Source organism: Mustela nigripes, chromosome 6 (genome assembly GCF_022355385.1).
Source record: "Mustela nigripes isolate SB6536 chromosome 6, MUSNIG.SB6536, whole genome shotgun sequence".
Classification (NCBI taxonomy): domain Eukaryota; kingdom Metazoa; phylum Chordata; class Mammalia; order Carnivora; family Mustelidae; genus Mustela; species Mustela nigripes.
This window is the reverse complement of record NC_081562.1, coordinates 89,118,745-89,183,202: the sequence shown is the minus strand read 5'-3', so window position 1 is coordinate 89,183,202 and position 64,458 is coordinate 89,118,745. Positions and strand designations below refer to the sequence as shown.

The 64,458-nt window shown below is 43.4% G+C and overlaps 1 long non-coding RNA gene across 2 annotated transcripts; it reads left to right on the top strand.

Annotated features, from left to right (window-relative positions):
• The first annotated feature begins 9,109 nt into the window (after window positions 1-9,109).
• On the top strand, window positions 9,110-40,175 carry LOC132020730 (uncharacterized). Of its 2 annotated transcripts, none has more exons than XR_009405076.1 (5): window positions 9,110-9,273; window positions 34,532-34,732; window positions 36,164-36,301; window positions 37,903-37,957; window positions 39,690-40,175. It is a non-coding gene; the product is annotated as an uncharacterized LOC132020730 (long non-coding RNA). The 2 variants fall into 2 exon arrangements; XR_009405077.1 differs by having other exon boundaries at window positions 36,164-36,370.
• The last annotated feature ends 24,283 nt before the right edge of the window (window positions 40,176-64,458 follow it).

The window sequence follows — 64,458 nt, the reverse complement described above, 5'->3', positions numbered from 1 at the left end:
GGATTCCTGTCTCACGTTGAGGTCTTTTATCCATTTTGAGTTTATCTTTGTGTACGGTGTAAGAGAATGGTCGAGTTTCATTCTTCTACTTATAGCTGTCCAGTTTTCCCAGCACCATTTATTGAAGAGACTTTTTTCCACTGTATATTTTTTCCTGTTTTGTCGAAGATTAATTGACCATAGAGTTGAGGGTCCATATCTGGGCTCTCTACTCTGTTCCACTGGTCTATGTGTCTGTTTTTATGCCAGTACCATGCTGTCTTGGTGATCACAGCTTTGTAATAAAGCTTGAAATCAGGTAATGTGATGCCCCCAGCTTTATTTTTGTTTTTCAACATTTCCTTAGATGTGGAGAAAGGGGAACCCTCTTACACTGTTGGTGGGAATGCAAGTTGGTGCAGGCTCTTTGGAGAACAGGGTGGAGATTCCTCAAGAAATTAAAAATAGAACTTCCCTATAACCCTGCAATTGCACTCCTGGGTATTTACCCCAAAGATACAAATGTTGTGAAAAGAAGGGCCATCTGTACCCCAATGTTTATAGCAGCAATGGCCATGGTCGCCAAACTATGGAAAGAACCAAGATGCCCTTCAACGGATGAATGGATAAGGAAGATGTGGCCCATATACACTATGGAATATTATGCCTCCATCAGAAAGGACGCATACCCAACTTTTGTAGCAACATGGACGGGACTGGAAGAGATTATGCTGAGTGAAATAAGTCAAGCAGAGAGAGTCAATTATCATATGGTCTCACTTATTTGTGGAGCATAACAAATAGCATGGAGGACAGGGGGTGTTAGAGAGGAGAATAGAGTTGGGAGAAATTGGAAGGGGAGGTGTACCATGAGAGACTATGGACTCCAAAAAACAACCTGAGGGGTTTGAAGTGGCGGGGGGGTGGGAGGTCGGGGTACCGGGTGGTGGGTATTTTGGAGGGCATGGATTGCATGGAGCACTGGGTGTAGTGAAAAAATAATGAATACTGGTTTTCTGAAAATAAATTAATTTATAAAAAATTTTTTTAAAAGTAAATGACAAGAAAAACAGCCAAAATGAACCTCAAGAATAAGATTTATTTAATACCAGAACAAAAACAAATACACAGAAACACTGACAGAAAGTCTTTAAAAAAGAAAGAAAGAAAGCAAGAAAGAAAAATCAGATCTGCTGCATCAAACTCCTTGCTATGTGCTGCGTGGAGACTTATGAGAAGAGATCTAGAACTAGCCCTTCCTTTCCCTTGCTCCCACACACTGCATCCAAGTGCCCAAGGGCTGCTGCATCCAAGTGCCCAAGAGCTGCTGCTTCAGCATTCATGGTAGAACAGGATGCACCCAGGAGGCTGGAAGGCAGGGAGAAGAGTGGAGAAGGCAAAAATAGGGAAGTGTGAGTCATTGATGACCACGTGGAACTACCTTGCCAGCTCTAAGCTGTGTATCTCTGTATTTCTTTACTATGAAGACATAAATCTATCTTGGGTTTTCTATAACATGCAGTAAGCCCAGCTGATAAAGTAGTCTCTGCTTTCCCAATCTATTCTCCACACAGCCAAAAAGATTTATAAAAGATTTATAAAATGCAAGTTAGACAATTCCATTTCTCCACTTAAATTTTTCCTTTCTTTGTGGCTTTCCTAGCCACTCAGAATAAACACAGAAGTTTTTGCAAGGGTCTGTAAGACCCCAAATGATCTGTGCCCCCACACTCGGAATCCATTTCCCACTAGTACCCCATCTCGCTCCCTCCAGTCCTGCCATGTGGTTTTCTTGTCAGTCCCTGTGCCACCAGGATGGTCCAGCCTCAGGGTCTCTGCTGGCCATGATCTTCTCATGGATATCAGTCACCCTCACTTCCAGCAGCAGCTCAAATGTCCCTTGTCAAAGAGATCTCCTCTGACCACCTCACCCCCAGCATGGGGGTCTCTATTACCTATCTCCATCATAGAAACGGTCACCTTTTGGAATCTTATGTGTATTCATTTATAGTCTGTGTCCCCCCTCCCCCTCAAGGAAGATATAAGCTCAAGGACCGTTTTCTGTTTGATCACTAGTCTTTCTCATTTGGGGCCCAGATTGGAAAACAAATACATCTGATCATTTAACACAGAGGAATTTAAAGTCTGGAATAGTTACACAGGTGTGAATGAGTTTGAGAAACCATACTGAGAACTATGATAGGGGAAGAAGAAGCCAGGTACACAAGGGAGGACGAAGAGGAGCTTGCAGCTAAGGCCACAGCCCTGGAGCCTTGGGAGGGAGCCCGGTGAGGGAGCTGTACAGAAAGCCCTTGGATGAGCCACCCACCCTCAGTTTCCACCTGGAACGTCAGTAGAATTGTTTAGCTTCTTTGCAACGAGGTTCTCTCCCCAGTCTGGAGAAGGCCTGCTGAAGGGGGCACACTCACAGCCTCAGCTCCAGGTCACACAAACACGACACACCTCACAGGTACAGGTGCTCATTTCTCAGTGCTCGGCCAGCCTTGACCAACCAGAAGAGAAGAGGACTCCAATTCAACCCCCACCCCAGACAGGGCTAATGACCTCTGGCCTTCCTTACCCACCCAGCCCACACTTCCTTGTCATCTGAGTAGGAAGGCATTGCCCTGAAACCTTGGACCATTCTTTCCTGGGGACAGAGAAACAGGGCCGCACCCCATCCTAACCCTAACTTCTCGCCTCCAGCCAGGTAAAGTCCCCTACCTTTTGTAGGTTATCTCCCCATACCCAGTTTCATCCTTATTCCCCCACATCTTGAGAAGCCTTTCTGAGCTGTGGCCACCAGGGTGAAACAGTCTTCTCTCCATGAACTCAAACATGAAAAGGAGGGAGTTTTTCAGGACAGTCTTTGTATTGTCTCTTTTCCCTCTCTTTCAGAGTCTCTCACTCTAGACAGATCTCTCTTAACTTTCTGTCAGCCAAATCTCTCCCTCTTCCTCCTGGTCCTTTTCTGTCTTTCTCTGCATGTGTCTCCATCTCTTCGTGTGTCTCTGCCCACCCACCCATGCCAGGCCCTGCTCTTCGCCCTCTCTTGACTCATTCAAACATGCCCTCCTCTGAGCATGTACCCTCAGTTCCCAGGAGCCCAGAGAGGGCTCAGACCCCTTTGCCAAAAGGGTCCTCCTTCAGCGGCCTTTCTCCCTCCCCTTCTCACCTGACCCCAAATCCACTAAGCCACCTCTTGCTGCCTGAGGGCATTTACTTTGCTCCTTAGCAAAGAGAGGTGTTTCCCAGGGTTCCATGCCAGCTCTGGTTTGCTATTTACTTTGGCAGTACTGTTGCCCTGCAGTACACTCTCCAAAGGTCATAGTGAAAACAGGCTGGGTTGGGGTAGTGGGCAGTGGCAGGGACATGGACGCTGTAAGAGAAGATTTTTTCCAGGTTACCTGGGGCTCCTAACCCCCCAAGAAGCAGCCCACACAGTTCCAAGCTCTAAGCTTGGAATGTCACTTGTAATGCTTGAGAAGACAGCAGTGTGCTGGAAAATTGCATGAGTCAGCCTCCTTCGGCTTCAGCCCTGACCCTCTCTGAAGGCTCTCCCTGGGTTATGGAGCTGTTACATCCCTCCATCCAGTCCGCATCACCTGCCCTGAGCCTTGAGGCACTTCTTCCCCTAAGACCAGCCCAGAAAAGTTAAAATTAAATTAAATTAAATTAAATGTATAACTTGTGCACAAATTCACAGACAAAGCAGATACTCAGTATCCCCCCTACCTCACTCAGCGACCCCATACCACACACACACCTGTGCTCCACTGCCTCATAACCAGGGTCCTGGCCTTCCCGTGGGGTGCTCACAGCACAGCTCTACTGTCCCATGCTGGCTCCTGCCTCCCTGCCCACTGCTCCCAAGCTGCCCTGAAAGGACAGGGAAAATCTCCCTGATACCACTCTACTCCTTGCCCAGGAACTCTCCTCCACCGCTCCCCCTAGCATTTGTCAATGACACGGGCCACTCCCCTCTGACTGTCAAGAGCCCCTTGCTTCCCCACAGATCAGGCGTGAAGCTCTTGTCCCATTGAAGCAGTTGACCAGAGGACAGGGAACTCCCAGGGAGCCTAGGAGAGAGGGAGAACCAGACCCTGGGGCTCCGTTTCAGAAACTTGTTATGAAATTATACTGTCTACCACTGGCCAGCAGCGAGAGCTTCCTTGTTCTCCCCAGCCCTGAAACACACACCTACACACCCAAAGAGAGTAAGAAAACTATGACAAAAATAACTGATTGTAGATCTCCTGTCTCAAAGAAGAGTGACAACTTTCATCCAGGAAGAGATGGTTGTTTTGCTTGTTTTGTTCTGTTCTGTTTTTTTCTTTTGCTTAAAAATATTCACTTACTTGCGGAGCATACGAATAACACAGAGGACATGGGGAATGGAGAGGAGAAGGGAGTTGAGGGAAATTAGAAGGGGAGATGAACCATGAGAGACTATGGACTCTGAAAAACAACCTGAGGTCTTTGAAGGGGCGGAGGGTGGGAGGTTGGGGGAGCCAGGTGGTGGGTATTATGGAGGGCACGCATTGCATGGAGCACTGGGTGTGGTGCATAAACAATGAATTCTGTTACACTGAAATATATATGTAGAAATATGTATGTATGTGTGTGTGTGTGTGTGTGTGTGTGTGTGTGTGTATCCTGAGGAACCCTGAATGACTTTGGTTGGAAAGGTGAGGTTTATGTGGACAATAAGAAAGAAGGACAGTGAAACAAACCAACCTGCTGAAGAGTCCCTACAAGTGGTAAGCACTCAATAAACACTTGTTTTGTGAAGGAGTGAGGAGAGAAAGTGAGAAAATTAGGGGAGGGAGCTGAAGAGGAAACAACAGCCAGGAGATGGTGGAAGTTGAGGAAGAGAAGCATTGTGGTAGAATGAGAGGCCCCAGACAGGGGCTGGCTAGTGTCAGCTACAACTGACGAACATTCACTGTTGGTGATCAATGGTCAAGATAAAAGGGTCATCCTGGGCAGTCAACACAAACCTTCAGCAAGAGCCTCTCACACAACAGCTTCATGTTGATGGTGCTCAGTGGAATTCAGACAAAGGGGACCAAGTCTTGTGTTTGGGGAGATTCGAAGCCAATAGAACAAGGAACAAGACAGATTGGTAGTTCTGCCAGAAGAGGAAATCATAGGGAGAATTGATCATGAGGATAGAACACCCTGGGGATTACTGATATTTGGTGAATGAACTGGACTCCCCATACACAGTATTTTTCATGTATAAAAAGGAGATATTAAAGAAGATTGGGGAACAAGGAGACTCCCAGCCTTGAGAAGGATGTTTTTGTAAACATACAACCATACTGTGTATCTATAGAGCAAAACTGCCTACTGACAGCAGAAGGTAGACTCAGAATAAAAAGTCATCCCCCCACGCCAGCTCCACTGTGTACAAACATGGTGTATTTGCTTCCCTCCTTCCTGCCAGGCTAGCAGTTAAGGATGGATTGACATCTGCCTAAGCCCCTTCCCCTCTAAGTGTCTCTGATCCATTATGGAAGCTAAATTCCTCCACATATCCGGCTGGCTCTTCTTGGTTGCCAACTTAGAACAGGAAGAGAGGGAGGGAATGGAATTCTACCCCAGAGAGAACCGGAGGGGACCAAGGATTATGGCCATTTGGGACGTTTCAGGATACAAATATCCTCCTAAGCTTCCTGGAATCTCAGCAAGGAACAGAAACCCTAGTGTCCTTCATACTCCACTGGTCGGCTTCTTTTTCCCCAAGGCCTGCTCATATGTGAACTTACAGGAACATAAAAATCCTATTTGTCCAAGTCATTTTCATGATTGAATTGGCAATACATGTATCTCGGCTTGCCACTCCAGTGCCTCCAGGGATTAAAGAATGGGTCAGACCAATGGGGACTCAGTCCAGGTCCCATCAGTACTTTAGAACCAGCTCTAATTGCCAAAAAGGCCCAGAGTTAAACTGGGAGCCTCTTTCCTCCTACTTAGGGTCCCATCTTATCACAGCTTCCCATAAAGGCCATCCCAGTCTTCAAACAACTCCCCTCACCTCACATTTATGTCACCCTCATTGACAGGGGTCCCCTAAATCAATCTCACTAAGCTGATTTGTCCTGGTTTTGCCTCTCCCCTTCCACATCCAAGACTGGCAATAAGCAGTCTCTAGCTTGGCAGCCTGACTTCTACCTCCCCTCCTTTCTAATCATCTCACAGGCTTCTTCTTTCAGGAAGGCCCCCAAAATGGTATTGCTTCCCCTACACTTTCCCAGAATTGAAGGATGCCTCAGCCTTCTATTGCTTTGGGACAAAAGAACTTGGCTCAGTATGTCAATGGCCCTGCTAAAGCCAAGTCCAAGTATGTGATGGCAAGGTGAGAACAACTTTGTCACAAATAAATCAGAGCTTTTACCTCTAAGTGGCCATTATCCTCTTCAAACTAGTCATTCTGAGAGAAAAAGCCCTTGTCCCAAAAAAGGACCAATTATCACTTATATATGGAACCTAAGAAAGTCAATCTCAGAGGAACAGAGAGTAGAGTTCTGGTGACCAGGGGTCGGGGGATGCAGGAAATAGGGTGAGACTTAGCAAAGGGCATGAACTTTCCGTTCTAAGATTAACAGGTTTGGGGATCTAATGCATATAATGGTGATGATAGCTAATAATACTATATCATATACTTGACTATGGCTAACAAAGTAGATCTTAAATGCTCTCACCACAAAAAAGAAATAAGAACTATGTGTTGGGATAGACATGGTAGCTAAGTTTATGGTGGTGATCATTTTGCAATATACAAATATAACATCAACACCACTGCACACTTGAAACCTAACATGGTGGGATGTCCAAATTATGTCTCCATAAAGCTATAAAGAAAAAGAAAGAAAGAAAGAAAGAAAGAAAGAAAGAAAGAAAGAAAGAAAGAAAGAAAGAAAGAAAGGAAAAGGAAAAGGAAATAGTGCATCTTTTGCTCCAAAAATATTTGTGAAAACTCCTCTTTTCAAACGAACTTTAGAACCTGTTTAGCAAACAGTGCAAACTGAAAGCCTCATATCAGGGTGTCCAAGTCCCATTTTTTAACTTCAGCCTCTCTCCTCATATTCCTCACTGAACTGAATGTCCCTTGACTGTTTCCAAATATCCACTCAGCCTTCATTGGTCTGTGATGTATCACATGAGAATATTCAAAGCCTGGGGCGTTTATTCCAAGGTGTTTTCCTGGGAAAGCAAACCTCTTTGCCTTCTGCCCATACCTGGTGCTCTCACCCAAGGTGACCAGTCAGCTTGCATCTGCTCAGGGCAACAACCTGTTATGGCAGTGCCAACAGATGCCTGACAAAAAGACGGGTGTAGTCGATGAGTGGGAGATGATTCCTATAAAGACAATTTATGCTTGCGTCTTAGATGTCTAGGTGTCTCCTCCATCAGGCTAGGAGCTCCCAGAGGGATTGGGTCATTCCTTCCCACTGAATTCTATTATTTTCCATCCCCTGCTCCTTAGGACAGGGTTCTGCACACTGGTAAGAGAACTAGAGAGAGAACATGCTGGACATGAGGACAGTCAGACATAGAATCACTAGGACCTTCCACAGGAGGTCCAAGAAGACAGCCTCTCGAATGACCCAGGTACAAAGGGGTGTGTTTTTTAACCATTTCAGGAGGAAAAAAGAAGAACCCTTTCTGGAGTAGCCCCTACCTCTCCAGTACTATGCCTTCCCACTCTGACCCTATTTAGGACTGACATTAAACTTGGGACACTTATTTTAAATTAATGAAAAGATCTTTACCACTTAAATCCCTGCCTTCCACCTGTGGGTATATCCCCTCAAATTCCTAGGCCTTGGATGAGGAGCCAGGCTAGGAGGCCTGGAGGGAGAGAGGTATTTCCTGGCACAGGTTTTGGAGTCACTAACACTGAGGACTCATTTACATCTGGAAAAAAAAAAATGGGTGCAAAAACCAGGACCCATCCTTGAGGATCTTTAAAGGAGATGGGGAGTATCCACTTCTCTCTACAACCCCAAGCACATACATGCACTCGCATGTGCACATACATATCCCACTTGGACTCTCGTCTTCTAGCTCAGACTCCCCATCTCATGCCCATCGAGGCCACACCACCTTCCTCCCCACCCCTCTCACTCTCTGGAGCTGCTCTGCTGGTCAAGTCCTGTCCTCACAGACACTACAGTTTTTATCCAACACAGGTTCTTCCTTTCACTCCCACTATCCCTGAATTATGACCTTTCTTTTCTAGTGGCTTCTTATTACAAGTACGATTAATCTCACAACCTTTTGTGTTAAGTTCAATATCAGTCCCAGACTTTAAACTCCTTGTAGGGAGGAATCTTAACAAATTAATTTCTCTGACCTCAGTGCCCAGGAGCTAGAGGGAAACCCAGGGGGAATAGCCTAAGAAGATCCTAGTGATTCTATGTCTGACTGTCCTCATGTCCAGCATGTTCTCTCTCTAGTTCTCATACCAGTGTGCAGAACCCTGTCCTAAGAAGCAGGGGATGGAAAATATAAGCTAGGGCCTCATTAGTCCAATGAACACAAGGCATCTCAGAATCAGTGCACACATGTCCCTGGTGCTCCCTCGGTCCATGTGCTTAGCCTGGGCAGACAGGAAAAAGTGAGATAACGTTTACACAAAGCTTGAAAGTAAATATTCAAGAATGGACCCTCAATAATCAACTGACCAGAAAGTCATGGTATCTGCCCAGTGTGTCATTAAAGGAAAGTAAGCCAAAGTGGAAGCAATGGTAGTCAGAAAATAGCATTGATGTAACTGTTGGAAAAAATCAAATTTATCCACAAAGGACCAGGACTGGCCAGATGTTGACTCTCAAGGACTGAATCAAGGCTCTTCTGAGGCATCCAATAAAAATGCAGCTCCACTGTGTTCCAGTCATATGTCTCCTCTGCCCTCCACCCAGGCCAAGGTGAAGGGTCAAAGGCATCAGAGGAGCAAAGGGGCAACACCAGAGGTTTTTGGCAGAGAAGATGAGTCACATGGGTTGCAGGAATCAGGGTACAATGACTCTCATAGCGCAGCCTCTGTCTACATCTCAATTCCAGTGAGTTAAAGTCATCTTCTCCCTTTGGGGGGGTCTCTATTTGCGATCCAACTTCCAGGCAAGATCTGCACAAGCAGAAAGAATGAGAAAAGTTCAGAAAAGTCTGTAGGTGGAGGATACCCAACTTTGCAAATACAGGGATGTCCCTCAGCTCTAAGAAGACTTCATGGAGAAAAGCCCTTCAACAGGACACATGCCAAGGGAGGAATCTTCTTCAAAACAGGTACCTCCCCAACTCACATGTTCAATTCCTTCCCTTTCTTTACATTTAATAACCTTGAACCTGGGATTTATTATAAAATAGAGGGGAGAGATACTCAGAACATATGTTCCTATTTCTCAAGCCCCCAATTCTGTAATAATTTCCTAATTAACTCCTGGGGTCAGAAGTGAGGCAACTAGAGAAATGGGTCAATAGTAAGCAATGATGTTTATAAAGCCCCTGCCTGGTGCCCGTTTTGCTGTTGGTGTCAGAGACCCACTCCACTCTTCAGAAAGACTTGTAAAAATTGCAAAGTTACAATGGTTGGCTAAGTGCTCAACTCTAAGGCTCTGCTGCTGGAGACTATTTGGGTCCTGGAGTCAGTTCTTCCCTTTGCCCACCACCCATCCATATACCACACACACACACTCACCAATGCACTCCCAGACTCAACCCCTCAGGCATGCGGTGCTTATTGATTCCCTCAATCCCTTTATCTAACCAACTTCCGAGTCCATACCGCCTTTAAATATTTATCCAGAAATCCCCTTTTCTCCACCCACTGACCCTGAAGCACATCACCACTTCATTTTATCTCTTCTGTGATATCCCCCAGTAGGAGCAAGGCAAATTAAATATTCTCTATCTCAAATTCAATCCCAAACCCAATTGTGAAACCTTTGATGATGGAAATCTGCCATTGTCAACTCTCTATAACTATTGCCCGACAGAAAGTTTATCTCATAGGGAAGTGAGGGCCTACGCATGCCTGTCCTGCCCCATCTCCCACTATCCCCCTAACTCTACCCCTCACTGTCAGGAATCTCTTCTGAATACTCTTGATCAGAGAACCAACTGGCCCCTAGACCCTCCAATTCCTGATGGCTTTATTTTCATTTATTTCACAATGAGCCCTCTGCCTCCTGCAGGCATACCTGACCCTCCAGCCCCTACAAAAAGCAGCCAGTCAGATGGGTGGGCAGAGGGGCGTGTGGGGGCTGACAGGACATTCTCCACCAACCAGACATGCCTTAACCTCCTTCCAACACTTCTCATAGGGCCTGTCCTAGGGAAACTCGCTGGGCCCATACTCCACAGGGTGCCATGGAAGCCCAAAGGCAAAATCCCTGATCCTCACTTAAAAGAATAGGAACGATTCTGAGAACTCTAGGAAAAGCTTTTAATAGAGATTTTTCGTCTGAGTCTGAAAGAATGAGTAGATTTAGACAAGCTTGAAATAAGGCAAGGACTCCTGGGTTTAGGGAACAGCAGAGGGAAAGTTTTAAGTTAATAGGGGGAAAATAAAAAAAACCTGTGTCAAATACATAACATCAAATAAAGGATTGAGGAGAGAAAAAAACTAACAATGTGGCAGGGCCAGATCACAAAAGGCCATGTTTACTCTGTTAAATATCAGAGGTTTATTCTGAGGAGCAGCAGAGAAGAGTTAGAAGATCTTAAGCAGGAAATGACAAGATCATATTTAAATTTTAAAAACCATTCTGGCAACAACCAGAGGATGGATCAGACCGTGGGCAGGTAAACTCGCTGATATGAGAGACAGTGAGGGCTTGGCACTGAACATAAAGGGGAAGAATCCAAAGGACTCTACCGGGTCACATAACTGATTAGATGTGGGGATGAGTGAGAATGCTGACAAAGCTAGGGCAATCCCAAGGTATCTCACCTGGTCATATAAGAATGTGTTCATGCCAGTAAGTGGGATGAGAGACACCAAAGGAAGAGCAGTTGTGGGCAGTGAGGATAACAGAGATGATACTGAGTTTGAGACAGCTGTGAGACCTTCCGTGGAAGTCCACCAGCAAGTTGTACAGAAAAGTCTAGAAGTCAAAGAGCGACCTGGGATAGAAAGAGACAGGACTGATGAGTAGAAAAGATGGTTAAAGTCATGAAAAGGCCCTGAGCACAAAAAGTAGCTCAGTGTTCACAGAAGGTTTGAGGAGGGAAGGCAAGGAGTGAGTGGGGAGCATATTTACTAGAGAAATGTAGTCAGGCTGACAGGCAGTGATAAGCGCCCAGTATAGGTTTGTAGTGATACATTTAAACCAAGACCAGCCGGCTTGTGATTTTCTCCAACAATGTTCAGTGAGGAAGGACAGGCGCCAAGTAGGCCAGCTTGGGATCCTTAGTCATTATTGTGCATAAGGACTATGCCAGATTTCTTTTCATTTAAACTAAAGTATGAACAATTTTATACAAACTGCATTATTATTTAAATTATTATTTAAATGCCCTGGATAAACAACCCCAGATGATCTGACATGGCTTAAGTGTCTATGAACAATCTTTTATCTCCTTCCCAGATTATTGTAGACTCATTTTCTAGGCGGTGTTTTGGTTTTGCTTAGGGCTGGGGGGAGGGGGGGTGTCTTTACATGGCACTTTAACATGAATCAAATGTTTTCAATATTTGAATCCCCTAAAAGAAGACTAATATGTAGTGGAAAACTAGTAGAGAAACACACATTGTGCAGGTGACCCAAATCGTAAGAGATTACGATCATTGACATTATTGCTTACCACTTTGCAAAATGTAGCCTTGGAGCTGTACTCCTGAGTTCCCCGTTTGTTTTGATTTCTCTAAGACATAGATTCTGGCAATAACGTTTTCCTAAAATCCTGCCTTGGCTTTTTCCTCTCCACAGGGGTCAGAGACAAATAAGGGTCGATTTTGTCCCTGGAAGTTTCACTGATGTTCTCCTCTTTGCCTAAACAATAAGTCAGATAGGAAGGGTGACCCGAGTCAGCTCCCAGTGCTGTATTTTCAAGAGACCTCAGTGCCCTATGTTTGACAAAGAAATCACTTCAAGGTAATCAATACTCTCCTCTATTGATTCTCATGACCTGATAGTTTCCCAGAGGTTCGCAGAAATTGGCAGGTGATATGATTAAACATCACTCACCCAGGGAGTTCAAGGTGGACTGTTTCTGGAAGATCATTTATTCCTAACAGTTCCAGAGAACAACACAGAAAATTACAGAATGGCAAGCACTAATATTTTTTAGCAAGTTATAATACAGTTGTTGGAATTCATAGACTATAATAGACACATCATGCCTCAAACAATGCACTAAAAAATAACGTAAGCAGAATAATTATCAGGGTGTATACTCACAGACTTCGACCTCTGTCTCAGCCCTCTCTGTCCGACACCATGTCAACCGGTTTTATTCTCAAGAATATTCTTTCAATATGACTTTATTATCTTTATTTCTGCCAACCTTTTTTGCCAAAGTTGCTTTTTATGGTAATAAATTTGAAATTGTTGGCACCTTTAATTAACTCTTTTCTGTAGATCATAATATTTTAAGTGAGAAAAACACTCTCTCTGCAATTGCTGAAGTAATTGGTAAACTCAGAAAATTCTGCCAAATAAAATACTGTATTCTAATTTTTCCTTATTGAAATGTGTAAATATTTCAGAAATTTCCATAGATACTGTCTTCTAGCCTGTTGAGAATAGCATTACCTGACAAATATTTTTAGAAGGCAAAAAGAACTGACAAGTAATCTTTCCTTGCAATCCTTTGAATGTTACACCAAATTTAGATGACGCAACATCATAGGGCTCCTTAATTGCAGCAAATTCCAGAATAGAATGTCAATTTGTTTGTTTAAATATAGAACCTCTAACAAAACATTCTTCCCATGAGGTTGAGCTATTCTAAAATTTCAAAATTAAACCTTGTAAAATGTTTGAGTGCTGATCATTTGGTTTGTTTGGTGTTTCACTTGCTTTCATGTAAATAAATTTCAGTGCCCTTCTGTTGCAGGCTTTCTTTTCAAACATGGCAATTTATTAAAAGCTTCAAATACTGAAGTGTTTGGCATTTAATGAATACTTTGAATAAAGACTTCCAGTGAATTTTAAACAAAATGTACTCAGAATTCACAGACTAATATCCATGAATATAAACCAATAATAATTATTCTGCTTATTTTCTAAATTAAGTTGATGGTATCAGCTTCCTCATAAGCTGTATCCATATAATTTATGATTTATGCTTGTATATGCATATTTATTATGTATATATGTGTCCTTAAACATATATTAATTTTATGCGAGCTTGTCATTTTATATATGTATTTATAAATTTAATGTATATTTGTAAGTTTTGACAACTGTAACCAACTGGATTGGTAGAATATTGTCACTTATTTGGCCCCAAATATAAGTTATACGTGCACCACAGGCACATTCCTATTTTTTTAATTTTATAACATTTTTACCACGACATTATGACCCACCAAAACTTATATTCCTATTATCACCATAAAAACAAATAATTTTTTTTAAGATTTTATTTATTCATTTGAGAGAGAGAGTATACAAGCAGGGGGAGTAGCAGAGGGAAGGAGAAGCAGACTCCCCACAGAGCCCGGAGCCCGATGCAGGGCTCAATGCAGGGCTCCATGTGAGGACTCCAGGATCATGACTTGAGCCGAAGGCAGACCAACTGAGCCACCCAGCCTCCCCCAAATAATTTTTATCTTCAAATTTAAACTGTTTAACTAACTAAATTTACAATAACTTTCCCAATGTCAATTGAACTTCCAAAATCTTTATTCTGAGTCCATGAATTGAATGGGAAAAATACTGAACCATTATTGGAATTAGATGATTTTCTACTTAAAATATCTGATGACATTCATATAAAATGGGCATCTTTTAAATGTTTACCAAGTCCTTTCATTAATGGAGCCAATAATTTAACAGCCAGAAGTTCATTTTTCACACACGCTCAAGGAAACTTGGAATTTAAAACTAACAAAATTAGTTGAGAACAGCCATTTGATCTAAATGAAAGTCATCCTCTCATAGAGTAATACAAAAATACACTTTATGCAGCTGTAGACGTTAAAGCTTTGCCTTTGAGCACTGTCTTCTTAAATTATGACAGACTTGCCTTGGATGGTAATGCTTCTTCAACAGTCTTGTGTCTTCTGGCTTTCTGTGGTCAGGGATAGGACTTTGTGTCTTGGTTTCTTTGAGTTGCTGTAACAAAACTACCATAAGCCAAGGAGCTTATGAACAACAGAAATTTATTTCACACAGTTTTGCAAGTTGGAAAGTCCAAGATCGAGTCTCACTGTATCTTCATCTGGTAGAAGGGACACAGGTGCTCTCTTTGTAAGTCTCTTTATAAGGGCACTAATCTCATTTATGGGGCCTCCACCCTAATGAATTCAGCTCCTCCCAGAGTCCCCACCTCCTAATACCATCACTCTGGGCATGAGGATTTCAACTTAAGAACTACAGTTTTGGGAATGGGTAATAAATGTCAAATATTTTGACAAGTGTCATGTCCATCAGCAACTTTCTGTAGGAAATGAATATCAGCTACTTGGTTTTTGTTTGTTTTTGTTTTAGTTCATTGCTGCCAAAAGTGCTCAAAATTCTCAAAACCATACCAAACAATAAAATAAGTAAATGAGATTTGAACCATAAAACAATTGACCAAAACCACTATCACAAAGAAAGTTGTCTATTGATATGATATATTGAAATATATCATTGTATTCATCTCTATTACAAACCTGATCAGCCTCTGGTCCCATAAATATCTCTCATAACTGCCCAATTTTCCTGTTGTCTCTGTCAACCTATACCCTAATTTTTGTTGCACTTCCTAGGCCACTTCACAGGGTGACACCCCAAGTAGCTGACATTTCAATTGGCCAGCAGAGGGAACCATGTCAAACTCTTCTCCCACCACCATCAAAGACCTGAAGGAAATCACTGTCCCTAACTATTCCAAGTAGGCACACTATTTTGTATCAGAGTGCACTGCATGCTGTCTTTCAAAGTGAGGTTTTAGTCAAATCACATCTATAAAAGATAAGAAGAAGTAAGAAAGCATATCACGAGCTGTCTTTCAGATTTAACCATGTGTTAAAATGAGAGTGTGGGTTTCTCACACTACCCAGTGAGACCACCACTTAAATGCAAAATGAAGGTCTACCAAATGACCTCAGTTTATTTATTTAACCTCAGTTAAAAATAATATTAATTTTGCTAATGTATGCAAAATCTAGGTCACATGTTAACCCAAACCAGACCCTGGGGAAAAAAATAGGTCTAAACTGAGACTGCACCAGGCAAACCAACGCAGATAGCCACACTACTCAATACCCACTTTAAGCATTTGACACTCTTTGCTTCCACCACAGAAAATATAAAATCCCAAAGTAATAATCAAATCCTTTGAATTAAAAAATAAAAAACTATCCAGATAAGGGGCATTTGTCAAGAATACCTAAATTGAGTAAGATGCCCAAGCAGAATTGCACTAATGGAGCTCAGATATTATTTCTCAGTTTCATTGATTAAGCTTCTTCATTGAAATATATCATTGTATTCATCTCTAGGAGAAAGCCAAGATTACCCTTCACTCCTTTTTCAGGAGAGAAAATGCTTGGAGGAAGAGGCCAGATTAGACTGGGGACCCTCACTGGCCATGTTTTCTAGTTGGGGTCAGGGACAGAGCAGGATAAATATGACCATGTACAACGAAAACCTCTCTCTGGCTCATTTCTTCAGACACTGATGACTTTAGACTTCATCTCTCCCAACTGGAAAATTCCAAGGTTTCAATTTTAGCTTGATGAATAGCACCATTTAGGACTGTCAACCACACAAAATATACTTCCCATATGACCCAATTAAGCTTCCTAAAGTTCTGCATTATGCTTTAAGGCCAAAGATCCAGTCAAAGGATTGACCCAATCCAACCAAAAATGTTGAATGGTTCACATGTTCCACATGTCAGGAGTTCAACACTGAACAGAACAGTCTCAGTCTTTTTGGAGAAAACAAGAATGAGGAGGACCAGAAAAATAAATCTCTCAGTATATCAAAATGATAAGTGCTATGCTAGAGCTATTAAGCGGTGTAGGTGAGGTTCATTAGAGAAGGGGATATAAGAAGAAACATGTAAAAGGCATTACTCAAATATGGAGATTGAAGATGAAGCGGTAGGTGGCATTCCAGAAATAAGGATCAATATGTGCAAAATCCTTGGACAAGTGAGAATAAGGCACACTGAAGTACTGACAGAAAACCTGCATGGCCAGGACATAGACCAACAGGTGAGAAATGTATCAGCATAATGCTGCAGAGCGACAGGAAGAGGCAAGATCACAAAGGACCTTGTAAGCCCTGTTTCATTTTTGTTTTAAAAATGCCAGGAGAAATTAGAGTGCAGGAGGGAGTGGAAATAATCCACAGAGCAAGAGTTCTAAGAGGCAGAAGATGGCATTTAGATCCTAGATTGTCTTAGACAAGAGAGAAGAAAACTCTGAACATAATAATTATGGAAGAGAGAAAAAGTGCATGTGAGTACATTTAACATTATAGATGTTGCCAGGAAACAAAGGGAATTTATGTCCAAGCCCTTCTATTTTCTCTGTGAAGCGGATGAGCTTCACTCTGTGGGTGAGGCAGGATGTTCTGGGGTGGGAGGTTTACGGAGCTAGAATAAAGTCTGCCATAGCTTCTGTGGAGAATGGGAGGCAGCACTAACTAGGCAAGCATTGCGGATTTGTTTGGAGAGTCGAGGGCCTGAGATTTTAAACCAGAAATGTGAAGGTATCGTCTTTAAAATTTTGTGTATTTTCTTAACTAGAAATGCTCAGTAAACTTATGGAATAATACTGGAGTAGGCAGATAACTGGATTCTTCAAGGGTGGGAATTTTGTCAGAGTTCATAAAAATGATGCCAGATAATAGCGTACATTGGCACAAGAGTTGTCTAAGTGGTGGGCCATGTAACTTAACCTGGAAAGGGAAGCAAGTGAAGACTGGAATCAGCAAATATGTACAAAGAGAATATAGATGTCCAGGAAGTGATATTTGAAAAATAGGTATAAAGGAAGCATCAGAATGAGAGCGTTGGAAGGGTCGGAGATTATGGTCAGTGTTTTTAAGAAGCATAGTAGCTCTGAGTAATGACCAGGTCCAGGGACTGGCCATGGGAGTTGGGATGAAAGTCAAGAAGAAGACAAGGAACAGGGAACCCAGACTGCTGAGTGGGTCAAACTCATGAATCCTCGCAGTTGTCCAGAATACTGAAACAGAAGGGAAGACCAATGTCCAGGAGTCAGTCTTCCTTGATGAAAGGGGGCTGTCGGGGAGCTCAGTAGATGTGGCAATGAGGAGGGGTAGGCAGAGGACCCAGACTCCTTGGAGGAGGGGGTGTTAGTGGGATGTCTGGCCACTGCAATAGAGTCTAAAGTGACCAACATGTTTGCACTCAACCCAAGGGCTCAGCTGTGGGAGTGTGAGCAAGTCACACCTCAGAGGGAAAAGAAGGTTTTGGGGGAGAGCCGTGCTTCTTTCTGTTGGGATTGCTTTGTTTTAAATTTAGTTAACAATATCTGGCTTTATATCAATTAATCTCCTCCTCTCCTTTTTTCCAGGGTCTTTGGTTGGCCATTTCTAGCCACTAAGCCAGCCACTGAATTTATGTTTGCTAGGGTTTTTTGTATTTTGTGTGTGTGTGTGTGTGTGTGTGTGTGTGTGTGTGTGTGTGTGTGTTTCAAAGAAACACTAAACACCAGGGGTCTGCTAAGAACTGCACTGGTTACAGAATTCAAGGTTCAGTTTTCTTGTTGACCCAACAATTATTATGAAGACTATTCTTTCTCCCCAGCGGTTACTTTGTTGTTGTTGTTGTTGTTGTTGTTTTAATCACCACTAGTTCTCTTTCACCTTAATTTCTAAACTGTGGTAGTATCCGGTGTTAAGAGAACGTGGCCTTTATAATTTCTTCTTGGAGCACTGATTCAGATTTTCTCTGGTACCTAGTATATAATTGATTTTGCAAAGCCTTGTGAGTGTTAAAAATAGTGCTTACTCTCTCTTCACTGGGTATAACGTTCAAAACAACTTTGTCCATTGTCCATTATTCAAATCATCTATACACAAAATTATATCTGGTTCACGTGAATCATCACTTCTTGAGACTCACAGAGTGACATCTCCTACAGGGATTTTGGTTTTGTCAGATACACCTCATTTTTTTAACAGTTTTTGCTGTTTCCATGCAAGCTCAGTGCATAAAAATTTGTAACTATTATATCTTCCTGGCATATTTTACTTTTTTCTTAGCAATGCTATTTGAAATACCACTGGGCCTTGAATTCTATTGTGCCAGCTACGAATATTGCCATCCATTCACCTCACACATCTTTTGTTTTCTTAAGATTTTATTTATTTATTTGACAGAGAGATAGAGAGGGAGCACAAGTAGGCAGAGCAGAAAGCAGAGGGAGAGGGAGAAGCAGACTCTCTACTGAGCAGGGAGCCCAATGCAGGATTAAATCCTAGGATCCTGGGATCATGACCTGAGCCAAAGGCAGTCGCCTAACCAACTGAGCCACCAGGCACCCTTCATCTCACATGTCTTTAACAACCCTTTATTTTCAGCTATTGTGAATCATTTTTTGGTGTGTCTTTTAGAAAAGAAATCTATGATTTCAGTATACTTTCTAACCCGCCATTTATTTTTTTCTTGTTGTTCTTTATTTCTTTTTTTCTTTTTCCTTCTGCTTTCTTAACCTTTACTGGATTGATTAAGTCTTTGTTGTTGTTCCTGTTCCTCTATCCGTTTGGAAGATCTGTGAATCAGTTAGGATTCAGTTTGACCACATGGAATAGAAACTCCAAAATGAACAACTTAAAGGCATGCTTTTTTTTTCTCTTTCCCAAGCAATAAAAATCTAGAGGGAAGTCAGCCCAGGACTGGTATAGAGGCTCCACTGGCCTCAGAAATCCATCCAGCTCTTCTCTTCCTGCTCCCCAATCCTTAGAACAGAACTCTGATTTCTTAAGATCATAGCTGTCTGTGAGTTCTTTGGCCTCTGTGTCCAACTTCCAAGCAGGAGGAAGAAAGAAGGGCAAAGGCCACGAAGCGCTCAGGTCAGCTGGGTCAGCTCCTTTTGAGAAGCCTTTCCGGACATTTCACACAACACTTCCATTGCCACTTAGTAGCCACCACATCACTGCAGAATGCTGTCCTTTAAACACACACTTTACCTCCCTAAGTGAAATCAGAACTCTGTAACTAAGGAAGAAAGCAAGAACTGATACTAAGTAAGCAAGTAACACACTGCCAACATGGACATACTGGACTCATTCCATTAGTAAATATATGTAAATTCTAGCAAACCTATTTAAAGCTATTTTTGTATCAGTACCAACAATTAATATCCATCACTTTCTCCCGCCAAAATTAAATCTGTAGTATGTATGCTTACCCCTCTGTTCCATTCAGTCTTCCAAGATTTTAATGAAATAACATTTTATTTCAGATATTGTTAGTTTTCATGAACATATAATACATAACATATAAGATAGTAATATATAATTTTATATGTATTTTATTAAAATACATAAAGTAGTAATCAACAATTCAATATAATGGAGACTGTATTTCTATTTTAGGAATCACTTCTTTTAATTATATTAAACACAGTGATTATAACAAGAACTTTTTACATTTAGTTATAAATTCTATGGACTTGTCTGCTTATCTTCCTTTCTTCTATATCATGTTCTCCTTTCTTGCAATTGTATTGTTTGTGGACCAATTATTCCAAAAAAGGAGGCTGAGTGATATGCTCTGATAGTTCTTTAATTTGGCCTCAGAATGGGTAACTGGCTACAGATAACGCAGCTTTAAACTTTGGCAGACTCTGCTCCATTGTCCTTTTAGCTTCCTGTGTTGAAGATAAGACACTGCTAATCTGATTTGCTTTCCTTTGTGAGTGGCTTATTTCTCTGTAAATTAAAAGACTTTCCCTTACCCATAAAATTCAAAAATTTAGATGGGCAGGTCTTTCAGTATTCCTACCTACCCTTAAGGGGCACTCTGGATCTAAAGTCTGTGTGTGTGTGTGTGTCTGTGTGTCTGTGTGTGTTCATACTTTAGTTTTAACTTATTTTTTAAAATTTTTTTATTTAAATTCAATTAATTAACACATAATATATTATTGGTTTCAGAGATATAAACCCATGATTCATCACTCTCATATAATGCCCAGTGCTCATTACATCATATGCCTTCCTTAATGCCCACCACCCAATTACCCATTCCTCCACCTCCCTCCCTTACAGCAGCCCTCAATTCCTTTCCTATGATTAAGAGCCTCTTATGGTTTGTCTCGCTCTCTTGTTTCATCTTGTTTTATTTTGTCCTCTCATGCCCCTATGTGGATCTGAAGTCTTAAGTGTAAGGTGCCCTCAGAGAAATTTCCTTCTGCTATTTCCTTTGGCTTTTTTTGTCTCCCTTCTGTTTTCTTCTCCTTAGCTTCTCTTAAATGAACATTTGTTCTTCTGAGCTTATCTATATCTCTTAACTTTTTAATCAAAATTTCTATTGCCTTTTTGTTTTACATTTAAAAAAAAAAAAAAAAACAGGGTGCCTGCATGACTTAATCGGTTAAACATCTGCCTTCGGCTCAGGTCATGATCCCAGGGTCCAGGGATCCAATCCCACCTCAGGTCCTTTCTCAGTGGGAAGCCTGCTTCTCCTTCTCCCACTCCCCCTACTTGCATTCCCTCTCTCACTGTTTCTCTCTGTCAAATAAATAAAATCTTTAAAAAAAAATTAATTTCCAAATCTTTAGTGAAGTACTTTCAGTTACTCAGCCCTCCTAGTAATTACTTTCTTTTCACATTATCTTTAAAATCTTAAGACTTTTGGGGGGTGCCTGGCTGGCTCAGTCAGTTAAATGTCTGATTTTGGCTCAGGTCATGATTCCTGGGGTTCTGGGATCGAGCCCCACTTGGGGCTCCCTGCTTAGTGGGGAGCCTGCTTCTCCCTCTCCCTCTGCCTGCTGCTCCCCACTGCTCATGCATGTGCTCTCACTCTCTATCTCTCTCTCTCAAATAAATTTTTAAAATCTTTTAAGTAAAAAAATTAAATAAAATATTAAGTCTTTCTTGTTTAATGGCTCCTCGTGGAAATTTACCCTAGTTTTGTGGATTTCATAGCCAGTCATTGTTTTCTAAATAATTGCTATTGTATATGAAATGAAAAAAAGGTTGTTTTGCTGTGAATCAGTTATTCTGTACATGTGTCTTAGTTCTTTTTTAGACTGTTTTTCTCAAATATTTGGTAAATCTTTGTTTTAAGTGAGGTACCTTTAGGCCTCCCTCTCCTGGCACTTAGTAATGCTTTAAATATCTAGCAAAGGTTTCTACAACTTTCTTTATGTCAGTTTCCATGATAGATCTCTCTCCTGGAAGGCCTAAAGAGCTACATAGGATGAGGACGCTGACCGAAGGGTTTCCCATTAAGGTCTGTGGTTGTATAGAAGTTGAACCAACAGACAAGCCTGCGTCTCCTGCTAAGGGACAGTCCTGCTTGCTTTTTCATATCTGTGACCACCTGAGGGCCTAGAGTTAGTGCAGGTCTGTAGGCTCCCTCTAGGGCAAAGCCTTCAGCCAGTCACTCTGGAAACAGGAGGAGGGCAGAAGGAATGATGAGCCTGGCTCTTCCAAGAATCACAATTTGCTTACTTACCTTTACGAACATCCCCTTGGTCAGTTTCTCCTTGGGCTTATTGATTCCTGGCTTCAAGTCTCTCCTGGGAAGAGCTCCTGGGGGAGGAACAGGTCTCACTTCTGCAGTAACCCCCTCCAACTTTAATTTCTGCTTGTGTTTCTCTATCACCTGGTTCTCAATGTTTTCTTTTCCTTGTAGCTTTTAATTGGAAAGCTACTTGGTATTAATCCATTCAACAAATACTTGTGAATTCCTTTTCTGGACCCAGGAGATACAGCAATGAAATTTCCCAGATTGAAAGAGGCTAAAAGAGATATGAAAAACAAATATGCATCATCCAAGATTCAGTTCTGGAAAAAAAAAAAAAAAAAGTCAAGGCATAATAGGGAAGAATTGGTTTTGCTGCTGTTGTCTTGTCACGTATTTGTTTTGCTACAAGAATATGACTGGGACAGTTGACATCATTTAAACATGGATTAAATACTAATACTGTATCAGTTAATCTTCTGATTTTAATGAATAAACCCACGGGTATTTAGAAGAATACCCCCTTTTTTTTTTTTTTTAGGAAATACACATTTCCTAAAATGTGTATGAGAGATTTCCTAAAATCTCTCATATTGCTGAAAATAATAGAAAGTGAGAAAATTATAAAGTGAATGTGGTAAATTATTATCAAATGAGCAATTGGGAAGAAGGGTATACAGAAGTTCTTTGTTTATTCGTGTAAGTTTTTTTGAAGTTTAAAAGTATTTCAAAATAAAAAGTTACCTTTTCTTAAAGAATATGGCAGAGAATAATCAAGATATCATCTTTCCTACTAATAATTCTGGTAACAGAGGATACAGTTCGTGTCTCTATTGAAGACACTTTCTACTACTTGATCCGAAAAAGAATCACAGTTGTCCATCTATTCACAGAGAGGGTTGGGCCACCACAGGCCATCCCACGAAGGAAGCTCCCAGCATGGGGAAGAACAGCAGAACACATTGCTCTCTATGAGCAGGTTGGGCCCCAAGGGAAGGAGGACAACAAGACACCCAGCCACACACCCCATCCCCAGGCTCTTTTTCCAAACTTTTTAAGTTTTTTTTTTTTTTTTTTTTTTTTGAGAGAGAGAGAATGCGTGCATGCATGACAGGGGTGGGTAACAGAGGGAGGGGGAGAATCTTAAGTGAGTTCCACACCCAGCACAGAACCCGAGGTGGGACTAGATCTCATGACCCTGAGATCATGAGCTAAGTCAAAATCAAAAGCTGGATGTTCAACTGACTGAGCCACTCAGGCACCCCTTAAGTCATTCTTACTTAGGAGTGCATTGAGACCATGGATGTTATGCATGGAGTTTTCTCAACATGGAAAGAAACATTCTGAATGAAAGAAAACTGGTCAGCCTTGCCTAGCAATATATGCAAAACAAAAGGTTAGTAATGAAAGTATTTAAGGAGATACTATCAGAGAGGTATAAAACTTAAAAAAGAAGAAGAAGAAAAAGAAGAAGAAGCCAATGGACCTAAACAAATGATTCACAGGAAAGAAAACACAAAAGTCTAATAGTCCTATCGAAGGATATTCAAACCTACTGGTAAGCAGGGACATCCAGAGTAAAATAACAACAAAATGTTATTTTTTTGGTCCATCAAATTGGCCAAAATTTTCATTACTGATAGTATCTACTGATGACCAGTAAGGGTAGGGGAAACAGGGACTTTCATACATTATTGATGAAGATATAACCAGAATAACTTCTAGGAAGAAAATATCTATCAAGATTTGAAATGGACCAACAATTGAACTTCTAAGAGTCCGTCCTTTAAAAATATTCACGCATGTACAGAAAGAATTCCACTTTAGCGTTACTAATAGTAGGGAAAAATTAGAAACACCCCCCCCAAAAAAAAATCCATCAGTAAGGAAGTGCTTAAAAAATAAAAGAACAGTACATTTATTCTTTGAAATATTTGGCTGTAGTTTAAAAGAATGAGATAAGGCTCCATGTACTCATAAAGAAGTCAAATCATGAAGACATTAAGCTGTAGACATAATATAGTCCTGTTCTTAATGTCTAAATCCATACACATCTTTGTAAGTGGGTGATAAAAGATTTGAAAAGACACATAGAAAATTGAGATGGCTTCTTACAGGGAAGAGAAAAGAATTTCAGTCATTGAGTAAAAGAGAATGTTCAGGGGTGCCTGGTGGCTCAGTGGGTTAAAGCCTCTGCCTTTGGCTCTGGTCATGATCCCAGGGTCCTGGGATCGGACTCTCTGCTCAGCAGGGAGCCTGCTTTCTCCTCTCTCTCTGCCTGCCTCTCTGCCTATTGTGATCTCTGTCTGTCAAATAAATAAATAAAAATCTTTAAAAAAAAAAGGGGGGGGGATGTTCACCTTTCCATATTTACCAAATTTTTACAAAAGCATACATTGCCTTTGAATTTTTTAATAATTAAAATGAAGAAAAAATAAATAAAATGAAGAAACATAATCTGTTAAGATAAGCATGCAGATGTGTAGTTGTTAGCATTGAAAAATATTACCAATACTGTTTTTCTGAAAATAAATAAATTAATTAAAAAAAAGAAGAAGAAAAAGAAAAATATTACCATAGAGCATCCATTGAGAAAAGCAGTATAAATGGGATGACAAATTCTTCTGAATGAGACCTTTTTGTCTTTCTTTTGGCAAAAGACTGCAAGAAGGGGGGAAAGGGTACCAAGTAACCTTACTTCCAAGGCAAGATGCTACACCACCTTTGCAGGCCAGAGATAGTTCAAAGCGTTCTGCCATTCCCCATCACCAATCTCCAGAATCTATGAAAGAAACTGGAGAATTATTGGAGCTTAAAGTCCCATCGTTGGGAATTCCTTTGGAGAGGAACATCAACGCGCCAGAGAAAAAGAGTGTGCTTCCCCTCTTCACATTAAGCTAAATGGAGAGCTGTCGACAGAAGTATTTAGAGAGCATGATGTGTGTCCTCTGGATTTGAAGGAATGAGGATTGATATTACCCTTTCTCCAGAAAATTCCAAAAAAGAAGCTGTGCCTGTCACACATGTCCAGAAGCTGGAAGACAAATGTTGCATGGGTTTCCCACGGGGTGGAGATAGGGTCCCTTGAGAGGAAGCCCCCCCTGGGTCACCTTAGGATCAACACCATCAGGAGGGCACCCTGTAACCTGACACAGGAGAGGGAGGTCAGAGACACAGAGGGGAGCACCAGCAGCCAAGCCAAAAGTCATGCAGATGAGAGATTCTTAGTGACGGGAGGAGGCACTGGATAACCCACAAAAGCAGACAGCAAGAAGAAATCACCTATGGGATCCACTACATCTATGAGTGCCAACACCAGACTACCCATGCCAGTTTCCCATATCTCTCCTTTCCTCTAGCCCAATCCTAGAAAAGTCAGATGCAACACCATGGATGGGGAAGGAGTAAAGGAACAAGTGGTAAAGGAGAGATTAAAACTGCCCATGTCTCCCTTCCCCCACTATGGGCTTTTAAGTTAAAATAGTCTCTAAGGGAAGGGAAGGTTTCAAATGGTTGAAAGTTCATGGTTATTATGCTTCACTAGACTTTTTATTGACTGACAGTGTTTGAAAAGATATAAAAACTGTTTACAATTTCATCCAGGCACAGGAAGAATGATTCCACAGAATGGGTGTCCAAAGACGGTAGTGAGAAAAAATATTAAGTTTCTCTTCTTTCCTTCTACCAAATCCTGCTCATTCAGGCAACCCTTCACATATGTAAACAGTGGTTGTGACTTCACTGCCATACTGGCTCATAGGAAAATGCTTACAGTTCTGCATAGTTACCTCTAGTCCAGAGCGGAGGACTTCTTTTCAGGCTCAGCCTCATTAAAGATATGTAAGTACACTATACCATCTGCTCAGGCAGGTTTTTAAGAGACTAGGACTGCTGTAGGACAATTGTAGACAGAGACCAGTGGAGTGGGAGGGTCCAAATTCAGGACTGACTCTGCACTGGGTTCTGACAGGCTACTCCCAGCTCCTGAACAGGACGTCCAGGACGCAACCCCTCCTCATCCCCAGCTCCACTCTGGTCCTTCTCACCTCCATCCCTCTCCTGTCAGATCTCTGGGGGAGGATAGCCTAGCCTTGCAAACATGCAACTGTATCTTTCTGTCTTGAACTTAAACTGAGACTTAAATCTTTGAACTTGTTTCAGTGTAGACCAGGAGAAAGGACTGGTAAGAGAACAAGAGGAGATGAAGATCTGTCACCTGTCTGGGTGTAGATACCAGATAGATTGAAAAGGGTTAACAACAGCTGTCTCTGGATGGTAACGTTCCAAGTGACTTTTTTCCACTCTCCTTTTTTTTTTCTTTTAACATTTTATTTTTTTTTTAAGATTTTATTTATTTATTTGTCAGGTATAGAGGGAGAGAGAGCAAGCGAGCACAGGCAGACAGAGAGGCAGGCAGAGGCAGAGGGAGAAGCAGGCTTCCTGCCGAGCAAAGAGCCCAATGTGGGACTCCATCCCAGGACCCTGGGATCATGGGAAGGCAGCTGCTTAACCAACTGAGCCACCCAGGCGTCCCTCAACATTTTATTTTTTAATTGTTCTTAAAATTACCATAAAGTGTGTCTGTGTAGAAATATATATTGAAACCTCTGGCTTCAATAAGACAAGCCCAGTGTCCTAGGAGAACATCCTCAGCACAGTGCAGATATGCTAGGAACTGGAATGTTAAGAGCCTGCAGGTTGCAAGATGGAGGTGTGTATCAGCATTTAAATAGAGTCAAGTCTCTGTAGTCTTGGTAAAAACCTTCCCTCAACACCATGTTCCTGAACACACAGATCTGTCATCACACAGGCCAAACTTCTTGAAAGAGTCCTTGCTCTCTGTCCTCACTTCATTTCCTATCAAACCCTTTATCACCTCACCAGAAGAATACGAGGTTCTACTTTTCCCTTCTTGGCCAAACCTCAAAGGTCTGAAGAGAGTCCTTCCCACACTGACTACTGCACTCATAGGTGCAGAAGAACCTAGGGAGGCCAGATGGTCTACTGAGCATTGAATATTCTTTTTTTTTTTTTTTTTTTTTTTAAAGTAGGCAGAGAGGCAGGCAGAGAGTGAGAGAGAGGAGGAAGCAGGCTCCCCGCGGAGCAGAGAGCCCGATGTGGGGCTCGATCCTAGGACCCTGGGATCATGACCTGAGCCGAAGGCAGAGGCTTTAACCCACTGAGCCACCCAGGCGCCCCAGCATTGAATATTCTTAATGGTGGATTTGTTCTCTTCATTTTGTTTATCCACATTTCAAATATTTAAAATAAACATATATAATGAAAAGTAGTGGATACTTTTATTTGTAAAAAGAAAACTACTCAGCAAAATTAAATTCATAAAAGAAATATCCAGTCAGGCTTAAAGGACTTTTTTTTTCCAAAGGACAAAATCCAGACAAATGAATGTAGGAGTAAATGGAGAGATGATGAAGAGGATAAATCCTTTAAGGTTTATTAGGTATTTCTTGGTAACATAATGTGGTTTCAGGAGGAGGCAAAGGAGGAGACTCGAGAGAAGACTGCGCAAGGAACAGCTGGAGAATACTACCAAAAACAAAATCTCCCGCCTACCCTGAAAATCTTACCACAAAAGCAGAAAACAAAGAAATAGTTTTCCTATTCAGCATTCAACCAGAATGTGACGCGCCTCACAGACAAATCACTAAAGAGATTGAGAAGACAGAAAAAAATCTCACCTCTTCTACAGCCAAGTACATGTGTCACATTACATATCTGTTCTCCAGCTAATGATGACTTGTCCCCAAGCAGGAGGACTCGGCAGTTCCATTTGTCACGCACAGGCCATCCTGAACTCACCTAGTAATTGGGGTGGCCGGGTGCATGGCCTAATTGCCTTTATCCAAAGGAAAAATGCACTTCTTATATCTTGAGGAGGTTTTTGCTGCTTGAACCAGGCACCTTCGTTAGAATCCTACCCTCCCTGGGGACTGGGAGAGCAAGCCCTAGGGTCCCTACGGATTACATTTCAAAGAGATGGGTCCCAGGCCCTGAGAAAGATATCCCTTCAATTATAAGGCCTGCAAGAAGCTCTTTTTTTTTTTTTTTTAAGATTTTATTTATTTATTTGATGGAAGAGAACACAAGTAGGCAGAGAAGCAGGCTCCCTGCTGAGCAGAGAGCCCATTACGGGGCTCAATCTCAGGACCCTGATATCATGACCTAAACTAAAGGCAGAGGCTAAACCCACTGAGCGACCCAGGCGCCCCATGGAAGAAGCTCTTTTAAAGATTTACATCTCAAAGAGGGAGATAAAGAATTTACAATTTCTTTAGAGTTTTCTAAAGTAAAGACTCTGAAGGAAAGGGAGGCTGGGCGAGACACAGGGAAAAGAAAGTTGACCCAGAAGAGAATGAGGAGAATGAGAAAACGGGAAACGGTGTGAGTTAGCAGCGTGCTCCTTGAGCTCTGGCTGTGGACTGCAGGTTGTAAGTGGTACTTTTGCCCTCATCAGTCTCTCCCAGGAATGTGAGGAGGGCCTGATTAAGCCATTTTTAATAATGCAATGTTTGCAATTTGACTTTGAAATTCAAAATTACTTTAGAAATATCAGTTATAACTATCATATGATCTCCCTGATATGAGGAAGTGGTGATGCAACATGGGGGCTTAAGTGGGTAGGAGAAGAATAAATGAAAGAAGATGGGATTGGGAGGGAGACAAACCATAAGTGACTCTTAATCTCACAAAACAAACTGAGGGTTGCTGGGGGGAGGGGGTTTGGGAGAAGGGGGTGGGATTATGGACATTGGGGAGGGTATGTGCTTTGGTGAGTGCTGTGAAGTGTGTAAACCTGGTGATTCACAGACCTGTACCCCTGGGGATAAAAATATATGTTTATCAAAAATTAAAAATTTAAAAAAAAATAAAATAAAATAAAACACCAAAAAATAAATAAATAAATAAATAAATAAATAAAAATTAAAAAAAAAAAGAAATATCAGTTATTATTTTTCCCATGAGCGTCCTGCAACACAAACATAGATGTTCATGCCAGAATACTACACACACACACACACACACACACACACACAAGTACGTGTATCTAATACGAAAACCCCAGCACAGCCCCATGAGAGTTGAGAACCATGCAGAGCAAGACAGGCATCCATTCAGGCCCAGTGGGCCATCCTTTTATGAAGACCTAAGATGAAGTATATTCTAGGTCTTTTCATATAAAACAAAGATTCCTTGGGGCGCCTGGGTGGCTCAGTGGGTTAAAGCCTCTGCCTTCAGCTCAGGTCATGATCTCAGGGTCCTGGGATCAAGTCCCGCATCTGGCTCTCTGCTCAGCAGGGAGCCTTCTTCCCCCTCACTCTCTGCCTGCCTCTCTGCCTACTTGTGATCTCTCTCTCTCTGTGCCAAATAAATAAAATCTTGAAAAAAAAAAAAAAAAAGATTTCCTACTGGGATGACCTAGATCCCTAATGGTTCACAAGTGTGGTAAGATAGGGCCTCTAACTATTTGCAGTCTTTTACCAACTTTAATAATAATTACACATAACTAATAAGGATACATAGAAAACAAAATATAAAATTATCTCTCCTTTGATTTTAAATTATAGAAAATCAATGTTGCAACTCTAAATAGTCTATGCCAATCAAGTTATGTGTCTTATTTAATTCAAATATTGGGAACTGATTATTACTTATGTACTTGGATGCTTAGTAACATATAACTTAAAACTTTACCAGCCAGTGGAAATGAAAGCTGGTGCAACCACTCTGGAAACAGTACGGAGTTTCCTCAAAATGTTGAAAATAGAGCTACCCTATGACCCACTACTGGGTATTTACCCCAAAAATACAAATGTGGTGATCCAAAAGGGCCCCTGCACCCCAATGTTTATAGCAGCAATGTCCACAATAGCCAAACTATGGAAAGAGCCCAGATGTCCATCGACAGATGAATGGATAAAGAAGATATGGTATATACATACAATGGAATACTACTCAGCCATCAAGAAAAAAATGAAATCTTGCCATTTGCAGCAAGGTGGACAGAACTAGAGGGTGTTATATTAAGCGAAATAAATCAAGAAAGATAATTATCATATGATAATTGGGATAAATGACATAAAAAGAAAGATAATTATCAAATGATCTCACTGATGAGTAGAATTTAAGAAACAAAACAGAGGGTCATAGGAGAAGAAAGGAAAAAATAAAACAAGGCAAAATCAGAGAGGGAGACAAACCGTAAGAAACTCTTCAGCATAGGAAACAAACTAAGTGTTGCTGGAGGGGAGAGGGTGGAGGGATAAGGTAACTGGGTAATGGACATTAAGGAGGGCACGTGATGTAATGAGCACTGGATATTATATAAGACTGACGAGTCACTGACCTCTACCTCTGAACCAATAAGGCATTATATGTTAATTGAATTTAAATAAAAATAAATACATTAAAAGGAAAAAAATTTTTCACCACCCTTGGGGCGCCTGGGTGTTTCAGTCAGTTAAGCATCCAGCTGTTTATTTCAGCTCAGGTCATGATCTTGGAGTCATGAGATCAAGCCCCAAGTTTGGCTCCACACTGGGCATGAAGCCTGCTGAAGATTCTCTCTTTCCCTCTCCCGCTGTCCCTCCCCACGGCTTCCCCATGCATGAGTGTGCTCTCTCCCTCCCTTAAAAAAAAAAAAAAAAAAAAGATTTCACCAGCCTCTTCTATGGCTAAATGGAAGAGGGTCATCTCTAAGCAGATTTTCATTATTATGCTAGGAATCACTAAATAGTTATTTTAATTGTGTAGTTGCAAGATGGGTAGGGACCCATTCTCCCAGGAAAACAGTACCATCAGACCTTTTCTATGTGGCTGGACAAAGCTAGTTTATTTAAGATTCCCACTAGCTAAAGCAGATCCCTGGGGTGAAAGTGGATAATATTCACAGAGTCCAACAAGGCTGCCAAAATGAGAGGGATCAAGACACTGACCTTGTCCCTCTTGGGATTAAACTGTAACACACTCCCCATCATCGACTGAAGTTACTTCTGTGGGTGGTGTTTATTGACAACAAAGGGTACCAGAGGTCTCCAAAAGCAAATTGACTACACAAGGCCCAGGGTGGAAGGTTGGGGGCACTGGTACCAGCCCAACATGTGGCTGTGAGCCAAAAGAGCCCTTTAACACAAAAACTCTGGCCAGGGCATGAGGTCAACAGAGGGAAACATGACCTTACACCTGAGCCTGGTGCTGGCTCATCTTTCACTATACTGACTGCCTCGCTAATGCAAGAACTTAAAGCAAAATACACCCCTTCTCTTGGATTCATCAGCCTTCCCACCGGCAATGTGAGTGGGTAAAACACTGAAAAGGAAGCCGAATTGCATATGGTGTATCCTTGCCTAGAGTTAAAACTAAGAAGATTGGAATTTCCCAGGTTGCCTAGAGGAAGGAGGAAAGTGCCCAAAATCATAATCTCCTAAGGAAATCAGTAGAAGGGACACAGTTCTAAGTTCCAAAGCCAGGGCCCCTAAAAGAAGATGGGGGCCTCCAAGAATTAAGCATGAATGAAAGACCCTTAGTCCTCCTCATCACCAAAGAAGTGGTAATAAATAGTCTTTTAACCTTAAAAGTCCCTTTTAACCTAAAGTTTCCCCCCCTCCATCCCATTCTTTTTCTTTCAGTCTATCTGTTGAAGATAACCTGTCAAAGACCTGTAGATAGACAGCTGACCTACATAGTTTCTGACAGCCCAGATTTTTGTTGATTCTGTATTTTCAGCAAACTGACAGCTGAATCCAGAGCCTGGGTTGGATGGATGTTTGATCCTTTTGATAAGACTAGGGACGGGGTACCTGGGTGGTTCAGTTGGTTAAGTGACTGCCTGTGGCTCAGGTCATGATTCTGAAGTCCCAGGATCGAGTCCTGTATCCAGCTCCCTGCTTGGCAGGGAGTCTGCTTCTCCCTTTGACCCTCCCCCTTTTCATGCTCTCTCTTTCTTATTCTCTCTCTCTCTCAAATAAATAAATAAAATCTTTTTTAAAAAAACTGTCTAGGCAATGTTGTATCCTTTCACTTAAAGGCAGATAATATCTGATTCTCTTTTTAGTTCATGATGTTAACAGTTACTGATGTCCAATGTCTAAATCCATTAATTAACTGAGAGTTGCAAAGGAGTGATATTCTTTTTTTTTAAAGATTCTATTTATTTATTTGTCAGAGAGAGAGCACAAGAAGGGGGAGTGGCAGACGGAGAGGCAGGCTCCCTATTGAGCAAGAAGCCCTATGTGGGACTCAATTCCAGGACACTGGGATCATGACCAAAGGTCCAGCTTAATGGACTGAGCCACCCAGGAGTCTTGCAAAGTGGTGATATTCTAACATTTTTTTCATTTATTAGTTGGAATGCATTTATTAAGAGACACTTCCCTGGGGCACCTGGGTGGCTCAGTGGGTTAAGCCTCTGCCTTCAGCCCAGGTCATGATCCCAGGGTCCTGGGATCGAGCCCCTCGTTGGGCTCTCTGCTCAGCAGAGAGCCTGCTTCCCTTCCTCTCTCTCTACCTGCCTCTCTGCCTACTTGTAATTTCTGTCTGTCAAATAAATAAATAAAATCTTTTAAAAAATTAAAAAAAATAAAGCTCTTTAAAAAAAAAAAAAAGAGAGAGAGAGAGAGAGACACTTCCTTCACCTACCATGTGGTTTCCCAGTAGTACCTACCACCTCCAATACTCAGAATATGTTTTTAAATTGCCTGCACTCTCTTCTTATTCTTATTCTTCTTATTCTCACAGCCCCATACCTCAGTTAACTGAATACATAATACAATAGCCCTATAGGCAGAATAAGTGCTCAATTATTTCCTTTTATTTACCAGTTAGAGATAATGGATTAATTTCCTTTCATCCTCCAAACGTGAACCATAAGCCAGATGACACAGAAATACAACAGACCCATGATCTTACTTGTACATGAAATCTAAAATAGCCAAATTCATAGAAGCCCAGAGTAGAATGGTGGTTGCCGGGAGATGCTGGTCAAAGTTTTTAAAGTTTCTATTAATGAAGCTGAGTAAGTTCCAGAGATCTAATCCAGTTTAGTGACCGTAGTTACCAATACTGGATGGTATACTTGAAATGTACTAGGAGGAAAAATCTTAAATGTTTCTCACCATGAAAACAAATTTGTAACTACATGAGGTAATGATAATTAACATAATTGTGGTGCTCAGTTGAGAAGGCATACGTGTATCAAAACATCATATTATATACCTTAAGTATATATATAATTTCTATTTGTCAGTTATACCCCAGTAAAGCTAGAAAAATTTTCAAATCAATTCGTGGATATAATTGATTATATTAACAGAATAAATTATTATCTATTAACAGAATTAACACATAATATAATAAATAAGTTAAATCATATGACTATCTTAATAGATGCAGAAAAGCATCTGATTGAATTTCATATTCACTCATGATAAAAACTTCAGCAAACTACTAATAGAAAAGGGCTTTGTGAATCTAGAGTATCTTTTTTAAAAGACCTACTTTAAAGATGACACTGATGGGGTGAATTAATGAAAGTTTTCCACCTGAGATCAAAAATACCTGATTTTGCTATGTCTGTCCATATGGCACTAGATGCCCTAGCCACTACAAAAAGGCAAGAAAAAAACGTAAGAATTGGAAAGGAAGGAATGAAACTGTCATCACCCCCACACAACATGATCACAACACAATTGTAGATGTAGAAAAATCCCAAAGAACTTGCCATCAGATCATTAAGTAATTTGAGCAAGGTCATTGGATATAAATTCAACTTAGAAAAATCAATTTTGTGTGTGTATATATATATATATATATATCAATTATAATACATATAAATATATAAATCAATTATATATATAAATTGTGTATATGTATATATATATAAATATATATAAAAGAAAAATCTATTGTGTGTATATATATGTGTGTGTGTATATATATATGTATGTATATATATATATATATATATATATATATATATATATACATACATACAAGAAGGGAACAATTAGAAAATGAAATCTACAAATAGCATTTACAATAGCATCAAAAAGTTAGGATTGTAGGAATGAGCCTCAGGAAAATGCTCTACACAGAAGCTACAAAACATTATTAATATTTTATTACTAGTTCAAAAATATTAATAAATGAAGGGACGGATCATGTTTGTGAGTGGAGAGACTCAATATTAAAAAGCTGTCTATTATCTCCAAATCGATCTATAGATTCAATGTTATCCCAATAAAAATCCCAGCAAGTTGCTGTCCTGAGGGAGAAAAAATTATTTCTAATTCTTAAAAAAAAGGATGGTTGAACAGGTCCATGATTTACATTATCTGACATTATATAATAATAGCCTGAAAATAACTATTAATACCACCACCTCCAATACTCAGAATGTGTTTTTAAATTGCCTGCATTCTCTTCTTATTCTCACAGCCCCATATCCCAGTTGACTGAATACATAACAGCTCATGCTGTCCTTGCCTTTTAGACTCTCATTTACTTTTAATTCTACACGTAACTGTATTTTTAATGCTTGCCACCATTCCTTCTGGTGAGATCTCTCTAGTCATTCTGATTGTCTGAAGCTCACTCTCTAGCAGATTCCTCAGGACAGGCACATTGATAATAGTGATATAAAATCTTTGGCTTGCATTTTCTTTCCTTGGAGTCTTAAATATGTTACTCCCATTTTTTTTTTCAGATTTTATTCTATTTACGTAATCTCTACATCCAACGTGGGGCTCAAACCCACGACCCTGAGACCAAGAGTCACATGTTCCATGGACTGAGCCAGCCAGGTGCCCCCATTTTTCTCTTGAGCAAAGCATTGCCATCAAAAAGCCTGATGAAAATCTGAAGGAGAGTGGGCTTATGGCTAAGAAGATTAAACTTCATCTTGCAGGTAATGGATTGACAAAGATGTTGAAAGTAAAAGCTAACATGACTTAATATGCTTTTTCAAAAGCTATTTCTGGCAAAACCATAGGCAGAAAGAATGGAGGCAGGAGACCAACCAGGAGGTTATTGTCATAGTACAAAGGAGAGTTTGAGCATTCTGGACTTGGGAGGTGACAGCGATGATAGATAGGAGGGGATGGAACTCACTGCCCTGAGCAAGGGACATGCATGCTGCCTACACACATTCCTTACACAGGAATATATACCCTTTTCTTTTCAGCAGTCTGGCTTCTTTCACCAAGGAACCAGGCTACAGAGCTCAGGCCCTAACCCCACTCTCCTTCACATCAGGCCCCACCCCCAACATGGAGCCCCAAAACCACCTAGAGAAGGGAATGATATGCTGGCCCAGGTCACCAGGTCTTCCAGAACCTCAGTTTCTTGGTTATCCCATCAGAGGCCATAGGAGGACATTCCCACCTTCCTTCCAGTGCCTAGTCCTGGTTTGCGGCTTGCCAACCCCTGTCTGTGAGCCTCCCTCTCAAGGATATCCCGGAGTTGAGTGGAGTTCCCTGGGATTTGGTCAGATAAAGAACAAAACCTGCACACAGAGCAGAGATTTAAGAGTGCCGCTCAGGACTCAACACCACTCACTTCATGGCTTCTGGCCACTTGGAAGCAGCAGGCCTTAGAGTGAGACCTCGGTCCCCTGTCAAGGAAAGGGAAGCACAGCTGACCCGCTGGGGTCAGGGCATCTCTCTTTACCCAGAGAAGGTAAGAACCCGGGAGAGATTTATGTTTCTTACCATTACACATTCATTTGACAAACACACACCAAGTACCTTCCATGTAAGGGCGCTGGGGAATTACAAAAATGAAACAGGCAAGGGGCTGGACAGGGTGGATGAAAAAGGGTCTGAATTAGGCAAGGATGGCTGAGACACTTCTGGAGGGAAAGGAGGGCGGTGGGGACTGCTCCCACAGCGCCCCCTGCTGTCCAGGATTTGCTATGGCTGCTCCGGCAACTCCTGACCCTGCTGGGACTGCCTCCCTCAAAACGACCCATTCCTCATTCTCTCAGAAGGCAGCCTCCCCATCATCAGAATGGACTCTTGGACCTGGGAGAAGCAGAAAACACACAAATTTGATAGAAAACTGTCCTTAACCCAGTGTTTCTCTCAGGCAAAATTGTCCTGGGCCTGCGGAAGAGGGGCAGGGGGACAAGAGGTGTGAACACTGTCGGTCCAAAGCATGGACTCAGAATCCTCCCTGAAAAGGGAACTTTCACTCGAGCAGGTTTCTAGCCCCGTGGCAGGCAGTCTAGCATCAGCCAGAGAGACCTGGGAGACCTGGGGAGGGGCCAACCCACTCACCGGGATGCTGGGCACTGGTAGGGTCTAGAGGAGATCTAATGGTAACACCTTGTTTAATGCAGGAGGGGGCAGAAGCCAAAGGAGGGATGGTGGCTTTCTAAGGAGATCCACAGTGCCACTGGCAAAGCTGCGAGAAGAATCCAGGCTCTCCCAGCCACTCAGCAAAAAGGACCACAAGGAATGACACTCACAGACCAAAGGTGAACTAGACATGTGACAAGATGCTGTCCAGAGATGCGATCAAACCAGGGGCCAGAAACTCATTGCTTGTAAGCATCAGCAATGGCAGGAGTGAAAAACATCCTAAGACAAAGGGACAGGAGGTAGTACCAGTGACTCTGCTTAATAGATATGGAAAACAAGGTTGGGGCCCTAGCGAAGACCCATCCAGACCCAGAATGTGTCCACAGTTCTGACAGAAACCATCCTACCCTGTGGGTCCCTTTCTACCACTCCTAGTTCTCATCCAGACGCTCTACCTGAAGAGGGCTAGTTTTCTCACCATTCCCCACACTCCTGACCCTCTTTGGAGACTCGGCCTGTAAATTATCCCTGGATATAAAAATTGTCCTCTTTTCTTAACTCTAAATTCAGAAACATTAAGTACAAGTTTTATGCTGGAAGAGAGAAGGGAAGCAGCCAGACCAGAAACTGTTCTCATGGATTGTTCTAGAGACTGTCACCACCGTCTCACCTCATTCGGGCCCATGAAATCCCCCCTGGCTCATGCATGGAAAAATACTTTTTGTTTAGTTCATTTAGCCCGGCAGAAGTTGTCCAGAATGTTCAGCATGATTTCATTTAAGGAAAATAAATGAGGAATTAAAAAACGAAAACCCAGGATTCGAACAGGCCAGCTGACAGAATCCTGACCCTCCTGGGGAGCGCTCATTGGCATGACCCACAGGCTGTCCAGGCCACCTCCTACCTCCTGAACCTGCTGCCGGGGCTCCTGAAACAACTGTCCCAAACCACAGGGGCCCCACCTGGGTTTTCAACCTCCCTCGTCTCTGGCCTATGGTCATTCTAAAGAACTCTCCTCCCTTCCACCACCAGAAACATCAATCAATGATATAGCCAAATGCTGCCTCCCTTAAACTCATGATGGCAGATCAGCTAGCCAGGCCTGGTTTCGGTGTGGCAGTTCACCAGAAAGCTTGGGTAGGGTGGTGGGAGGAGGAGGGGTGCATGCATGTCTGACACTTGGACTCAGTGTGTCACCACCATCAGGGACCAAAGGGTCTGCTGTTGCCCAGGGAATCAGCTCAGCCTTCAAGTGGGACCCTCCTCCTTCTCCCCAGGGCCTCCTCATACACACAAACCAAATTAATTATGTCATTCTTTTTTCTTTCTTTTTTTCTTTTTTTCTTTTTTTTGAGAAAGAGAGAGAACACGTGTGCATGTGAGCAGTGGGGGGGAGGGGGAGGGAGGGGGTTGGCAGAGGGAGAGAGAGAATCCCAAGCAAGCTCCATGCCCACCAGGGTGGACTGACATGGGGCTCGATCTCACAATCCCAAGATCACGACCTGAGCCCAAATCAAGAGTCAGACGCTTATCCCACGGAGCCACCCAGATGCCCCCTACATCATTCTTATTATAGAATAATTTGTAACAAAAATAAGTGGCTATAGACCTCACGCCCTGCAATATAATGGCATAATTTATCAAGCTGCACATTTTTTATGCAGAAGAGAATAATTTCAGTAGGCTTTGGGTAATGCCAAAAGAAACCATGTCAAAAGAAAACTAGAGAACTCAGAGCCAAAGGAGAACATTTAAAACAAAGTATCTTTATTTGCAGTGCTTACAAGGAATTCCTTTGGAAGAACTGGGCTCTTGGATAGAACACACAGAAGGTAAAGGAAAGCAACCAAGTAACAGTTGGTCTGTTCCTTATTTCACTGAGAGAAGGAAACCAGTTCCTCCCCTGTTTATCACATCTGCAAGGGTCATTCTATCTTCTGCAGCCATTGGCACTGTAAAGTCAGAATTAAGCTTCTATTCACTACAGAGTTAACAACTCACAGGATAAAGGGTCAGAATAGAGGAATAGTGCTTCACAGAGTTGTAGTTTGTTGTGATGTATCTCAGAATATGAAGTTTTCTCTCCCACTAAGGAATGTGGTGTACACCCATGGTAAAAATGGCGGCATGCCTGGAGTAGGTTTTGCATTCTCCATGGAGAAAGGTAAGGTTCCCTGCGTGGTAGGAGACAAAGAGAGCTCAACTCTTTAATGTGTCACCAGCACAGTGCACATGGTAGGTATCCATAAACACTGATGGAGTGAGGAAATGACAAATGGGTGAATGAATAAGAGCACGGGGAAAGATAATAACCTGGAGAGAGTGAAGATCTAGGGAGCTGAGAGATGGTGTGAGGTTTCCTGTGGCAGTCAGGGCCAATGAAATTTGGAACACTGATAATTTATACTCACTATTAAAGTGGATTTGTGCTGGAATTAAGCCCCAAATTTTCAGCAAAGACAAAAAACGTATGCTGGTGTTGCTCAGAAAAATTCAGAGAGAGGGGATGTGTCCCAAATTTGGGAGTACTGAGGGCACAGAGAATAGTCCCAAGAATCAAAACTCCGATGATACTGACAGCTGAGCAGGAAGAAAACCATAGAGAAAAGGCTCAAAAGAGCAGAAGCTTCTGAGAATCCATGCAGATACTGACAAGGAAGTTGGATTTCTCCCAGTGGGAAGTGAGATCAAGTCTATGGATTAGGTCTTAAAAACAAGTATCAGAGAAATCAGATAAAGGCAGAGCCATCCTCCCTGCACCTACATTGAGAAAGGTGGACAGCTAAGGCATAACACAGGGAATGAGTGATACAGCAGAAACCCGACCCTCAGAATATAAGACAGGAAGGCTTCCTCTTTCCACCTTGTCTTTAAACCCTCAGCCTAACCCACTGGCCTCCCTTCTCTCTGCCATTCTGATGGCTATGGATGCAATGACTTTTCCCTGACACCCTCCTGAGCCAAATGTCTCTAAGTCTCTGACCAGGTTCAGTGCTCCCATTTGGCAAGTGGGCTGGCTTCTTCCTTGTCATTAGCTCAGAAAAGGAAGTGAGGAAGAGGTTGGAATTCTACCCAGGAGAGAGCCAGAGGACTGGTGGGGAGCCAGGATTTGTGGCCAACTGGGTGCATTTCAGGGCAGTGACCTCCAGAGTTCCTAGAATCTCAGCAGAGAAGAAAACTAGTTGCCTCCTGCAAACCTCACAGACAGCAACTTTCCTCAACCTCCAGCCACCTGAGGCCCCTTGAATTAACAAGAATATAAAAATCCTATTTGTCCAATCAACCTCCATGAGGAAATTGGCTCTCCATGCAGCCAGGCGTGACGCCCAGCATCTCTGGGGGTTAGGAAGTGTGTGGCCAGGACTGGAAATGGAGGAGGATGTAGACCTGCCTCAGGTTCTGGCCACACTTTAGAACTGCCTCTGATGATCCAAAGACACAGAACAGCAGGCAACCACGATGACCTCCATCTCTTCCTGTTTCAAATGCCATTGTCACAATTTACCTCAGCTTTCTACCAACTACCCCGCTCTGCCTTACCTCTGTTATTTCCTTGTTCTGCAGGTGCCCAATGTCACTTCCTTTCAATCATACTTCTCAATTCTGCGTCCACACCTTGCAAGAACAAGCCCCCGGCCCAAAGACCTGCATTCCAGCCCCTTTCCTGAGGCCTCTGGGGCCACAAAGTCTCCCCAGATTAGTCCCTCTCCTGCAACTCTCCTGCAAGGTTCTGATAGTCCTCAACTCTCCATCCTGGCAGGATAAAGGGATTGAGAATGTACTAAGTGTTCCAAAGACCTGGCAAAGGCCAAGTGCTGACTGGACGGTAATAAAGAGGGGAGAATCTATTTGTCTCCAATAAACCAGTACTTCTCCACATTCTTCAAACTCTCCATTTAAAAGCCATACTCATGGGGCACCTGGGTGTCTCCGTTGTTAAGTCTGCCTTCAATTCAGGACATGATCCCAGGGTCCTGGGATCCAACCCTGCATCGGGCTCCCTGCTTGGCAGGAAGCCTGCTTCTCCCTCTCCTACTCATCCTGCTTGTGTTCCCTCTCTCCCTGTGTCTCTCTCTGTCAAATAAATAAATAAAATCTTTAAAAAAAAAAAAAAAAGCCATAGTCATGCCAGTGGACTTCCATTGCTCCAAAATGATCTCCCCTTTTGAAACGACTTTCGGAAGGCATCTGGAAGGCAGACAAGGGAGTCTTGTGATGAAGCAACAAAATCAAGTTTAAGCCCAAACCTCTGTCCACCTTCTTTCTCACCTTTGGGTCCAAGTGGTAGTTGACCATCCATATTAGCTCACCTTTCAGAAGTGCATGATGTGTCACTTTGATATATTCAAAGCCTGGGACACTGACTCAGAACATTTTGTTGGCAAGCCTGGGTAAAATTCAGCCAGTTTCCTACTCCTACCTGGTGCACTTGACCAAGGTGACTGGTGGCTTCTACCAGCTAAGGGGAAAACTTGTGACGGCAGTGGCCACAGGTGCTTGCCAGAAAGACCATGAAGTCACTCAGAGTGGTCAGTGTGCGATGACTGGGTAAAGGCACCTTCTGTCCATGTCTTAGATGCAGGGAACATCATTCCCAACATCTTAAAAGAAGGGTCACCTCTCACTCTGTATTCCACGTCCCCCCAGCCCACTGCTGAGGATCGGACTATGCACCCAGGTAGAGAAGAATGGGAAGGGACCCGCAGGACAGGATGACGGTCAGATCAGCACCCCAACAATCACCAGGATGTTTAATCAGGCATCTAATGAATAATCGCCCACTCAAATAACCCAGAGGCCTGGGGTGTACTTTTCTTGAACCACATCCAGGGAGAGAGGACTGGCAGTCTTTAGGGCATGACCCCTGTGCCTGCTCTCTCCCCATTCCCCCCTCTCTCCAATTTGGGTAACAGCCTCAGCATGGCCATGGTCATCACAGAGCTATTTTAAATTCACGAAAAAATCTTGTTTTAAATTAATGAAATAGAAGTCTTTACGACACAAACCTCTGACCCCTCACCACCACTCCTGGGAGTACCCGCCCCTTTAGTTTCTGAAGCCCAGTTAGTGGAGGGAGTCAAGGGGGCAGGGCGGTGGTGGGAGGCTGCTGCCGGCCTGCACTGATTCCAGCATCCCCGGCGCTCATTTCCTCCTGGAAAAGACTAAAATAGCCAAGAACTAACTGTTCCTGTTGGCTGTGTAATGATCTGTCACAATGACTTTTGAATTAGGAAGTATCCCCCTCTGCTTACACATACCTTCCACTCAAACACACACTAAACGCCCACACAGACACCACCACACATATGCACACATGCATACACACCCATGCACATGCACAGTTGTACACCACAGGCACACATATACCACACACACACACACTATACACACCACATACACACACCAAACACCACACATAACACACACCACACAAACACAACTATATACACACACCACAAACCACACAAACACAACTACATACACACACCACATACACACATCATACACACCACACACACACACACCCCCACACACACACGCACACACACACCCATGCTCTCCTGCAACCTATGCCCTTTCCATCTCTGACCCTCTCCTTTCAGATCTCTAGGAAAATAGTACCGCTGATACCTCATTCTCTCGACCATAATGCCTCTGAGTATTTCATCTAACACTTCTACTTTTCTCCCCCCACCAGCAGCCCTACATTATGTTAAATCTTCATTTTCTTTCCTCTTCTTGGTACTCCTCACTATAGGCCACATTAATATCAAATTCTTTAGTTTAACTTTATTACCAAGCCTAGATGGTGAGCTCCAACATGTAGAAACCCTGTCACAGTTACCTCTCTAATGCCAGTGCCCCGTATCTGCAGGACTGGAGCCCTCCCACCTCTACGTTCCTCTGAATTCTCCCTGCTCCTCCCCACAATGGCCTCCCCTCTCCCCGACCTTTGATATGAGACTTGATTCACTCCCTGACTCCCAACTTTATTCCCATCCTGAAGCACAGGAACTACCTCACCCTTCCTTCTGAAGACCCTTCTGGAAGCCACCTGTTAAACACAGTAGCACCATTCTCTCTCAAGCAAAATAGTCCGCCTATCTTAACCTGTCCCCAGGGCCCTTCTTGGGGAGTCCCACCAAACATCGCTTAGGAATTCGGAACCCAGTGCCAGCCCTCTTCACCATGGAGCCCCAAAGAGACTCTTTCATACCTTTGAGAACATGGCAGATCTCTTTCCAGACTCAAGAAAGCTTCTATGGCTTAAATCACCAGATTTCTACACTATAGGCACAAGCCCACCTTGCAAGACAGAGGGAGCTATCAGGTTAGGTTCACTTAATAGACTCCACCAATGCTCTAGCAAAGTGTGCATCAAGTGACTGGGTAGATAAGTCAAACTCCTAGTTTCCAAAAGATTAATCTAAGCATAATTTACCAGCTCCATGTGTCTTCAGCCCAAATTCTGAAGGCATGTATCTTCACACATTTATTCTTACTTCCAAAAAAAAAAAAAAAAAAATACTGCTTTCTTACTGTGTTAGCCATCTTGATTCGGGCTGGGGGTGGTGCATAGACAAATTACACATGGCTTCCACACCACACAGCTCAAAGTCTGGCTAGGAGACTTTGCCCTTCACAGACAACCTGGGTACAGGCTGACTGATGCAGGGAGAGGGGAAAGTACAAAGAGCCTGTAAGAGCACCTGACCCTCTGCTTGGTAGGTTTCTCTAACTCCTGGAACTGCCTATCAACTGGTGGGTATTTGCATTCAGGCAATGGGTCAGAGCTGGAACCAAAAGGTTGGAGTCATAAGTGTGACTCCAAGAATGAGTCACACGGAGTGTATGTAAGGAAAGGAGAAGAGGGCCAAGAATAGAACACTGGAGAACAGTGAAGGGACAAGGAAAGGTGAATCAAGGGGGGAGCGGCAAAAGGTTGCTCAAAAAGAGAGGGTGGGAGGGAGAGGAAGAGAGAAAGAGCATCCCAGCATTGCAAAGGGTAAGGAGTTAGCAGTGTCACAAGCCCACAGGCCAGGAAGACTGAATTTGAGCACTGTTTCTGTCCCAGGGATGGTGGTGAGAACAAATTAGGCCATTAGGAATGTAAAGTAAAACAAGGATGGTGAGGTAGTTTTTTCAAAAGCTGGCTTCTTTTGAAGCTAGAAGCTAGAAAGGGATAAGAAGCTAGAAAGGGATAACATCCACATTTTGTTTATTTTTAAGATGTCTATATATTGAAAAGAGAAAACCAAGAGAGGATCACAGTGACCCAAGCACGAGAGAGCAGGGGTGCTGTATGGAACAGGCTCCTGAGGAGGTGAGGTGAGCACATCCAGAGCCTCTCTGGGAGGAAAGGATCCTCAGGGAGGAGCTTCTCCCCATCTGTCTACCCATCCAAGCTTTTCCCATTGAACTTCACAAGTGCCCTGGATGATTCTGCATGCCACTGAGATAGAGTCAAGAGACCACAGGACAGGCCCGAAGTCAGTCAGCTACTAAACGGTGGAAGAGAGCTCCACCCCCAGCTCTGTGGACTAGGAGGGACATTCTTTTTCTTCCCAGTTGTGGTGTCTACTCATGCCAACTGTCATTCTATGCCAAGTGAGGCCCTCAAGACAATGCCACCACCCACCCACCTTTGTCTGTCTGGGCCTAACAGTGTCCAGCATGGAGGAAGCACCTCAGGAAATGAACCTCAGTGTGCTGTCACCATGACCCCAGGAAAAGGGCGATGACAGGATCCACTCCATGTGGAGAAGACATCCAAGGGATATCACTGACAGGACCAGAAACCAAAGTTTCTATGTTATCCTCAGTGCCCCAACTTGGACCTGGGAATGGATGGTGGTAGGAGAAGGCCAATCTTGACATAAATATTCCTCAATAAAGCTTCAGGGTAATGACTATGATTTCCAATCTTTGAATGAAAAACAATTGAAGTGCGGCAAGTGACTGCCTCTCCCACAGCCACACAGCTAATAAAGTACAAAGTTGAGTCAAAAACCCATATCTCCAGGGTTGGCTCTGTCATCCCAAAGCAAACACAAGTTCACAGGAAGGGATTCTGAGGCAGAGAGGTCACATTTGGAGTCTCCACCAATCTGGATTATCCACACTACCAGCCACCCTCCCCATCTGAAGGGCAAGCCCAGAACTGACTTCATCCTCCTGCTAATTTACTAGGAGAATTTTCTGGAGTTGAGAATCATTAGCTGGGACTAAAGACACCTTAGTCACATGTACAGAGACGAAATCTCTGGTCACAGTGTGGAGAGCCCCAGAGAAGATCCCAGCATCTCCAGGCCTTAGGGAGGAGGGGTCTCCATGTACTCTGAGGGCAGCCTCCTGGGATTGACTTGGTCCAACTCCGGGGAAGCCCCAGCCACTCCACTGTCTCCTGAGGTGCTTAGTCTGACCTCCTGGGTGACTTCCCCTACCAAAGGCCTCTCCCTAGAAAGCTCTCACAATCTCTTTCAGGATCCAGAATTCACAAGAGAAGGTAGTCCCAGGTGATAGGTGAGATGGTGAGGGGAAAGGCAACAAGAGGATGCCCGGATGTCTGTCAGGTTCATGCCAGCCCCACAGTGAAGGTGAGCATCAGCTAGCCCCAGCCAGCCCTTGATGACTTAACAGGAAGCTCTGGGGTGGGAGAATAGAGGATGGAGAGAACACACCATGGAAGACTGGTTCTCATTGGTCCCTGTCATCATTAAAAGAGGCCCAGAGAGACAGTGCCAACACACTAGCTCCCAGGACCTCTGAGGATTCTGTGGTGTATCTACTCCGGCACATGGAAGCATGAGGTTCACAGCTTCTCCTCTTCATGGCAGCTCTGGCTAGGGCCCTAGACTATGTCTGTGAATATGGCCCTTCCCCTGCTCCCATCCTTTCAGCCCCCATACAGTGGACCCTGCCTTCATTCCTCCCTTCCCCTCCTCCACAGAGGCAGTTTTCCCAACTGTGTCTCTAGCCCTCTCCTGCCTCCCACTGGGTTCTCCACACTGGTTCTCCCATGTCCACTGATCACAGGAAGCCAGGCCCCTCTGGTCCTGTGTGGCTGCACCACCCAGTTTCTGGTTTGCCCACTCTGCTCTAGCCACTAGGGCATTCTTTTTCTCCTCCAATGAGCCACCATTTCCCATCTGCCCATCCCCTACCCCATCTTTTGCATCCCCCCCACTGTCAACCCCCTTCTATCGGATCTTCAAATGCTTGCCCTTTCACCTCTCCACAGCAATGGGTTGATTTCCTCAGAGCAGCCTTATTGAATCCCCAGAACAGTTTCGGCCCCTACTATCCATCTCACTGCCTCCTGTATGAGTCCCTCCTACCACCATCACCATTTAATGGAATCATTGTTCACGTAATTACGTTAATTCCTCCAAACCTCCCCACAAACTGTCAGCTTCCCAAGCAAAGACTAGCGTACTCAAAGCTATATCCTCAACTTCTAATACAATGTCTGGTGTTTGATATGTGCCCCATTCATGTTCTGGAAAGAATGGAGGACTGGGGGTTTCACATCACCCAATAATCAGAACCCGTCCTGTCCCATCATAACAAACAGGTCATGCCCCTTCCATCTTAATTATAAACCTCAGACATCTAACAAGGCATGGAAGAAAGTCAGAAACAGATTTTACTCTCATAGGGATGATAGAAGTTGCCTAAATCTGTGGAGAGGATAACAGAGAGAGGGTTTGGGTTTAGATATTACAGAGCTTTTCTGGTGGATCCTGTGTGGCAGCCATTTCTCTCCCATCTGTCCACACCCACGCTCCTATGAGTAAAGGTCTGGGAACTTCAGGCATCCCCCATTTGATCTGGTTCACCTGACTTGACACAGCCATCTTCCCTCCTTTGCCAATGACCCAGAGGCTGCCTTGGCCCCGGGATCTGTGAACCATGAGTCCTTCCTCTCCTCCCCACCCCAACTCTGTGTTAGGAGGGTTAATGCTGAGATGTGAGTAGAAGAAAGAAGAGAAATGGACCCCAATAGAAGCATCCCCACAACCTTCCACAAGGCCACGTCCCTAACTCCACCCCACACAGGAGACTGGAACCACCACAGCCCCTCCCCACTGAAACTTCCCTCCTGCTGTGCCTTCAAATGTCTCCAATTTCTCACCCACATTCAAACTACCATGGTTGCCTGATACCAAATTGCCCCTTGGGTCTAAGCCTTCCCACAGCAGAGCCTGCCCAGGTGGGAAAGGAACAGGTCCTTCAGCCTCTGGTAAATCTGATCTCCATCCCTCCAACTTCTGTGCAAGGCCAGTTGGGTGAAGTTGAAAAGCGGAAGATGGAGTTGAGGAGGATGAACAAGGTGGAGCTGGTGCCTGGGCAGCATTCATATTCTCTTCCCTCCCACTCTTCCCACTCCATCCTCAACTCTCTCTCCCTCTGTCTTTCCACCTCCTTTTCTCATGCGTCAAACTTAGAGTATGTGAGCATTTTCCTTAAAGAGAGATGAGGTGCAAAGCATAGTCAGGCACCCACAGTATGGAGGAAACCTCCCATGAGGCATCATTGAGCACCCTGGTCCTTCACCCTCAACCACAGCTTCCAGACTGAGCCTCCCCAGAGAGCTCAAGCCCCAGAAAATTCTTTGACTCATATGCACTCCCTTGCCCATGTCTGCAAGAGCTGAACTTCAATTCTTAAACTGGTTGCCCTCTTATTCCTTGCTTTCCCTGCCCAATAACATTTTACTATGCATCAGAATGTTCAGCCAGACTTTTTCCACAGCTCTGGAGTCAGCACTAGGGTCCACAGCTAGAACCACAGCCCACTAGTACCCTACATTCCATGGAAAACTTCTGACACCTGGAGCATTACATCACCCTGAGACATATCAATAGTTAGGAAAGCCATCCAACCCCAATAAGCCCCAGGACTATCATTTCTTGCCCTGTGGAGTAGGAGAAAAATGGAATCATCAGGATTACTGGCTCTGTGAGGAATGTAGTGGTCCTATCAAAGAGATTTTTCTCGAATGCCCCCATGAAAGAAGGGAGGGAGATGTTGCTGCCATCCTCCAAGTCAGGTAAGGGGCTGTGGAACTCACTCATAAACTGAAGGTTCTAGCCTAAGAGAAGACTGGTATCACCCTTTATGGACAGATGTTCATTCTAGACTGACCTGGAACTGTCCAGACTGGAACACAGTAGGACAGCTATAGGGAGAGCCTTTGTTCCCAGGTAGCAATATATTAATTACAGAAAGCTACACTACTATAAACAACAATCCAAAGTATAATGGCTCAAACACAGTAGAAACTTGTATCTTGTTCATGTATTAGATTTGAGGGAAGGGGGCAGTCATCAGTCTTCTCCATGTAATCATTTAGGGATTCAGGCTGACAACTGTTCTGCCATCTTCAATATCTGACATCTTCAATACCTGTTATCTTCATCACCATTGCAACTGCAGAAGAGTGGAAAGAGCATGCAACAGATTGCTTGGAGGTTTGTCTGGGCTGTACTAGCAAGTGATACACATTGTTGGCAAGAACTCAGTCTCACAGCCACACTTAACAGCAAGGGCTGGGAAATGTCAGCAGGAAGATAACCAGAATGAATGTTGGTATTCCTGTGGCAACTGCCACAGGGCAGAGTGAAAAACAAAATGTGCCTGCTTGTCATCTGAAACTTCTAGAGGAAAAAAGTTTTCCATGTAGGCCATAGAAGAGATGCAAGAAGACACCCCTACCTCAGTCTCCTGAAGCCTCTGGAGGGCAAAGAAGAGAACTCGAAATTTCCTTTTGCTCTCATGAATGCGTTTAGAAGAGTGATTAAGGCCAAGAGTCTGCCTGAAATGTTCTAGGCTAGAAGAAAGGAGACAGCACCTGGTGAGAACTTTGAGTTGGAGGCCACTAGCACGGCCCAAGGGAACTGCCAGTTATTGAGGGGTTCCACAAAAATAGAAAGAGCTGAGGTGAAGCTGAACACCTTTCACCTGGAAACCATCATACCTTGTATCAGTGGAAGTACCCAGAGGAGCAGATGAATGGAGACCAAGACAGAAATGAGGACTTCATCCTCCATTAACAGTGACCAGTTACATCAGAAGATCTCTGCCTGCCCTGTCCCACCTCCCTGAGATTCAGAACTGGATCCCCTCCCCTTTCATGTCTCTCCAATTAAGTGTCTGCTGGGAAAGAAAAGGAGGTAAAATTTTAAACTGAAAGGACTCTTAATAACCAAAAGACACTAAAAATGTGGAATCTGCTCATTTTGTCCCTAAAAATATGAGAAAGGGAAATTTGACATATTTGGAAGCACTGTTTGCAGAAAAAGAAACTCCACCAAATCCTGGCTGGTCAATTGTCATTTCCAAAGATAAAATTAGCCTACAAGGACCAGAATCTGCCATCCTGGAAATAGTCATGAATTGAACTCTTAGTTCTGAAGGAGTCTTCTTTCATGTCTACTAAAAATTCAGCTCCAATTTTCAAAAAGTTCAGGAAGCCACAGAGAAAGAGACATGGAGATTAATAAAGCAAGCATGATTAAATGTTAACATTTGGGGACTCCAATCCCCAGTGGACCTAGAAAGAATATGTGAAGACTCTATACTATTTTTGTAAATTCCCTGTAAGTCTGAAATTATTTCAAAATTAAAAAGTAAAAATATTACATAAAATGTAAAGAAGAAGAAGAAAAATAAATAAGTAAAATCAGGAGATTTCACATGAAAATCCAGATCTCCAATTTCCCTTGAAGAGGTTGAATGTCAACAATCAGATCGAGGGAAGGGCAGCTGACCACTTTAGAAGGCACAGTCATACCCCAGCTTGCTCCAGCTCTACCATTTCGTCTTAACTCCTTAACCCTGAGGTAGAAGAACACATGATTTATCATTGCACTGTTGTCTGCCTTACATCTGGCCTGCCTGGTTCATTTATGTTACCTACCTGATACCTGTAGGCATTGAAATTTGTGACCCTTAACCCTGATCTTTCACTCCAAGTTCCTATCTGGTCATTGCCAAGTGAAGTAACTGGATCACATGGGAACCATGAGACTTCTTTTTGCTTAGATCATGGGCAGCGGGACTGGCTCCTTGTTCTTCACGGACTTATTCTGTGGCTCTCTGGAGCTCACCAGGAACCGGGGGGAAAAAAGAGTCTTTCACATTAAGGTCTGGAAAAAGCTTCCTAAAATGGCACTTAACATGTATTTTTTCCCTCTAGATCCTACCTGGTGTCCACTAAACCTTCCAAAATCAAAATGTTGAAGGATATTATAGGTTCATTTTATGTGTCAATTTGAATGGGCCACAGTGCCTATATTATTCCGGATGTTTCTGTGAGCAGGGTTTGGATATGATTAACATTTAAATCTGAGGACTTTGACAATCAGAGAAAGACAATTGTCATATGATCTCACTGATAAGAGGAATTTGAGAAACAAGACAGAGGATCATAGGGAAAGGGAGGGAAAAATGAAACAAGATGAGACCAAAGAGGGAGACAAACCATGAGAGACTCAAATTTCAGGAAACAAACTGAAGGGTGGGGGTTGGGAGGATTGGGGTGGCTAGGTGATGGACATTGCGGGGGGGTGGTATATGCCATGGTGAATGCTGTGAGTTGGGTAAGACTGATGAATCACAGACCTGTATGCCTGAAACAAAGAATACATTATATGTTAATAAAAATTAAAATAAATAAAATAAAATCTATTGGTCTGGGAAAAAAAATCTGGGGACTTTGAGTGAAGCAGATTGCCCTTCAGAATATAGGTGGGCCTCATGTAATCAGTAGAAACCCTGACTAAAACAAAAGCCTGGCCATCCCTGAGCAAGAGGGTATTCTGCCAGCAGACAACCTTCAGATTTGAACTACAGATTTTGGACCTGCCATCCTCCATAATCATATGAGCCAATTCCTTAAAATAATAAATAAATGCATATACATACACAATCAGCTCTATTTTCCCTAGAGAACCCTGATTAATACAGGTACTGGTTAGTTAAGACTAGAGAAAATGTTTCAGATGCCTAATGTTTAATATGAAATGGAATTTAATATTCAGACAGGGACTTGTGGTTGATAGCACAGACTCTGTAGCTAGAAAGCCCATGTTTGAAATCACCCATGCCTCATACCAGCTATGTGATCATGGGCCAGTACCTTACCCTGCCTTTGTCTTAGCTTCATTATCTATAAAGTGAGAGTATCAATAGTACCTATCTCATTGGATTGTTCTGAGGATTAAATGAGATTAAAACTTACAAAGCTCTGAGAATAATGCTTGCTTGGCACACATTACAAGCTATGTGTTTGTTAAATAAGTAGAATAAGAGTCTTTTTTTAAAAATTCCACTTTATTGCTTTGTCTTCTTACCTCCCGCATTGGTAAGATAAATAATCAAGGGCATCAGGGGAGTATGGCAGTTTGGGCAAGCACGTAATAACTTGGCAGATAAGACCAGCCACGTGAACCACAGCAGTCAGGGTAATATACCCCTCATAAATACAGCTTACATCTATGCCTTGAATATGTGAGCCATCTACAAGGTTTAACGCACTGGAAGAGGGGAACAAGGAAAAGACATTCAGCCTGGGTCAGACAGGGTGGGACATATCACTCAGGGTCCCGGCAGAAAACATACAATACACTCAGAAAAGCATTTTTAAGAGACTTTTTAATTTAAAAAAAATTATTTACAGACATGCAAATAAGTACTCACGACAGCAAAAAGCCATTACTATTCTTGCCACTGTTGCAGCAGGGAAAGAAAATGGCATTCCCTGACACAGTTAGGAGATGGAGCCGTGGAACCAGTGTCACCAGTCAGAAGCTATTGTCATAGAGGAAAACAGCCATTGCTATTCCATGTTGTATTAATTATCTGTGGCTTCCTAATATATTATTCGAAAACCTAGCAACTTCATATAACATCACTTCTTACCTCCCAACTACTGTGGACCAGAAGTCCAGCTGTAGCTTACTTAGCTGAGCCCTCTGCTCAGGGTCTCTGACAAGGCATGATGAAGGTATCATTGATACTGGGCACCTCAAGGCTCGACTACAGAGAGATCCACTTCCAAACTCAATCACATGATTGTTGGTGGGATTTAGTTTCTCATAGGCTGTTAGACTGAGGGCTTCTGTTTCTCCTGTGCAGGCTATGGTGGCCCTCCAGTTCCTTGCCACATGGGCCTTGCCACAGAGCAGTTCATGCCATGGCAGCTCACTTCATCAGGACGAGCATGCTGAGAAGACCCAGAGAGATAGTGTGTGTGTATGTGCATGTGTGTGTGTATAAGCAAGACACAAGTCATGGTCTTTTATAACCTAATCTCAGAAATAACATCCTATAACTTTTGCCATTTTCTATGTGTCAGAAGCGAACTGCTAGATCCAGCTCATGCTTGGAAAGAGAGTATTACACAAGGGCATGAATACCAAGACGTGGGGATCTTTGGGAACCATCTTAGAAGTCTACGTACCAAGGTACCTACCTGCCACACTTGTGAAAGCAGGGAGAGAACAGGAGGAACAAATGGCCTCAAGCTTTCTCTCTTCCCATTCTGACCTCCCACTAGTGTCTCTCATTAGCCAAACTCAACTAGACAGTAGAGGCCAAGGGAGCCCAGATGATGCATCCCACAAAGGTTACCTTCCAGACCAGTGCAGAGCATAAATCTGTGGCAGGGAGTGGAGCAAAGAACAATGAATAGAGAATAACCAGGACATGAGAAAAAACACATTGACAACTGACAGGATTATCATGGCAGTCAGATACCCTAGAAGACGGGACATCACAGAAGACAGCTCTTCACCCAGATACAGGACGTGTATCTCTTTTCTTTATTACCCATATCCAATTCTTTTTCAGCCCCTATAACTTGGGGTAATATTTCACCTGGACCCTGTTATAAAATAGCAAAAATTTTCTATAGAACAAATATTCCTACCTTCCATCTCACCCCCATTTATGTTAATACCTGCCTCTTTAATTCGTGAGGCCAAGGAGAGGATTAGGAGAGGAAAAGGGCTGAGCAGTGACATTTGGAAAGACCCCACTCTGTGACAGCTCTAGTGTTCATGCCAAAGTTCTAATTTCCTCTTAGAAAAACTTGTGTAAATATCATGGTTCACTCCTGTTGAATTTTTTGATGTGCTCACGGAGATTATTCGGGATCTAGAGTCAGAGCCTCTCTTACTACAGTGTATACACAGACACACACACACATGCACACACATATGCACACATATCCCAGGACACTGATGTAGTCAAAACTCTCTCCTGACCCTCAAGTTAAGGCCACCACTCTCTTCAAGTGTCCCAGGCCTGGACCCCTAGGCAGGCAGTCAATGCCAAGTGCCATCACTACATTAAAACAATGCGTCCCTCTTCTTCAACAACTAGCCCTCATTAGATGCCACATAAATCTTAACTATCAGGGCGCCTGGGTGGCTCAGTCATTAAGCCTCTGCCTTCAGCTCAGGTCATGATCCCAGGGTCCTGGGATCAACTCCCGCATTGGGCTCCCCACTCAGTGGAAGGCCTGCTTCTCCCTTTCCCACGCCCCCTGTTTGTGTTCCCTCTCTCCCTGTCTCTTTTTCTGTGTCAAATAAATAAATGTAATATTTTTTTTTTAAATCTTAAATATCAAATCACACAGAGAGGTAGTGGGCAAGCAGTTACTTTAACCTAGTTCCCACTCACTACATCTGGAGCAGATCGGCTGCCTGAATGTGATCTTCATCTTTCCTGGAAGTTAAGGATGGGTGAAATGTGGGTTAAGGATAGCCCCCCCCCAAAAAAAGGATATCCCAAAAGGACCCACTCCTCATTCCTGTAATGTCCCACCCTATCAGTTTTCTCTTCCTTTATCTCATGAGGTAACTAATGCTCTGAACCCAGGCATCCACATACCCTCATGTTATAAACTTCCTGACATGCCCTTTCCACACACCAATCTCCAGAGAATCCTTGAGGCCGAAAAGCCTGCAGAACCACCTGGGGCCTGGTGAAAGCTAACACCAAGCAAATGAAGAATCACAAACTGGTATCCAGGACCCTATTCTTCACTCACCAGCCCCTCAACTGGCTCCTGCTTCTCCTTGATCCCATTCTATTGAGCATTTAGCACCAGCCTGAGCCAAACCTAGCCAGGAAAATGAACCCTCTGTAAACTACAAGTATCCCACACGTCTGCATAGAAATTTATTGTCCAAAAAATGCTTTGCTGGGTATTATCTTACTCAATTTCCATCAACTGTCCTCTATATAGGAGCTGTAACTCCTAGATGACAAAGGAAAATCCTGAAGTCTTTCAGTATATAACAATGTCCTGCCCTATGTATATGAAAGACAGAACTCAAGATCCAGGCCTCTTAAATCCAAGCTCAAGGAAGGAAGAAATCCCAAGTCAAAGAGAATTATCGGCTTTTCCAGATTGTTCACGCCATGGATCAGCTCCCCACTTGAAGGGAGAACCAAGTTCCAACTTTAGTGAACCACCATTGTCCTGTAATCAGAAGATACTCTCAGAAATGTGGACTCCCATCACTTGAACCTGAAGATAGAGGTTGACAGGGGCCCATGTGGAGTTTGGGGAGTTCCTCCTAGGGGACAGATAACAATTTCAGGAGCAGGATGCAACTGTAGAGAAGTCATTCATGCCTCCAAAACTATCCCCTCAAGAGAAGAAAAAAGCCATGAACTCAGTCCCCAGATGTTCTGAGTGTGGCTTCCAGGGGAAGGAAATTCACTTATTGTGGGGAAACCTTCAAGCCTCTGCACTAAATCCTGTGCAGACAGAGGCAGGGGGTAGACAACATGACCTTCCAAAACCCCAACCTCCTCCTGGGGAGATGCTAGTCCTACCAATACCCTCAACAGACACATTCCAGAATCTCCTCAAACAAAAGTTGCTCTGCATGTGGTCCCTGGGATCGCAGAGATTGAAACCACAGGTTAAGTGGGGTAAAGAAGGAAGGAGGAAAGGGATGGTTGGGAATCAGTCACAAAAAAACCTCCCAGGCATCAGCCAGCCCCAGGTAGCCCTTGTTGACTTAGCAAGTGACAGTTTGGGGACGAAGAGGAGGAGGACACGGAAGTCACACCCCTCCAAACTTGATTCCCATTGGCTCTTGGTATCCTTAAAAGGGCCCAGCAGTATCAGCACTGGTATTCCCAGACCCCCTGAGGATTCTGCGGTTATAGTCACTTCTCATCTCCCAGCATGAGATTCTCAGCTCTCCTCTTCCTGGCAGCTCTAGCTGGAGTCCTGGTCTATGCCGGTGAGTATGGCTCTCCCTCTGCACCCCACCAGAGCCCAGACCATCCTGGGCTTATCTCCAATCTTTATTCCTCTCTTCCTCTCCCAGTGCTGTCCTGGCTCCTCCTGCCTCTGCAAGTGACTCCTGCCCCCAGTTCTCCACACATAGCCCCGTTTCCCCACTGGCTGGGGAGCCAGGAACCCCCTAACTGTGCCTGGTCTCCCAGCTCATCCCCTCACACACCATCCTTTACCCACTATGCTCAGACCACATTGACCCTCTTGCAGGACTTCTGGGCCACCGATTATAGCTGGACAGGTTTTCCCTAGCACAAGGGTGCCAGGCAGGGAGTAGTGGAGGTTAAAATCTAGCCCACACTCCACTTGCCAAGCAGTGTGCCCTGCCAGTGGCCTTGTGTCTCAGTATGCCTCTCCCTGAGAAGAGCCAAAAGGCACGATTCAGGCCAGGACACCCCTGCTGCACCACAAACACCGTGACCTTCTTTCTTGCTCTTCCCTCTGCCTGGGACTCACTTCCTCTCTCTGGCCCCTTCCCTCAGCCAGCCCTGAATGTCACCCATCCAATGCTTTCCCATCTATCAAATCTCAGTTTAGATATCAACGCCTCAAAAAAGCCTCCCATGAACATGGAGGAAAAATTAGACCCTGGACTTGCCCTTTCGGCACCATCACACGGTGATTCGAGAATTATGTACTGGAACGGAACCTGGTTCACGGTGGGGTCTTTCCACTTCCTCAGCACGGAATCCCCTCCACTAGGCAGAGATCTAAACATCGTGTTGAAAGAATCAAGAGCATGAAAACTGGGGTCCCATCCCAGAAATCACTCAGGCACGGCCCATGGCCCATGCACTGTCCCCTTCTGCCACAGAGGAGCCTGAGTGCCTCCAACCGCAGTTGGGTCCCCAGCAGGGATCTCAGAGAACGCTCACAGGCTGGAGGCAATGGAAACGAGGGCAGTTCTCCGAGAATATTACACTACTCCCAGGAGAACCTACTTCAGACAACTGTAGGAGGGGTTACATATCAGACAGACCGCCCTAGTGGATCTACCAATGAGGCAGAAGGGACATTTAACCAATAGGGAAATGTGTCTCCCTGGGTCTACTAATGCCCCTGAGAGCTGAGGATAAAGAGTGGGGGGTGGGAGGGCTCATGTGGGTCAAGTTCAGTCCTCACTGTCACCTCTTTCTTCTGCGGCAGAAGGTGCCTCCTCTGATCCCACCCCAGAGGCTGCTGCAGCCGGTAAGTCCTTCTCTCCCCCCTGTCTCTGCCTTCAAGGGGAGAGGCTAACAGCTGGGGATGTGGGTGGAGGCCAGGAGAGGAATGGGAGGTGGGGTTTGTGTCCTGCTCTTATGATAATGGGAGGAACATGAAATGGGGTGGGACAAGCCTAAGGATGAGGTGGGACAACCCAGGCAGGCAAAATCAGTAGGAAGAATGGGGAAGTTGGGAATAAAAGGGAGAGAAAGATGAGGTTAAATGATAAGGAAAATGTCCCATGTGGTATGAATACCTTCACCCGATGCTCCCAACTCCTTAACAAGGTCCCCACTATCCAGCCTCAGACATCATTTCCGACCCTGTTTTCCATGCTTCTCCTTCATGTACCCCCCACATCAGCTAAACTGAACTGGTTTGCATTCCCACACCTGTCCCATACATTCTTTGCCCTGAGTTCTGGCTGACTGATCTCCTGCCCCCAAGGAAGCCCCTTTAGAATATCCCCCCTGCCAAAATCCTGCCTTCAAGACCCAGCTTCTCTCTGACATCCCCATATCTTACCCCAAATCCCTCCCCAATCCTACCCATTAGAATTGCCCAACCCTGCTCACCTTCCAAGAGGCTTAGTCTTAGTCTTAGTCCATCTGGGATGTACAACAAATCACCACAGACTGGATGGCTTAAGCAACAGAAGTTTATTTCTCACAGTTCTGGAAGCTGGAAGTCCAAGGTCAAGGTGCCACTACACTTGAGTTTTTTTAGTAAGAACCCTCTTCCAGGTGACAGACTGCTAAGTTCCCATTATATCCTCACATGGCCAAAAGAGCCATGGAATCTCTATTTGTAAGGGCACTAACCCCATTCATGAGAACTCCACCCTCAAAACCTATTTACCTCCTAGGCCCCACCCCTGAGGACCGTCAAATGGAGGGTTAGGATTTCAATATATGAATTTGGAGGGGGAGAACATTCAATCCCTATGAGTAGAAGTCTTAGCACTTCCGTATCCCAGCCCCCAGCACATATTAGGAAGCCCGGGGCCCTGCTTCTCATTCCAAAAATAAAAAACACTTTGACTTTGCTCAAATCAACCAATGGGTATGTTTGTAGCTGAACCAGAAGGGACTACATCTGCAGCAAAACCTGCTTCACCCCAAGAGCCCGCCCAGGAACCACAAAGTGCCGCCCCAGGTAAAGAAGAACTAAACTCATTGAGTAAGTCTTGGTCTCAATGCCAGATAACAAGCTAGAGAAGTCTCTGGTGGCAGGCCCCCATGACACAGCCACCCGGGGAGACGAGCCCGGGGAGAAACAGACATATTGCTTCACCTGAGCGCAAAGGCACAAACGGGGGTGCACACACCGTGCCCACACATGGAGCTTCCGCAATGGTAGATTTTGCTACCTGCATGGTTCCCTCCCTTGCCTCCCACCTTCCTATAAGAAAAAAGCTGGGCCCCTCAGCAAAACTTCTTTAGTTTAGGAATTTGTATAGGGACAATGTCTGGTGAGGGGTGGGAGGGGAAGGTGGGAGTTTTCTCAAAAATGATGTGACTTTTCTGCTAGTGTGATTCTTCTGCTCCAAAATTAGAATTCCTAACAAACAAAGATCTCTTAGTATCAGGACATGGCTTAGAAGAAGCAAAAAAAGCACTGCATAAAGGAGTTGAGCTTGGAAGACGTTTTTATGAGGGTGAGTGCATCCCAAGGCAAAGCCTTGTGGGAACAGGAATACTCACTCTCCATCATCCAGAGGCAGGAGGTGGGCAGGAACACCCAACTCCACCCCACACGGGATACCTGGAACCACCCCAGCCCCTCCCCTCCCTTTGAAACACCCCTTCTTCAAATGTCTCCATTTGTGCCTTTAAATGTCTCCGATTTCTCATAACCATGCTGAAACCACATGGTTGCCTGATACTAGATTGCCCCTGGCGTCTAAGCCCCAGCCTTCCCACTACAGAGCCCGTCCAGGTGGGGAAGGGGCAGGTCCCTCGGCCCTTGGTGAATCCAACCTCTCTCCATCCGTCCAGCTTCTGTGCCAGGCCCTCCAAGGGATGGGTGAAGTTGGAAAGCAGAAGTTGACTGGGACGGGCAGAGTGGAGCTGGTGCTTGGGCCCCATGAGCCTCATTCTCACCTCTGCTTTCTTCTAGGTGGAGCTGAATGGAAACGAAATCTGAGAAACTGGAGTGCAAAACTGAATTTATTTGGGGTCTGAGAAGTTGAAAAGAATGGGGTCAAAGCCTTAACCATGCTTGCAGCCCAGCATGATTAAACTGAAGCATCCAACTTGCTGTGTGTCTGTGCTCTGTGGGGGATATGGGGGGGACAGCGGGGGAGAGGCCTGGAGGAGACAGAGAGCAAAGCCCTAGCTAGAAAGCCAAGAGGCCCTGGGTGTCCTGACCCAGGCCTGTGGCCAGTCCCAGCCTGCCTGGAGGACACAGCCTCTAACAAGCACTTGTATTCACACTGAGCTACCACCCCTCGTGCTGGGCCTCCTTCTACCGCAAATGCCACTCCCGTTCTGGTCTAATCCTTCACGTACTGTGCCTAGTGACATTTTAGCATTTCCAAAAATTAAATCAACCTCCAAAGAACCCAGATTTGTCATGCTGAAAAGAGTCAAAGCCTGAGTCATTCTATGAAAGCCATTTTCTGATGCCCTTATTAAAAATACATCGCTCTGGCCTTCCATTCTCACTCTCTACACTGGACCAAAGTGAATGGTAATGGCTAATTAGATCAGATCGGTAAAATAATGAGCCACTGCCGTGACAGCTGGCACTTGACTCAAAAGCCCAACTGAACCCATTACAAAGCTCCATGTGATCATCCTGTATCCCCTGCTTTCCTCCACCACAATCTGGGACCACACTTCACATTCTGCACACAGGTGAACAGGGGAAGAAAACTTATGACTATGGAGTAAGACAGGGCAATCACTCTCCTGCCAGCCCTCTTCTGGAACCTGACAGATGGCCGGTCTGCCTTCTAACACTCCCTGATTCCTTGATTCTAGATGGTCCTTCCTCCAACTTACCTGCCACCTGCTCCCTCTATCCTGGGGGTGAGAGCATTGGACCCAGACCCTGTGCTAAATGAACGAAGAAACACATGTTCCTTCTCCCTCCTCTCTCCATGACCACACATCCTCCATATCTGAGAATGCTGCCAAAAGGCACAGGGGGTCCTCCAGCAGCAAGCCCCCTTGAAGTGTCCATTATAATCACACTCAAGTAAACTGCCACCTTTCCATGTGTTGAATTGTGTCCCCCAAAATGATTGGTGGAAGTCCTAACCCCTGGTACCTCAGAAGGTGACCTTATTTGGAAATTAGATCATTGCTGATGTAATTAGTGAGTCATACTGAACAGTGAGCCCCTAATCCAGTATGAATATCATTCTTCTAAGAAGAGAGACCTTTGGACACAGAGTCGCACCTGAAGCGTCATACACAAGGGTAGATGGGCAGGTGACAATGGAGTCAGGGACCCAGCGACCCTCTAAGACAAGGAATGCTAAGGAATTCCTACAAACACAGAAGCTTGAAGAAGCATGTAAGGATTCTCCCCTACCAGTTTCAGAGACGGCATGATTTAGAATCATCCATTTTACTTTATTATGGGGAAGCCCTAGGAAATGAATACACACTCCCATCCCCAAACTCACCCTCTCATCAGGCTACAGGCTTCATCTTATAACCAGAAGTACACACCCTTTAACCCCCATCACTCATGTCCCCCACTCCCCAGCCTCTGGCAATCTCCAATCTACTCTCTGTTTCTGCAAGTTCGGGTTTTTCCTAGACCCTACATAAATGAATTCATACAGTATTTGTCTTTCTCTATTTGACTTATTTGCCCTCAAGATCTATCCACACTGAGGCAAACGGCAAGATTTCCTTTTTCCTTGTGGCTGAATAATGTTCCATTACATTGATATGTATGTCCTAGAGTTTTCACTGTACATATCTTTTACTGACTTGGTTACATGTATTCCTATGTATCTTTATTCTTCATGATGCTATTGTAAATGGAACTGTTTTCATAATTTCTCTTTCTGATAGTTCTAAAAAAAATTTTTTAAATCAATTGCTCCTTCACACATTTTAAAGTTGGCATCTAGAATTTTTTATTTTAATTTATTTTATTTTATTTTTTAAGTAGGTTCTACATCCAATGGGGCTCAAACTCACAACCACAATATCAGAGTGACAAGCTCCACCCCTGAGCCAGCCAGGCACCCCAAGATACAGAATTTTTTAATTTAACTTCAAGTTATTTAACATAGAGTGCAACACTGGTTTCAGGATCAGAATCTAGTGATTCATCACCCACATAAAATAGCCAGTGCTCATTCCAAATGATGCCCATCACCCATTTAGACCATCCCCCCCACCCACCTTCCCTCCAGCAGCCCTCAGTTTGTTTCCTATAGTTAAGAGTCTCATCTCTGTCTTTATCTTATTTTATTTTCCCTTCCTTTCCTCTAGTTCATCTGTTTTGTTTCTTAAATCCCACACATGAGTGAAATCATTGTCTTTATCTGACTGACTTATTTCACTTAGCATAATACACTCTAGTTTCATCCACATCATTGCTAATGGCAAGATTTCGTTCGTTTTGATAGCTGAGTAATATTCCATTGTGTATATATACATCTTCTTTGTCCATTCATCAGTTGATGGACATTTGGGCTCTTTCCATAATTTGGCTATTGTTGATAGTGTTGCTATAAACATTGTGGTGCATCTGCCCCTTCAAATCCGCATTTTTGTATCCTTTTGATAATACCTCTCGTAGTGTAACTACTGGGTAACAGGGTAATTCAATTTTTAACTTGTTGAGGAACCTCCATATTGTTTTCCAGAGTGGTTGCATCATTTTACATTTCCACTAACAGTGCAAAAGGGGTCCCTTTTCTCCACGTCCTGGCCAACACCTGTTGTTTCCTGAGTTGTTAATTTTAGCCATTTTGACTGGTGTGAAGTGGTATGTCATTATGGTTTTGATTTGCATTTCCCTGACGTTGAGAGAGGTTGAGCACCTTTACATGTGTCTGTTGGCCATCTGGATGTGTTCTTTGGGAAAGGGTCTATTCATGTCTTCAGTCCATTTCTTAACTGGATTATTTGTTCTTTGGGTGTTGAGTGTGATAAGTTCTTTGTAGATTTTGGACACTAGCCCTTTATCCAATGTCATTTGTAAATATCTTCTCTAATTCCTTAGGTTGTCTTTCAGTATTACTGTTTTCTCTCCCTGTGCAGAAGTTTGTTGTTTTGTTTTGTTTTGTTTTGTTTTTCTTGATGAAGTACCAATAGTTCATTTTTGGTTTTGTTTCCCTTGTCTCCAGAAATGTGTCTAAAAAGAAGCTGTTGAGATTGAGGTCAGAGAGGTTCTAGGGTTTTGATGGTTTCCTTTCTTACATTTAGATCTTTCATCCATTTTGAATTTATTTTCGTATATGGTATAAGAAAATGACCCAGTTCCACTTTATCCATGTGGCTCTCCAGTTTTCCCAGTTTTCCCAAAACCATTTGCTGAAGAGATTGTCTTTTTTCTATTGGCTATTCTTTCCTACTTTGTTGAAGATTAGTTGACCTTAGAGTTGGGGGTCCATCTCTGGGTTCTCTATTCTGTTCCAATGATCTACATGTCTGTTTTTGTGACAGTACCATACTGTACTGTACACAAAAGTACCATACTGTACTTTTGTGACAGTACCATACTGTCTTGACAATTACAGCTTTGTAATAAAGCTTGAAATCCAAAATTGTGATGCCTTCTGCTTTGCTTTTCTTTTTCAACATTCCTTTGTTTATCTGGGATCTTTTCTGGCCCCATACAAATTTTAGGAATGTTTGTGCTAGCTCTGTGATAAATGCTCATGTTATTTTGATAGGGATTGCATTGAATGTGTAGACTGCTTTGGGTAGCATAGACATTTTAACAATACTTGTTCTCCCAGTCCATGAGCTTGGGTTTTTCCATTTCTTTGTGTCTTCTTCAATTTCTTTTATTAAGTGTTCTATAGGTTTTTTTTAAAAGATTTTATTTATTTATTTGACAGACAGAGATCATAAGCAGGCAGAGAGGCAGGCAGAGAGAGGGGGTAGGCAGGCTCCCTTCTGAGCAGAGAGCCCGATGCGGGCCTCAATCCCAGAACTCTGAGATCATGACCTGAGCCAAAGGCAGAGGCTTAACCCACTGAACCACCCAGGAACCCCTCATTAAGTGTTCTATGGTTTTGTTTTGTTTTGTTTTAAAGATTTCATTCACTTATTTGATAGACAGAGATCACAAGCAGGCAGAGAGGCAGGCAGAGAGAGAGAGAGGAGGAAGCAGGCTCCCCGCTGAGCAGAGAGCCCGAGCTGGGGCTCGATCCCAGGACCCTGGGACCATGACCTGAGCTGAAGGCAGAGGCCTAACCCACTGAGCCACCCAGGCACCCCAAGTGTTCTATAGTTTTTAACGTACAGACCTTTTACCTCTTTGGTTAGGATTATTCCTAGGTTTGGTGCAATTGTAAGTGGGATTGATTTCTTGATTTCTCTTTCTGCTGCTTCACTATTGGCATATAGGAATACAACAGATTTCTGTACATTGATTTTATATACTGCAACTTTGCTAAATTCATGTATCAGTTCTAAGAGTTTTTTGGTGGACTATTTGGGGATTTCTACATAGAGTATCATGTCATCTGCAAGTAGTGAAAGTTTGACTTCTTTCTTGCCCAGCTGGATGCCTTTTTTCTGCTTGTTGTCCGATGCTGAGGCTTCCAGTACTCTGTTGACCAACAGTGGTGAGAGCAGACCTCCCCGCTATGTTCCTAACCTTAAAGGAAAAGTTCTGTTTTCCCCATTGAAGATGATGATAGCTGTGGGTTTTTGTATGTGACATTTATGATGTTGAGGTATGTTTCTTCTATCCCTACTTTCCTGAGGTTTTTAATCAAGAAAGGATGCTGTATGTTGTCAAATACTTTTTCTGCATCTATTGAGAGAATCATATGATTCTTTTCTTTTATTAATGTGATGTATCATATTGACTGATGTGTGGATGTTGAACTACCCCTGCAGCCCAGGAATAAGCCCCACATGATCATGGTGAATAATCCTTTTAATGTAGTGTTGGATCCAATGAGCTAATATCTTGTTGAGGATTTTTGCATCCATGTTCTTCAGGGATACTGGTCTTTAATTCTCCTTTTTAGCGGGGCCTTTGTCTGGTTTTGGAATCAAGGTAATGCTGACCTCATACAATGAGTTCAGCATCTAGAACTTTCTATTCAAAGTTTAAATAGTTGCAAAAGATATATATTAACATCTGTCATGTAATCCACATGACTCACTACCTCACTTACTTCAGATCTTTATTCAAATAACACTTTTTCAGAGAGGCCTTTCCTGACCAGCCCATCTAAAATTGCCACTTTCCTCCCATACACTCCCTACTTTATTTTTGTCCTTAGCATTTCTTTTTTTTTTTTTAAGCTTTTTTTTTTTTTTTTTGAGGTATATTTGAAATACTCAAAGAAATGACACATACTCAGTGTATACATTTTGGCAAGTTTGGACATATGCATATACCCACGACACCATCCCCACAATCAAGGTAATAAACATAACTATCAGGGTGCCTGGGTGGCTCAGTGGGTTAAGCCTCTGCCTTTGGCTCAGGTCATGATCTCAGAGTCCTGGGATCAAGCCCTGCATTGGGCTCTCTGCCCAGCAAGGAGCCTGCTTCCCTCTCTCCCTCTGCCTGCTGCTCTGCCTACTTGTGTTCTCTCTCTCTCTCTCTTTCTCTGTGTGTGTGTCAAATAAATAAATAAAATCTTTTTAAAAATTTTTTTTATTTTAAAAATTTAAAAAATAAACTATCACCTCCAAAAGATTTCTTGTGTTCCTTGCTGTGTGTATGTGTGTGTGAGTGCACGTGTGTGTTAAGATCACTTAGCATCTTAGCATGGCCTCTACCCTCCTAACAAGACTTTAAGTGCATGACACTATATTGCTAACTACAGGCATCATGTTACAATGCAGATCTCATGAACCTGCTCACCCTGTAGCATCTCTCACCATCTAGTACACTATAGAATTTGCTTGTCTGTCTGTTTTCTTCACTAGAATGTGAGCACCAGGGGGGCAGGAGTTTCTGTTCTTTTTACTGATGTATCCCCAGTGCCTAAAACAGTTTCCAGAACATAGCACGCACTCAGTAAATACCAGCCGAAAATTGAATGAATGATTACTTTCATCTGCTTCTCCTTTCTCATCCTGTGAAATGAATCACTCCATACTCTTATTTTTTGTGCTGGTCTCAGTCTATCAATAACCACTGTGGTAGCCCTTGTGTTTCGTATTATGATTGCAATAACCATCATGAAACTTTGAAGAAAAAAAGGGGGGGTATTACTTTAAAGATCTGGAAATGACAGGGCATGCCTGGGACCATACAGCAAGGTCATGGTGAGGAAAGAGCACTCAGACCTGGGGTGCTGCTTTTATTGGGGTCAAAGTTGAGGACCGAGGGTTTCACAGGTTCACTCGTTGTTGGTGAATTTATAGAGCCGGAAGAGAAAAATCAAGCAGCACAAATGGTCAGTTATGGAAACCAGGCAAGAGCTTGAAAACAAAGGAGCCTCCAGTGTGGGAAGGCAGCCTGTCTCTGTGTCTAGCCCTGCCACCGGCAATGCATTTATTCCAGACAAACCTCTTGGAAGCAGATGCCTCTTGGAAGTGGACGCTGTGGCAATCAAAGCTTACCTCAGGCACTTGCATCAGGAGAAAGAGAAAACCCCACATGAGGAGGTTGACACTATGCCTCTCTGTTCTCTGAACA